A 72089-nucleotide genomic window follows, 5' to 3' on the forward strand; every position below is an offset into this window, starting at 1 on the left:
GAGATTTCAATTTTCTCCTAAACTGCATTGAAGAAATGAATTTTCATCAGATATCCAATTTAGAGAGAACTTAACCTGGAAAAATAGAAGACAGCCTTTTCAAAGAACATGAAAAGATCAGCCACGCATGGAAACAGCTAGACACCTATCAAATACAAGCCAAAATTCTTTCAGAAAAAGTCAAAAGAATCACTTGCTATTATCAAATCGTTTTGTTGGTTGAGGGAAACCTTGTTAACTTAGAAAAGAAAATGCATGTGTCACACACACACACAAAAAAAATAATAAAGAATTTAAATGCTTCAAAAACTTCTCTTATGTGTCCAAGATTCCAAATGGGGCATTAGGCTGAAGAGAACTACCAGGGAATCCTCTGGACAACCAGATCCCTGAGGAAGAGGGACATCAAGATTGAGTCTGCTTCCCTTTCTTCTTCCTGAATAGGTCATCAACTTTCCCACAGATTTCTTTTTTCCTACAATGATCACATAATAAGCCATTCTCTTAACATTTTTTCCCTTTTGCCCCCCCTCTCCTGCTCTGACCTCATTAAGCCACTTTTGTTTTAAGGGTTTGTTATAATTCATATTCCTTTGACTGTATTTCTTTTCCTGGGCTTTGTTTCTGACTCCTTTCCCTAGATGATAAATCAGAAGACTTCCGTCTTCTACTTCTTTCATACACTAAATTATCCTTCATCCTCTCTTTTTAACTGTGAGGAATCCTCTATCATGCCCACTGGCCAGGAGCCCTTACCCATCTCTCAGGCTCTCTTCCATGTCACAGGCTAAAATTCCTTTTAGGATACATCAATGTATCATAATAGACCATTCAAATAGACTTACATTTAAGTGGACCGCTTACATCTCAAGGAACCTCAGAAGGAAGTCTCTCATCTCAATATATCCCAAGAAAGGTCATCTTCTGACTCAACTGGGCAAGCAAAGCGTGGAAGGCAGGCTTATAGGTATTACATAATTCATTCTCAAGTATTTGGGAGTTTACCCTGTTTAGCATTATTCTTATTAAGATATCACATGTTCTCTCATATTAGCATTTTAATATCATTGAACAAAATTCAGCTGTGTTCTATCTATGCAACTACTACTCATGATGATGAACCTGAAGCTTGAAGATGACCCTGAGCCAGGTGATGATGTTCGTTAAGGTGCTTAATCTCCCTGAGCCTCAGTTTCCTCATCTGTGAACTAGACATAATGTCCACCCACCTTACAGAATTGTCTCGATGCTTGTTAAGAGCTGAATGTATCCCCCCAAAATTCATATGTGGAAATTCTAATCCCCAATGTGATGGTACTAGGAGGTGGGGCCTTTGGGAGGTAATTAGGAGCTCTCATGAATGGGATTAGTGCTCTTAAAGAAGAGACCCTAGGGAGCTCACAAGTCCTCTCTCTGCTTGTGAGAATATAAGTTGCTGGCAGTCTAGACCTGAAAGGTGGCCTCACCAGAACCCACCCATGTTGGCACCTTGATCTCGGACTTTCAGTCTCCAGAACTGCAGGGAATAAATTGCTACTGTTTATAATCCACCCAGTAAATGGTACTTTGTTATAGCAGCCCAAACTGACTACAACAAGGCTCAAATGCAATAATGGTATCCATCTCACATTCTGAGCGAGCTAAATCAATTCACTTGCCATTCCCGGGTGAGTTATCAAACCTCCTGACCTTTGGAAATACTCTTCTTGTGCCTGAGTATTCTTTCTGTCTTCTTCTTGGCCCTACAAAGTCCTAATTACCTGTAAATGTCCAATTCAAATGTAATCTTCTCTGGAAACCTTCCCTTACTCACAGTAGAGCAGCAGTAGCTGCCTTCTCTGAGCCTCATTGCATCGTGTGTATATCTCAAGTAAAGCCTGAATCACAGTATGACTGTTTCCATGTCTGGATCCCTCACTGGGTTTAATTCCATAAGAATAAGCAAGTGTCTTAGTTCCCTTTTTATCTACCACCTCTCACATTCCCAGGGCCTTCCACAGAGCTTGAAACAGAGCTGACATTCAATAAATATCTGTTGACTGTTAAAATTCTGTCTTTACTCCTGTTGCCAATAGATGTCTAAATCAACCTGCTGACTGACAGAAGCATAACCCGTCGTATAGGAATTAGAGCAACATGGGCACTAATTCCACCACTGTAGCTTCCACTTGTCACAGCTATCAGAAGATCAAGAAGCTATTTCAGTAGCATATGGGATTATTACCAAACCAAGAATTTTTGTCAGACCCCATGGTTTCCCATTGGATTGTGTTAACTTACTATTGACCTATTTGCATTTCAGCAATTAGATTCTCCCTACTAATAATTCAGCTGCATTAATTTTTCTGTATTCAGTGTAGTGAGTATTCTCTCTCTAACCTCATTGCTTGGGGGTTGTGAAATAGGATATTCATATTAAAACCAACAAGAATTTGTGGTTACATGGCTTTCAGTACACCAGAAATGGAGTTTGCATTTTTAATGTTCCAACCATGTTGTTTGTATACCTCTACTTGGTCATGTCTGAAATAAATTTTCTGAAATCTAGGTATTCATCATAGACCATAAAGTAAAATAAATTAAATTATAATTTATTTCTGGATAATAAGTAAGCGGAGGATGTTGTGTTCCATCTTTTGATGGAATGCAAATTTACCATTAAAAGACAAATTCTTCACTTCCAAAGTTTGAATAGGGTGGTGCTTTAAAAAGCATTCCATCTGGTTAAATTTAGGGTGCTGAAAAAAGCCCACTATAAGAATATTCTCTGGCTCTGGACCCATAACATTTTTACTTGATTATGAACTGGATTCATTTTCATTTACTTGAAGTACTTCCACATTGTTTTTTTTTTTTTTTCCTTCTGCAACAAGGCAAAGTTGTCACCATACATGTTGATTTTGGTAATATTGTCTTCTCTGAATAGCGCATTTCAGATGCATTATTGCCAGTAAAAGAAAACCTTGTCTGTACTAGATGACACTATTAGAGGATGTTTCTAAAGGGATTACTTGTATTTTTTTTTCTTTATTCATCCACTGGCCCTTTTCTTCTCAGTCTCATTCTCTTTTTCTCTCCTACCCTGCCCTCCTAGCCCACCACCTGCAACCCGAATCCTGTCCTGTCAAGATTCAGTCAGCAGCCTTTGGCCTAGTTCCTGTCTCAGCTGTTATTCACGGTCTTCACAACTTTCTGCTCATGATTCTTACTTGCTATATAGATAAAACTCATGAACAAAGAATGAATGAACAAGTCAGCCAATGAACCTACAGCCCAGTCTCTTCCACCTGCTGACTGTTAGGTCAGGAACGTCATTGGCTTGCCTGTCTCCTTTACACACGGGTTTGATGGTCTGTGGGCGGAGACCCTACGTGTTGCAGAGAAAAAGAATGAGGCCAAAAAATAAAGTGAATGAAAATATGGAAAATACTCACCTCGTACTAACAGTCCTTCCAGAAAATTCAGTGAATTTCTGAAGGTCAACCAATTAGACAGTACAAATTTGGGGACTCACCAACCGAAAAAAGAAAATAAAGCAATTCATCCAGAATGTGAAATGTAATTGACAAGTCTGCTAAAATAGAAGTAAATTGAGACCTATTTTTGAGGTACAAAAAGGCTCAGAGATTACCCTGTGTACATGAGCTGTAAGCCTACCCTGACCCAAGCACCCAAATCCTTCAGTATTAAGCCAAAACTTAAAGATTGAATTGGTTTTTGAAATAGCCTAGATGGATATTAAGACCTAGCATTCCCAAGCTATAAAAGCCAGCCAAGTCTTATTTGTTGTGTCCTATGGAAAGGTTGTAATAATGACCAAAAGACAAATGATATTTCTGTTAAAGTAGTCATTCCTACCTTCATTTGTTCATATAACAAATGTTTGCTGTGTGTCTGCTCCTTGAAAGCTGGTGAGGTTTATGGTGAGAGTACAATGGTGAGCTTAGTAGACATGGTCCCTGTTCCTACAGAACTAGTCATACAAAATAGTCCTTAACATGTGTCAGGCACTGATTTTAGTACTTTACGTATATATTAGCCCATTAAATCCTCACAACCCCTTAAGAGGTAGGTACTGTTATGTTCCCCACTTTGCGGTTAAAGAAAGTGAGGCCTGGAAAGTAACTCATTCAAGGTGACTTTGCCAGTAAGTGTTAGGGCCACACTTTGGATGCAGGCTCTTTGGCTCCATCATCCATGCTCTTAACCAACACTCCTCATTGACTCAAGGGGAGACCAACATCAAACCAATAGTCATACAAATCAGGGTGTAATCATAAAGTGAAATAATGGCTTGAACAGGTAGGAAACAAGGTTCTAAGAGAACACAAGATAAAGAAGCTTGACCTAGGGTGGGGGTTGCTGCCACTGGGGAACTGACACTTGAGCCCTGAAGGCTGAGTGTGTAAGTTAACCTGGCATCAGGGGAGAGCTCTCCGTTCAGGGATCAGTGTATGAAAATCCCTTTGGTACAAGGGAGCCTAGTGACCATGGAGAATAAAATGAGGCCAAAGTGGTTGGAGGACAGAGAGTAAGGGGGACAGCGGTGCAAGATGAGGACAGCAGGTAGGAAGGCCAAGACCAATGGAACATCAGAGCATTAAAGTCACATTAGTGTCAATTCTAAGTACAATAAGAAGCCACTAAAAATTTCAAGCTCGTGAGTGACAAAAAAAGATTTGATTTTGAAAAATCACTTGGGCTGCCATTTGGAGAAACACCCAAATGGATATAAGGCACCAGTTACACAGCCCTTGCAATGGCCTAAATCAGAAATTATAGTAATTTTATCATGAAGCCCCAAATTACTGAATCCAAATTACCTTTGTCTGTATTGACCAGAAATAAGAGGTCTTGTTCTGTAGATTCTCTCTTCAGATGCTCCCAGAAAAAGATTGAACACCTGTCTACAATCAAAAACTGCATTTCAAGAAATAAACAGGCTATAGACTGGTCAGTATTTTTCCAACAATAATTTGTCTTATCACAGAAGAGAAGCCTATGCTCTAAATCACTGCTGCATTCTCAAGGTTTTGGGTCAATACAATAAAATTGATACTATTTCCATCTATTTCCAGGGTGTTGCTGGGACAAAACTGGTGATTTAGCTTGTTTTATTCTTAAAGTGTAAATGAACATCCAATAGAATCTGACAGTTTCCTTCCACGAATGTGCTGTAAAAATTGCAGCATTTCCATAGGAATGTGATTAATGTCAAGCGTTGGAGCCAATGGTGTTGCTCTCCTGCTGCCTCTCCACCTGTCCCCTGCCAGGGGAGTGTATCCAGCCACTGTTCCCTGTCTGACTGCCAGATGACGCTTTCCCGCTGATGATCCGTCCACGTGCTTGGTGGTATCTTCATACAATCTCACCGCCTGTTAAGAACTAGCTCCTCAACACTTTCTTTCAAGTGCATTCTTTACTATGGACTTGATTTTTAATTGAGTTCTTACAGAAGTACAATTTCCCAAGGAGTCTGGGGGCAAAATTCAATTCCCATTGGGAATAGCAGTCAATGACGGGGATGATCAGGACTGAATGTAGATGTTTTATTACAACAAATTTTAATTGCTTTCTTTACTATTTCACCTCCATAATTGCCATTTAATCTATATGATAAGCCAAGTACCTACTATTTTCATTTTATGATGCATCTAAGGCTCTCGGAGCTTAATCAACATACCCAAGCCTCACAGCTAACTGAGAATAGAACCCAGGTTTTTTACCTCCCTATCTCATGCTGCATCACATGCCTCTAAACAAAACAACACAAACATTTTGGGCTTTCCTTGTTTAGTTTGCAGAAAAAAAAAAAAAAATTGTTGGCCACAAGAGGAAGCCAGAACGGTCATAATGAAGGAACACACCACGGTGTCCTACACACAGAAATAAAACATGATGGATATACTGCGTGTAAGTTCTGAGATCCACAGTCTCATCTGAAATCAAAAGTGAGTTTGGTGCTGCCCCTTCCCACGTGGACATAGCTGCCCTATGCAAATTAGCACTTTGCCGGCCAGCTGAGATGCCACAGAAGCCATTGGTCTGCAGTCAGCCAGAAAGAAAAACAGCAGCCAAAGTTCATAGTGTTACTTTTCCCACACTGAATGAGGCATTAACTTCCAGATCTCTGACCCTTTAAATCTGTGTGACAATAATTAATGGGAGAGAGATAACTAATATTTACGTTTGCACTCAAAGCCTTAACTAATAAGAACACAGGTTATGTAAGGAGACATGAGAGCCTCACCATCTCTTACATTTGTTTCCGGCAGGTGAGGCATTAATTTCTTTTCCATTATGCTTGAGCTCCTACCTATTCCAGGATTGCTGTCACATGCCGTGTGGGAGCAAATGACTGGGAGAGCTGAGTGAGGAACAGAGAGGAAAAGTTCATTTTGAAGACTTGTCTGCTAGGGGCTGTGGCCTTTGATCAGGTGCAGAATCTCTTCAATTATCCTTATGAATGCATAAGTTTGTGCTGGGTCGAATCCTAACCCCTGTCTTGGAGCACTGGCAACTCTTCAATCCAGGACAGCACACTGTTAAATAAGTCGCTTCCCTTCTCTTGGTTCAAAATTAGTCCTTTGTAAAATGGCTAGGTTTAGCCAGATCAGTGGTTTCCATAATCAAAATCACCTGCATCAGAATCTTTTTAAAATGCAAACTCTCAAATCCTTTCACCCCCAACTCCCCGGTTTATTGAATAAGGAGGCCTGACAAGGAATGTATATTGTAAGTTTTCCAAGTAAATATGCCCAGTCCAGGTTTAGAACCACTGGATTACTTCATATCATTATTTAATCTTAATTAGATAAGCTCTTGGCTTCCACGGATCTCTTCATTCAAGAACAGAAACATTGCTTGGAATAAAAACCAAAAAGGACTCTGTATCACTCTCCACTCAGCCCTTCAAATAAACTTCAAAAGGCATGAGTGTATTCTGGTAGGAAAAAAGTTATGGAGAGGATAGGTGACTAAATTTTTCAGAATGCTCTATTCATAAGATACCAAATACCCATTACGTTTAAACTAAGTTTAATGCAAGAAATTAAAGATTGTATTATTCTTTGGCTATTAAAAAATGGTTTCTTTCTCTTTCTCCTCCACCGCCCTTCCTTTGATTTTGTGATAACTTTCATTTTAATGCTCTATTTATTCCTCTCTTGAGAGAGAGAAAAATGAAGGCGGGAAAGTAGCCTAACTCCTTTCCCTAGCCCTGATGCAGCCAGATCCCCCGCTCTGATTATTCAGCCCCAGATAGCTCTCCACTTTTATTTTCCTTACTAATCAAATCCTCTCCATACTTACTGAGAGACTGTAGAAAGTAAGGGTGAAGCTGTCTTTGAATCTGCTCTTGTTTCACCTTTGAAAATATTGCATTATATTTTGTTTGAATCCTTCTCCAGACTTTCAAATAGAAAAACCCAGAATTTAACCTCAATTTTTTCCCAGTGATTTCCAACCAAGTACAACTCAAAAACCTCACTGGTAGAAGAAAGGATTAGAATTGGTTTCAAGCTTGAAAAAGTGGCAAAGTAAGCAACATAATAACTTCATTCAACAGGAATTTCTGGAACTCCTACCACGTGCCTGGCACCATGCTGAGTTCTATGGATACAACAGTGAACAAGAAAGAATTTCCAAATTTTGGCACCACTAAAAGCAAGGATTCTTTTACATAGGAGAGATGAGAGCCTCACCATTTCTCCCACGTGTTTCTGGCAAGTGAGGCATTCATTGCTTTTTCACCGTGCTTGAGCTCCTACCTATCCCAGCAACACGGTCACATGCTGTAAGGGAGTTTATAAAATACAGCTTGTAAAATATCAAAATAGTATCTTACATTTATGTAATGCTTTATACATATGCTGACATGTGATGCTTATAATAACATCTGAGATAGGCAGGGCAGCTATTACTATTTTCATTTTATATTTACTAATGGTAATGGTTAATATGCACTGAACACTTAATAATAGTAATGATAATCTGACATATTTAATGCTCTCCTCTATAAGGCACTGCTAAGCATTTTAGACAAATTTATCTTACTTTGACATGATTTTTATCCCTATTCGATATTTAAGGGAGGTCACTTAGTAAGTGATGGGACAGGGTCAGAACTCAAACCCAGGTCCGCATTTCCAGAGTTCATATGCCTAACCAGTTTGCTGAATTCAGGGAGGTTAAATGACTTGTCCTTAACAATCTGACTGTGAGGCACTGATGTTGACCCATCAGTTCTGTTTCCCTTCATATTATAAATATCTCAATATATAAATATCTATTGGAGATACTTTAAATAGAATGACACAATCTGTGTAGAGAGGAAAGTTTCCATTGTTTTTAATTTCAAATAAATCAAATGGACTTTAAAAAGAATGCCACCTGTTAGGGAATGAGTCCAAAGTCCTGTCGTTTCTGTTAATGAACTATATTAATTATTGGCAAACATGCAAAATACAAATGATAATTTTTGATTTTCAAAGAATTAAAAGTTCTTCAACTTTTAAGGAACTGTTTGCAGAACCAAGCTATGCAGAATAGAAAAGGGAAGAAAAAGAGGGAAGTTAATAGAACCTGCACATTTAAAAAAGAAGGGCTGGCCAGCAGCTCGGCTGGTTAGAGCACAGCTTTGTAACACCAAAGTCAAGGGTTCAGATCCCCATACTGGCCAGCTGCCAAAAAAACAAAACAAAAAAACAAAAACAAAAATGAAACCGACATATATATATACTGCTGACATTTAAGAGAGAGAGAGAGAGAGAATGGCCAAAAACTGAAGGAAGTGCTACCAAGAGCCTATTGACTACAAGGGTTGTGATCATGAAATAGATTATTCTGGAAATTATGGCATCTCCTCTAAGGTTTACAGGGGGAAACTGGTATTTTATTTAGTGTTCATATTTTTAAAGGTGCTACAATTACCATCCTAGCTAAAAGATGTCACAGCCCAAACTATCATTTAAAAAAAAAAAAGAAAAGAAAGAAAGAAAGAAAAGGAAAAATGAGGAAAAGCAGCTTAGCAATTATTCTCCATGGGAAAGATGACTGTAAAGTAAGTGTACCTCATAAATTATTTGCAGACATGTCCATATTAGAATGAAATAAGATCTTTCAGAGGATAACACACCTGTGCCATGGATAATTGCCCTCATTCACAAATAATAAGTGGCCTAACAGATGTTTAGCCCCACACAGACACATGTAGGGCAAAGCGGTAGGAGAGGGTATCTTAGTTCAGACCAGAGATGATCTTTTTTATCCTTTACAAGCTCTCACGCTGTGTCAGCAGCTTATTTAGTAAGGTAACCAAAATCACAGAGGATTCCAACTGTTAAGTACTAACATTTAATTTCAGTTATTAAACCTTCAGAGAAACCCACAGGGTCATTAGAAGTCTGAAGTCTGAATTAGATGCCCACATTTCTTTTGTCTATTCTTTAATTTTGACAGATGTAAACTTGATAAAGGTTTTCTTAAATTTCAAGGGTTTCAATAAGATGGCAAGGACATTGCAAATCTAAACAGAAGTTCTATCTGTAACCAGAAATAACTCTTTTTTTCTAGTGCACGTGATTCAATTTTGAAGAATATTTAAATGGTTCTATATTAGCCATTCTTATTCTTTGTAATATTCAATCTACTGAAAGTTTCCATCTGAAATAAAGGCTGAATTAGTTATCAAAACTGTCAGGAAGCGTTGTTGGTGGGCTATTTGGTGTTCAGCTGCGGAGTAGGAATAATCAGTGGTATATGTAGATTATTTCTCAAATTACTTTTTTGGAGAAAAAGTATATGTTCAAAATAGGTGAAAACTTAAGTTTAAACTGTGACATTAATATTATATATCTGTTAGGTGGTTACATCCAAAAGATAAATAATAATTGATTGTGTTCACAAACTCACTCTCACAAAGCACTTGCATGTAGAGTTATAGTAGCATAAATAAATGTTTTTCAGCCATCGAGATCAGTATAACATCTCTCTCTTTAATATCAGAAGAGATGTTGTGCGAAAAGAGGGTTGCCTTCCATGATGACAAACTCAAAAGAGCACAAATCCATCCACAAGCATTCCGAGGTTGTCTTAATGATAATACAGGTACAGTATGGACACCTAGCATCCTTCTCTCCCTTTACCTGGGAACTGCTCCAGCCATACCCCACCACACACACACACACACACACACACGCACACACACACACACCCCTACAGTGGGAACTCCAGTACTTTTACATGACCCTGCTGCCAAGATAGAGTTAAATAGTGCAGGAGTGAACATGTGAGCTAAATTAGACCAATCAGAGTTCTTGAAAGAGACTCAGGCTCCTCTCTTTGGAGGGGCCTTTGACAAGGGGACAAAAATGTAGAAAAATCAAGCCTGCAGGGAGAGAACATGAAATCAGAAATTAAATTACATATAATTTTGATTATATGTAGCTTATAATCAAAAGGTTCTAATAAACCGTATTAAGCATATGCAGAATATAAGTGAACTTTTAAGCATTTTCTTTCAAAATTAAGTTTGACTCATATACAACTTAAAATCCTACCACAATATAAGCAAAGACTGAGAGGTTCAACTGAGCATGGTACAACTAAGGAAAGAAAAGAAACAAATATCACCAGTGCACGGATTTTGCGAGAGATGAGGAAAGTAGTTTTATCGAGGGTAAAATCAAAGTAAAGCACCAAGAACAGCAGATATAACACTGCAAGGGGCAGTAAATATTTGTAGTATGCATCTAAGCAGGGGAGTAACATGGTGAAAGCAATACTTTAGGAAATTACAGATGAAGGATTGAAGAGAAAGAAAAATAACTGTAGGCTAATAACGTGTACACAGACTTACAGTGATGGGCCTGGGGAGAAAGGGAACCAAAGGAGTCCATATTTCATAAGAATAATTGCCCGGGAGGAGGTGGGGACTGATACTTAATAAACACCCATCATCCATAAACAATGATTTTAAATAAATATCTCTATTTAAAGTATATCTACCTATCTATATATATTCATACACACACATATTTTAATCTGCATAACGACCTTATATGGTACTATAATTCCCATTGTAATTGATAAAACTGAGGCTTAGAGATATTACATTAAAATTCCCAAGTTTATGCATACATATGCAAGTATATAGATGACTACACACCTAGGCTACATGATAGCTGTTATAATCTTATGGGACAAATGTCATACATGCAGTCCATTGTTGACTGGAATGTTATGTGACACATGACTATACAGAGACAGACAGAGACAGAGGGACAGAGAGAAAAAAAGAGAGAAAGAAGCAAAGCTAATATTAAAATTCAGGTATTTCATGATACTTCTAAAGTCTAAATAGATTCAGAAAACAAAGGTGAGGAAGCAGAAAATGTTTCCATTTTCACATAAAAGTGGAAACAGCCTAAAGGCAGTTGGAAATATAATCTAAATAATCTCTCATAAAATAGTGTATGATTTCAGACCAATAAAAGGTTAGTTCTGAAAGATTGTGCACATCATAAATAAGAGTGAAAACAACAAATAAGTAATGTCACAAAGTAATTAGAGAAATTCGAGTAATGGAAAGAAAATTAAAAAGGATTTGCATAATCCAAAAAAGGAATCCAGGGAAATATATGGCCCTATTTAAGCTTAGTGAGGCCAGGAATTGCCTGTTTGGCTCCGTCCCATAACCTCAGAATTTAGCATAGTTCCTGTCACATAATATTTCAATTAATATTTTTAAATTTTGAATTCTTAACTGGAAAGAGTTGATATAAATTCAAGATGTCTTCAAATTGTAGAAGAAAGATAACTTGATAAATCCAGGATGGTTCATCTTGCAGATACAGAGAGGACAGGAGAAATCACAGTGGAAGCATGGAAAGCCAAGGAGAGTGTGCGTTCTAGAGAGGTTCTCCTGTTGCTTTTACTGTGAAGAGTTCTGCATATTAGAGAAGAAACTGCCCTCATGCAAAGCTGCAAGAAGCAAACATTAAGACCATGGATTTTTCAAGCTTCTTTCATACTTCTTTCTTTTCATCATTTTTACACTTGGTAATTTCAGGTGCTGCCGGTTTCTGGGAAAGTTCTCATAGGCCAGCTACAGGCAAACAGCAGTTAGACAAAACTTTTGTTTATTTTGGGGATTTTGTTTTGTTTTTCATCTTTTTGGCTTTTTGGGTGGATCATCTTTCTATTCAAATTCTACCACCTGCCGCAGATGATGTACTGATGGCTCCTCAATGGGCTGTGTAATATCATACGAACTTCACTTTCTCAGTGCGGGACTTGGGGAAGTCAATCACTGACCCAGAGCCTCGGTTTGCATAAGACAAAGCAAAGACACAGAGTTTTTTGGTTTTAAAAAAGAATAGACAAGGACTGGCCAGTTAGCTCAATTGACTAGAGAGCAGTGTTAGAACACCAAGGTCAAGAGTTTGGATCCCATACCAGCCAGCCGCCAGTAAATAAATTAATAAAAATAAATAAAGAGTCTTGAATATTTTTTCCTATCTAAGTATGTCAACAAAGAGTTCCCAAGGCTTCAAGTTCAAGGCATCTAGGTTGCTGTACATTTTGTCTTACTCAACCAGACCTACAGCAGAAGTCAACAAAGGAAAATCTGGAAGTAACCCTGCTGGACCTAATTCATAAAGTTGTAAATTATATTCAAGACTTTTAGTTGTTTTCAGAAAAAATTTTAGCAGTGGTAACTTTTTCTGAATGGAATTTTATGCAACATTGTCCCTATTCCCCAAATTAAACAATAAGTAAAGAATAAAAATCCAGCTGCCCAGGTCAATGCTGAATCGAGAAGGTGGAAATGACAGGCACTTCTTGGTCTGCATGCATCCTCGGAGACTCCAGGGCACCTCCAGAAGCCTTAAGGTTCCTGGAATCTTAAATTCTAAGCAAAAATACTAAGGAAAATATAAAGTTCTTTATCAACTGAAAGTAGCAAGTTAAAATAGAGAATTCACTTGAATTCTTATTATGGATCCTTATGATATTATTTAAAACAGTGATTCTTAAAGATTAGTTTGCATCAGAATTACCTGGAGGGCTTGTGAAAAGACAGATTGCTGGGTCCCAGTCCCAGAGTTCCTGATTTGGTAGATCTGGGGTAGAACCTAAGATTTGCATATCTAACAAGTTTCCAGGTGATGTTGATGCTGCTGTTCCAGGGAGCACACTTTGAGAATTTAAATTATAATTATGAGCTATTTCTCCAGTGGGACCTATGGTAGGCAGAATAACGGCCCCCAAATGTGTCTACATCCTAATCCCTGGAATCTGTGAATATGTTATGTTACAAGGCCAAAGGAAATTAAGGCTGCAAAAGGAATTAAAGTTTCTAATCAGCTCACCATGAAATGGGTGGATTTTCCTGGATTATCCAGGTGAGATCCAATGTAATCACCAGGGTCCTTAAATGTGGAGAAGGGGGGCGGGAGAGTCACTGTTAAATTCGATGTGAGGACTCTACCAGACATCACTGGCTTTGAAACCAAAAGGGGCCCACCAGCCAAGGAATGAACAGCATCCAGGAGCTGAAAAAGTCAGGGAAACAGATTCTCCTATAGAACCTCCAGAAGGAATGCAGCCCTGCTGAAACCTTAATTTTAGCCCAGGGATGCATGCCTATTTTGAGGATCTGGTCTCCAGAACCATAATAAACTTGTTCTGAGCCAAGGAAGGTAAATTTGTGGCAATGTATTACAGTAGCAATGGAAAACTAATTCTGGACCCCATAAATTGCATTGTGATGAAGGATTCCAGACAGAAATTCTTAGGGAAAAAAAATAGCATTATCTTGTTTGGGATTGTTGTTTTTTATTTTTTTCCTGCTAGTAGAGAGGTACTATGGTATAGAAAAACACTGGCCAAAAACCATCTGATCTGAACAGGAATCCTGGTGATTTGGACAAATCACTTATCTGGCCTCAGTTTACTCATCTACAAAATGAAGGTGTGGAAACTTGATGTCTAATAAGGACCTTTCCAAGTCTCAAATTCTTTGGCTCTGAGTCTCTTGCACATACCTCTGCCCCCACTGATACCACCCTCAGAGGCCTAGACTGTGGCCGGCAATATACTAAGTCTTAGGAACTCCGGTTCAGCTGAGAATAAGATAATATTTATCGTTGACACAAGCCAAGAAAAAGTTTTGCTTTCAAGGCCTTAAACCCTGGGAAGCAATTGCTCAGATTAGCTACTCTAGATGAATTAAAAACTTGTCACTATATTAGCTCCGGAATTCCCAGGCCACCTTAAAGAAACAGGTTCGTAAACTGAGAAGGAAATTCCCACTATCTTAAACACCAACTTGAAAAACAATAAAAACTCACAGATTTAGTCTAATGCCTAATGTTCTACTCTAAAATGGAAATTTTTTTTCTGCAAGTGTTAGTTTTCCAACAAAAATTCATTAAGTCATAGTCAATGAAGGGGATTGGGGAAAGTTATGGACTTCAAAATGAATTTAAAAATATTTAAGTAGTGCTGGTAGAGTGTCAGTTTCATTTAAGATAGTTATGAAGAGCCAAGTTTTAGGCTGAAGATTAAACATAAAAAAAGGTAAAGCAATTTTATTGCTCTTACCTAGTCCATTTCACATCTTCAGTAGTCACTTTCCAAAACACTGGCTATTAATTTTCTCTGTAAATACTGGGCAGAAACCCACACATGGGAACAGCATGCAGAACTCTCTGAAAATATGCTCAAATTCATCCCCTGCTACTCAAAACAAGTTGGAGAGAGTTTAGAGAAGATCTGGAAAATTAACTTTAGAAGGAAACTTAAAGAAGCTCACATTTTTCATACAGGAGGAGATAAAGTGAAAAGGGAACCTTAAAATGGTTTTAATGCAGAGGTTTGCAACTATGGTATATATGCGACTCACCCTGGGGACAGTTCTTAGACAAGCTTACTACCATGGCCCAACCCCAGAGAGTCTGACTAAGTGGTTCTGAACTGGCCATCAGGAACGGGTATTTCTATCAAGCACGCTGATGATGGTATTGCACGTGGTTCTCGGACCACACTTGTTGAAAAACAAGTTGAGAAATGTTCACTAAACGAGTATGAGGAACCCACACAGCTGTTCTGCATGTCTGCCACAAAGCAAGTGAAATCCATTTAAACTCCATGAGTGACTTGGTTCCAAAATGGAAAACAAAACCAAAAACAAATTCCCTGATAGTCAGTGAGTTGTTAAAGGTGACACAGCAAAGCAGTCGTGTGGCAGTAACTGAGCACGGATAACATAGACAACAATGCTTGCCCTTAAAGAGGTAATAGTCTAAGATGGTGGCTCTCAAAGTGTTCTCAGTCTGGCAACATGAGGATCATTGGGGAACTTGTTAAAAATGCAAATTTTGGGACCCTACTCCAGACCTACTGAACCATAAACTCTGGGTTGGGGTCCAAAACTTGTGTTTAACAACCACCCGGGTGATTCTGATAAAATTTGAGAACCACTGGTCTAAGGGAAGGAAATAACCAATATTAAAGAAGTTACATAAATCAGATATGTGGTGTTGTGGAAAGAGGATAATTCTAAGATCCTGGCTTCCCTGCCCAAAAGGTGTTTGAGGCTGGGAGAGTTATCTAGTCGTGCGAAGCTCCAGTTTTCTTATCTGAGTGGTTATAATTTCTTCACTTACTACATTAAAAACATAGTGAAGATCAAAGGAGACAAGATATGTTAAAAACATTTTGCAATCGAAATGCTCCAAATAAATTTGTTATTAGTATAGTTATATACACAATCTCCAGAAGTGGCTGCATTGGATAGAATCATTCATTCATTGTACATATATTTATAGAGCACTTACCAATGCCAGTCATTGTTTTCTATGCTAGAGATACAAAGAACTACTTCTACCATCCAGCAATCCATTGTTTGGAGGTCAGGAAAGACTTCAGGATGTGAGGAACAAGGATACCAGAATTTCAAAAGTGGGAGTAATCCATTTTGGTGGAGAGCAGGGGGTTGTATGCTCTACCCAACAGAATCTAAGGTTCTAAGGGCAGAGAACTTGTCTTGCTTCCAACACTATATCCCAAGTGCCTAGAGCAGCACCTGGAAGGTAAAACTCAATTAAATATTGCACAGGGGAGGGCAGCGGGAGTGAACCCAGAGAAACAGCTTGAAAGTTGAATGAACAAGCAAAGGAAAGTATTGAATAGAAATAATAACTCCACCTGGAGATTAATGAAAAAGGGAGGTAATTAGATGCTTCAAGGCCCTTCATTTCTATTCCCTGAGAAGGAGTTTGTTATGATATTAAAAACATCAACAAGAAGGAGCTAGGGCAAGTTTTCTGAGTGGGTACTATTTTAAAATTACCTTCTTGGAAGTCCTTAACCATAGACAGAACGGTAAACTATGTGCCTGTCTGATGAATAAATTACTTTTGGGGGATCCTTACAAGATTTAGATGCTGTAATTACCCATCGAGTTCTTATTTCACTAATTCCAAATTTATTGAATGAATAAATTACTCAATTAATTGATATAAATAAGAAATCCTGGCTGATTTTTTTTCCCCCCTTTGGCTCTGGAATGATAATAACATAGCAATAGGCTATTCTGGGCCCTTCCACCCAGCAAAGTAACGATGCATCATTGTTAGCAGAAGGCTCTTAAAAACAAAACAAACAAATAAACCCAGCTTTCAATTCCTAATCAAAGTTAGTGGGCCCAGATGGAAAGCTTCAAGGACAACTTTTGTTTGCCAGCTTGTCTGCAAATGTGGAGGTTTGAGAATGGCTAAAGGAGTGTCACTTGCTACGTTTTTCTTTTGCAAATAGTAAAGTGTGTCTGTCTCTTGAGTTGATGCTTGAGTTGATGGCTGAAAACATTCCATCCACCAGTGTGTGATTAGACACACATGTAATTAGGGGTCTGCATTCCAAAAAGAAGATGAAACTCGTTAATAAATCATTAGGCATTGTGAATTTTTATTTTTCCACTTCCTCCTACCACCCACATACTGGTGGCAAAGTAGTCTCTAGCTACTATTTTTAACACGGAGAATTTAAAGATTCCAATCCTTTTAATTAAGCAGGCAGCTAGACCTCACAACTAAGGAATTATTAATAATGTTCATTGTAAAGACTTACTTTTTTTCTCCCCAAAGTGGGAGTTCTGAGGCATTTTGCTAATTTTTCAAATAACTTAGTAGGATCTATTTTTAATTTTGGTTTAGAAACTCATGTTTTATAAGTAAAATTAAGCAGCTCAAGTTAAGAGGTAGAGCTTTTCAATTAAAATCTATTTCTCTAAGTGCCGGGTGCACTCTGGGACAGCTGAATGATGACACCTAGAATATGGGTCTCACCCTTTCTTCAAATCCTGACTCAGGCTCCCAGCTGACTGAAAGCAGAAAGTCAGAGAGCAGAGATCGGGGGGACTCCAGCTGAGCTGCCAGTGTTTGACCTGTTTCTAGTTCTCCGCCTCCTTGTGATCAGTCTGTCTGCTATGTGCTGGCTTTCATCTGCCTCTCCAAGCACAGATGTTCTCCCCACACTATTGCATGAGTACCTTTCAAGTGACTTTTGGGAACAGATGTTCCTCCACGCCTCTCCTGCTCCCCTCCATGTCCCTGTCTAACTCCATTGAAGAGAGAAGACGTGCTACCGTCCCTTGCATCAAAGAAGAAGTAAAAACCACAAACTGTGATGGATTTCCTTTATTGACTACTCAGAAGAAGGGCCAAAGTACTTTCTCAGTCTCTCTTACTCCTACTTTCTAAGACAATGGAATTTTTCTCTGATCAGTTTGACTTGTATCCCGTTATACCTTTGTTACTACATATAAATATGTAGTACAGGACTTAGTTACAAATCTTTGTATTAGAAGAACTATCATATATAGGATTTAACCTGTAATAAATTAAAGTAGTACATAGTATTAGGGTTCAGGAAGAAGAGGATTTGAGAGCGGAGTTACTTCCTACTCCAAGGATCACAGCTCATTTTTTAAACATTGTTTCCAAAAATGTATCCAGCCCTATGTTAAATTTTTGAGGTAGAAATACACGCAGAACAACATCTTTGAGTTTATAATGAGGTCCAATGTGCCAGCCAGCATTTACCTTGAGACCTATGATCAGAAATGCTAATACATTGCTAGAACGTGCTGGAAACATCTAAATGTATTCCATACAACCTGGCCTTCGTTTTGTTTATACATCCTCGGGTACAACTGCTTTCTAGCTGTCAACATCACTGAAGTTCACCAGGGATCCAAAAGAAGCTATCCCAAGTACTTCTTGCATTCTTCTTTCTTTTCTTTCTGGAAGCGAGAATATGTTTTCTTTAGATTTTTGTTTCTTTGCTTGTTTGTTTTTTGGTTACTGAAGCTTGTTCATATTCTTTTAAACAATACACAAAAAGCACATAGAATAGGGTCTGGCAAATAGAAAGCATTATATACATGTTAGCGCTTATTGCCTATTTTTTCTTACTTGGTCTTCTATTGTGGTACTGATCCATAAAGCCTAGTGCTATCAAAGCAAAAATCATAAGAAATGTCTGTAATAAATTATCGGAAAAAATATGATATAATGATTTCTTATTCCTTTTTACAACTCTCAAAGCACCATTTGAACACAAAGCTCTTTTGAAAAAAAGCGTTTTCTGTGAAAAATGGGAAATAAATGTAAGAATTTAACCTATCATGAAGTTATTCACTCTCAACATTTTTCCTTTTTTTTTTTTTTTTTTTTTTTTTGGCATTTTTAGAAAGTGGAACTATATATTTGTACCTTTCACTCAGAAATTGTGAAGTTTTGCTTTTTAAAAATGATAAAATTCAAGTAAAATTTTTTACTTTCCTTTTGCCCTAGTTAGCCATTGGGAAAACAAGGGAATGAAGGCTGTATAGGGACTGTCTCATGCAAGGTGGAGTAATCCAATAAACATCTTCCTCCAAGAGGAATCTCCCAACACCACAAAATAAACAAGTCAAGTAGCCAAAAATGATGGTGGAGTGAGGTCTGCTACCAGCTCTGATATTTACAGTTGGCTTCCAAATGATTGTTTAATACAAATTTATTATTTAAATTACCATACTGATATGGCCATTTTACACAGCTTCACCAGGAAGAGATTTTTAAAAAGTGATGAAGAAAATTCATCTTTCCTGAGGAAGGAGCATTCTTAAATCATCCCAAATTCTTCGTAGGAGATTATCCAACGTCTCTTAGTAATCCACTTTAATGTTCAGCATTTCTCACTGTTATAAAAATCTTCCAGATATTGCATAATCCATTTAAGTTATCACAGAAATTCACTTGTAATCCTGCTGTCTGTGGAATAAGAAAATTCTGCTAGAAGATTTTGTATTCTTTGATGCTCTTATTGATTCATTATTCTTTCTCTTCCCAGATTCATTATTTTTCACAGAAGTCATTACCTTTCCTCAGATCTAATTGTTCATTTGTTACTATCCCTTAGTTTCTCCTTATTAGTTCCAGCTTTTCTAAATTTTTGCCTTTCAGAGTGTGGTCCTTGGACTTTCCACATCTGTATCAACTGGGAATTTGTTAGACATGCAAACTCTTAGGCCAGCTGAATTAGAATCTACATTATCACAACTTTTCTTTTCTTTTTTTTTTTTTTTTTTTTGGTGGCTGGCCAGTACAGGGATCCAAACCCGTGACCTTGGTTATAAGGCTGTGCTCTGGCCAACTGACCAGCCTAGAACCTGCATTATCACAAACACCTCTGATGATTTGTATATATACTAAAGTTTGAGAAACACTGGTCTAGATATTTGCATAACTAAAATTAAGGACTATACTATAAGCTCTTTAGAATAAAGTAGAAACCATGAAATTTCCATTTTTGTTTCTTTTATTACTGTTTTGGGAAAATATTTTTGTTGTCATGGGTTAAATGTAAAATCAAAGATTGCTAAATCAAGATCTACTTCATTCTCTGTAAGTGTCCTTACCTTTATATACATATTTTTTAGTTTTATTTATTAGCTAGCTTTCTATAGTTTATAATTCACCCACATTACCATGATCACACTGTCCTTATTAATACTTATTAAATTAATTTCCTAGGATTATGATTTTTTTTTTTTGCCTATCATGAAAAATAACAGACATTATTAGTCTTTTCAGCCACTTTTGCTCTAGAAATGGCAGTCCTCCTTTTTGCACTCCATAGTTTTCCTCTCTGAAGAAGAAAGGCATAATTTTAAGAATGTATAAAGTTTCTTGAAAGCTGGAATATATTGTAATGTCTTAGATATTGAGTCAAATCATTTCTCTGCTCACCCACACTGTGGGTAATGGGGCTGCAGAGAGGAGCTATTTAAGCTTCTCTTTCCCGAGGCTGAGCCCTTCTTACTATCCATTGCTTTCACCCTAGAATTTCACCCCTAAATATCTTCCCCAATTACCTCCACAGATAATTAATATCATAGCCTAATTCATTCTCTGAAAGATAAAGTTATCCTTGCTGACTGATAAAAGAATTGACATGAAATTATTCACACAGATCTTTTTCTTTTTCTTTTCTTTTTTTTTTTTCTTCCTTTTTTCTTATAATGCCTTCATTTGTACCAGAATTTTACAACCAAGCCATTCCATTTGTCAGCATAGTCATATTTACCTTTCATCTGTTTGGGGTCATGAATTCACAGATGTAGAACAGTTAATCATTTTGTCACTACGGACAAAATTGTGCATAGTAATGCACCAAAATGGTGTATGTGAGACCCCAGGGTCTGTGTTCACTCATTTGCCTACACAGACTTTGGGGTATATTCCTTTAAGCTTCACTTAGCAGTAACCATTTATTTTTCCTTCCTTCAGCTGTACATGTTGCTGATTTCTTCTAATGTGTGGAAAATTTTCACAGCTGTACGCAAAATGCATTCATCTAACTGAAGAGCTTTTTAGTCCCTATAGGACTAAAGTCAGAATAAAGGAAGAAAGAAACCCAGTTTTGTCTGCTCTGTTAGAACAAGACTGGGAACTCTTACTGGCATACTAGTCCTCCTCACTGTAGCTGGAAAGGCCAGGTAATTTAGATGTTTGTGAGAGCCCCTGCCAAAGCTAAAAATTAAAGATGTAAGAAAATTAATTATAGTGGTACCACACTCACAATTTGTAATTCTGATTTTTAAAAGTATTAACTGATAAGTGGTATGTTGAAATAGATGTTAGAATGCCAAGCTGATTACTCTATTAGACCAATTTGATATACAGAGTGATATTAAATTCCCTGAGAACTTTAGAAGAAATGGTAAGTGAAACAGTACATTTTTACAGAATTTGATAATCATTTTTGAGTAGTGCCACTTTGTAAAATGTGTGACCTACTAAGCTTTTTCATATTAAATATCTTAAGTAGCCCTTAATTTCTCATAAAATATTATTTAAACCTTCCAGAAATGTAAATCATTCTCACATTATGCCATTAATCAAGTCAATGAGAGCTAATAATTTCTATGATTACACAAAATTTCTATGACACACACAAACAAGCTCTTGATATGCTCATTTGGAATAATTTCTCAAGCCCACAGCTTAGTTGCATGTTCCTGACTTTCTACAGCCTTCAAGGATGAGTGTTCTTGTGAGTGCCAGGCTTCCCATTGGTATTTCTGGATACCATGATCATCATTTATGCTTTATTGAATGTGTTCATCTTAATCTAAAAAAAAAAAAATTTTTTTTATTTAATACCAGGGTTAGGAGGCATCAGTTTTCAATCTTCTAATAAGTGATAGCTCCAATCTCTTCCCTTTTATATGAAATAAAGATGACAAGATAAGAATCTCACTACTGAAAGTTGGCTTGGGCAGGGAAAGAAGTTGGCCTACGCAGAAGATAGTGGATAGCTCTTTGAATAGACTATACTTGGATGAGGTGATAAAAAGGCAGAAGAGGGGGAAAAAAAGTCTTGGTACTGGTATTTTAAAAGAACATGTTAATGTAAATGTGATGACCACAAAATTCTAGAGAAGAAAAAGTGACTAAAGACTTGAAATAAATTGAATTAATATTCCACTTATTCCTAGACCTAGGATGAGACAGGATTCTAAAAACTGGGAACCAACAAGCATGAAGCTTATCCCTGGCAAAACCAAACTTCAAGAAAAAGTTATTCAATAGACAGTTCATGAAGCAGTTAGAAGGAGCCAGAGTGTTTGAGTTATGGTAAATCAATACGTACAGTCATTTCATTGCTCAGTATAGATTCTCCACAGAAACAATGGATAAATGGTAGACAAACTGTCTTTATTTCACCAAGAAATTTGGCCTCCAAATTTACAATTTTAAGTCTTTCATGATAGGGCTTGCTGAGGGGGAAAAAGAACTGTATCCCAACATACACGAGTAAGATACAAGAGATTATAGAACTTGATCCTGAGAATGTGAATTAACACATGTGAAAGATGAAATGGGATAAGAAAGGGTTTATCAGTACAGATCACTCTTCTATTACATGGTATTTAACACCCTAGCAAACACTGGGAGACAATGCCAAGAGTCTTCTGGAATGGCTTGTATAAGTTTAGAGAAGTAGTTGGCCCACAGTAAGTGAAGGGATTGAAAGATTCAGAGAAGTGGGAATCCTAGAGAGGAGATACCAGTTAAGACCAGAAAACCCAAGTCCACTATGTTTCATGGGAAAGCCTAAAGGATATTCTGTTTATCAAAACAATAGGGAATGCACTGGTCAGAGGAGCCACAACATTGTTCAGAGGTTCAGAGATAACTCTTCTCTGCAGTCCAGCACTAAAAATGGGAGATAATGTTACAAAACTGGGCTTACCGATAGCAATGGAAATAAGAGGATCCTGAAATAAGACAGGCCATGTGGTGACACATAACACCAGTACCAAGGTAGACCCAACTATCATGAGTGGCAAAGTTGGAGTAGCAGCCACAGGGCCCTAGAAAAAGGAGAGGTATGAAGTTGGTTACTAGAACTCTGAGGGCAACACATATCACCAAGCCACCAATAAAAAAGAACACTGGGGCAAAATATGTGGACAATAAACAAGAGACTTGGTCAATCTACAGAATCAGAAGAAATTATACTCCTGAAATAGTTGAAAATTAAATAATATATTTCTAAATAATTCATGGATCAAAGAAGAAATCAAAAGGGATATTAGAAAGTGTTTGAACTGAATTAAAATGAAAACACAACATATCAGAAAACATAACATGTCATCTCATTAATGGGATGCCACTAGAGCAATATATAGAGTGAAATTTACAGCACTAAACACTTACATTAGAAAAGTCCCAAATCAATCATGTCAGCTTCCACCTTAAGAAACTAGCAAACTAAAGCCAAAGCAAACAAAATTGGAAACAACCGAAATGGCCAGCAACAGGTACATTGATAAAGTATGGTATATCTATCTGTACAACGAAATGCTACTCAGCAATAAAAAAAATGAACTGTTGATGCAAGAAACAACACGAATAAATCTCACAATAATTATTCTGTGTATAAGAAGCCAGATGAAAAAGAATACATACTGTGTGATTCCATTTATATAAAACTCTGGGTAATATAAACTACCCTATATTGTCAGAATGCACATCAGTGGGTTGTTTGGAGGGCAGGGAAGGGTAGGAGGGAGGGATTACAAAGTGGTACAAGGAAAATTTTGCATTTGGTTATCTTGTTGATTATCTTTATTTCTGATTATTTTTATTGTGATTATGTTTTCATGGTTGTATACATATGTCTAAACTTATAAAATTGTACATTTTAAACACACACAATTTATTATATGTCAATTATACTTAGACTGTTAAAAATGAAGGTTGTTCCATAGCTCTAATAAGTGGCAGCTTGCTGATAATGTGGTATGCGATAGGAATGGTAGATTCCATGGTCACATGCCCAACATTGCACCTCTTTTGTTGTAAAGTGGATGCCTTGGCCTAATGAGATATTATGTAGGATCTTGTGTTTGTTGTTAAAATACTTTGAAAGCCACCAGATAGTGGCAGTGGCTGAGGCAAGTAAAAAGGCAAATTCATAACTGAAGTACGGATCAATCTAGTGAAGATAAGTTACTCTCCTTTCTAGGATGGGAGGGCTCAATGTATTAAAATTGTCACCAAGTATCTGGTTGGTCTCCTGGAGAGCTGGTTGTATATCAGAGCCTTAGCATTGGTCTTTGCTGCTGTTACGTTAGGCATGTGGCAGTAGTAGCAGCTAAGTCGGCCTTGGTGAATTAGAGCCCATGCTGCTGAGCCCCTGCTTAGCTTCCACCTCCACCTCTGTGACTATTCCTTTTATACACCCATTCTACCAGCTCTTGGGTAGCCAATGGCAGAAGTTATTTGAAGTGGATCGAGTGAGTTATTTAGTCTGCTTCATTGTTTAGATCATTTTCATAACTCAAGCTCAATCCTTTAGGCCAATCCACACACAGTTTACCCAGTTCTCCTGGTCCCTGATCTCTCTAACGTTCCTTCTTCTTGTCCCTCACAGATAAGCCAGGCCATTTGCCTCCACCCACAAATATTAGTGAGCTACTTCTCTGTCACACAAAGTGTATAATCAGATGCATCATCTGAAGTTCTGCCAACTGGGGGGATTTTTCCTTAACTGTGTATTTCAAGGCCACTCCAGGGTAGGAATGGGTGCTGAAGTAGTCCATATGGGGCTCGCACCTAATAGCAAGTTTAACCTTTCTAATTCACCATCAGCTGCTCACAAGGCATTTGTATTAGTCCATTTCTGTTGCTTATAACAAAATACATGGAACATGGGTGATTTATAAGAAAATGAAATTTATTGCTTACAGTTTCTGAGGCTGGGAAGTCCAAAGTCCATCTGGTGGTGGCAACAGTGACCCAGGGTCTCACACTGCAAGATGGTGGAAGCAGAGAGAGACAGTTCCTCATGCACTGTCGTTTGAAATCCCTCACAACCAGGCCCAGGACTACCATTTTTAGTCCTTTCAATACAGCATGGTTCTACAATCTAATCACCTCTTCGAGGCCCTACCTTTCAATTGCCGTCATAGGATTTCCCACCTTCAACATTTACAGTGAAGATTAAGCTTTAATGAGGTTGGGGGGCATCCAGTCTACAGTAACATTCATATTTGGCCATTTGCTTGAACCAAAGCAGCGTCACCCATGTAACAATGGTGGATGACATGTGATTCTTTCAACTTACTTGAAAACCTTGGCCCTACCAGGCCCTGAACCTGACATTTACATTTAATGTGATTATTGATATGTTTAGGTTTTAGTTTATCATCCTGTTTTTTAAATTTTTTCCCATCTGTTCTAAGTTCCCTTTTTTTTTTTGTCTGCCTTCTTTGGGATTAATAATTTTTGTGGTTTCCTTGGTATATTAACTATAATGCTTTATTTATTTTGTTATTGTAGAGGTTACTTTAAAGCTTATCATATACACGTGTAATTTATCACAGTCTCTCTTCAAGTGACATTGTACCACTTCATATTTATCATAAGAGCCTTACAATAATGTACATTCATTTCTACCTTTCTGGTCTTTATGCTATAATTGTCATGCATTTTACTTTTTATATGTGTTATAAGCTCCACAATATATTATTATTTTTTATTAAACAGTCTATGATCTTAGGAAAACTTAAATAAAAATTTAAATGTCATATTTTTACCATGTTACTATTTCGAATGCTCTTTATTCCTTTGTGTAGATCTATATTTTTATTTGGCATAATTTTCCTTCTGGCTGAAAGACTTCAGTTGATATTCCTTGTGGTGTAGGTCTGCTGATGATGAATTCTTTTAGTTTTTGTATGTCTGTTTTTCCTATTATTTTGGATTGGCATTTGAGGGGACAGATTGTCTCCTGTAGGTGTGTTTTATATTGACCATTGAATAGGGTGTATCGGTTCCAGGTAGATGCAGTAGCGTAGTCTCTATGCGGTTCCTTTGGCTGTATTCATTGTCAGAATTGTGTGTGAGTGTCTCCATGGCCTAGGCACTGGGGCACTTAGTGGTCCCTTGCTGAGATTAGTGATATCCTGTTTGGCCATTGAAGACATGGGTGAGCTCTGAAGTTCTTGAGAGGAGTGCCTGGGTGCCCTGTCACTCTTTACCTTCGGTAGGTGACACTGGGCAGGCTTTTCTTGGCCCCCTGGCAAGTGTCTCATGATCCTGATAGGTGCACTGGAGTATACCCAAACTCCTCAGATTGAATTGGTGACCATGGGTAGAGTTTCTCTTTCCTCATTCTTCTTTCCTCTTTCTGATGGCTCTGCTTGTGACCCTTCTTGCATCAGTGCAGGCGAGTGGGCTATGGTGGGGAGTTCCTGCATGTGGCTAGGGTGCCTTAGGTGGTGGCTACACAATGGAACCTGCGTGCTGCTGGGGTGCCTGATGCAGTGGCTGCTCAAGGGGACTGCACATGGCCAGGGTGCCTGGTGGTGGCTGGGGTGCCTGGTTCAGTGGCTGGCCAGGGGGTCTGCAAATGGCCAGGTAGTCTAGGGGGGTTATTACATGTGGGGGCTCGCACACAACTGGGCAGCCCGTAGTGACAGCTGTACAGGGGTGCATGATGCAGTGGCTGTGCAGGGAGTAGGCCAGCACAGGCAGTTGCCTCCTGGTGGCGGTGGCAGCAACAGTGGCAGGGAGCAGATGGACCTCTCTGTGGGAAAGCAGAAGATGGCCCTGGGTCCAAATAGTGGTGCTGGTGACTGCAGCGGTGATAGCAGTGGGCTTGCTCTGGTGTTCTTCTGTGGGAGGAACATGTCTTGGGCACCTGTAGTCTGCCATTTTCTCACTTTTGCTCTGATTTTTGTTATTTCTTTTCTTTTACCTATTTTAGGATTAGTTTGTTCTTTTTTTTCCAGTTCCCTGAGATACATTCTTAGGCTGTTTATTTGAAATCAATTTTTTTTTGATGTAGGTGTTTATTAATATAAACTTTGCTCTTAACACTACCTTGATTATATCCCATAGGGTTTTGTATGTTGTGTTTCGGTTTTTGTTAGTTTGAAGAAATTTTTTGATTTCCTTCTTGATTACTTCTTTGACCCACTGGTCAAGAGCATGTTGTTTAATTTCCATGTATTTGTACAGTTTTGCAAGTTCCTCTTGTTATATATCTAGTTTTATTCTATTATGGTCAGAAAAAATACTTGATATGATTTTTTTTTTAACTTGTTGAGACTTATTTTGTGAACTAACATATGGTCAATCCTACAGAATGTTCCATGTTCTGATGAAAAGAATGTGAATTCTGCAGCCATTGGACGAAGTGCTCTGTATATGTCTGTTATGTCCATCTGGTCTGTGGTGCCATTTAAATATGATGTTTCCTTGTTGATTTTCTATCTCAATAATCTATTGAATGCTGAGAGTGGGGTGTTAAAGTCCCCAACTATTATTGTGTTGGTGTTTATATCTCCCTTTAGATATGATAATATTTGCTTTATCTATCTGAGTGCTCCAATGTTGGGTGCACATATATTTATCATTGCTATATCCTCTTGTGATATTAATCCCTTTATCATTATATAGTGCCCTTCTTTGTCTCAGTATAGATTTTGATTTAAAGTCTGTTTTACCTATTATAAGTATAGCTACTCCTGCTAACTTTTGGTTTCCATTTGCATGGAATATCTTTTTCCATCCCTTCACTGTTAGTCTATATGTCTTTGTTGGTAAAGTGTGTGTTTCTTTAGGCAGCATATATATGGGCCATATTTTTTTAATCCATTCAGCCAGTCTATGTCTTTCAACTGGAGCATTTAATCCATTTACTCTCAAGGTTATTATTGACATGTGAAGTCTTACTCTTGTCATTTTGTGCATCATTTCAATTGTTTTGTGTATCCTTTGTTCCTTTCTCCCTCTATCAGTGTTTATCCTTGTGGTTTGGTGGTTTTCTGCATTGATAAGTTTTGATTTCCTTCTCTTTTTAATAAGTGTACCTATTCTACCAGTAAGTTTTATATTTTCAGGTATTTTCATGATGTGTATTATCTTTCTTCCTCTTGCTGATTTATAACTCTCCTAAGCATTCCTTGTAAGGTTCGTCTGGTGGTGATGAATTCTCTTAATTTTTGCTTGTCTGAGAAAGCCTTTATTTCTCCTTTATTTCTGAAGAATAGCTTTGCTGGGTATAATCTTGGCTGGCAGGTTTTTTTCTTTTAGTATTTTTTAAATATATTGTCCCATTGTCTCCTGGCCAGTAGGATTTCTGCTGAAAAGTCTGCTGTTAGTCTAATTGGGATTCCCCTATAAGTGACTTGATATTTTTCTCTTGCTATTTTTAGAATTATCTCTTTTTCTTTAACTTTGAATAATTTAACTAAAATGTATGCTGGAGATGACCCATTTGGATTGAATCTATTTGGGGACCTTTGTGGTTCCTGGATTTGGATATTTACATCTTTCCCAAAACTAAAGAAGTTTTCAGCTTATTTTCTCAAATAGGTTTTAAATATATTTTTGTTTTCTTCTTCTTCTGTAATGCACATAATCTGAATATTTGCTCACTCAATAGTATCCCATAGATCTTGTAAGTTTTGTTCATCCTTTTTTATTCTTTTTCTTTCTTATTGTCTTCCTGTGTTATTTCAAAACTCCTATCTTCAAGATCAGAAATCCTTTCTTCTCCTTGATCTAGTCTGTTGTTGAGACTCTAGATATATTTTTCATTTCATCAATGAATTCTTCAATTCTGAGATTTCCACTTGATTTTTTAAATGCTATCTTTGTGTTGAATTTCTCATTCAGATTGTGAATTGTTTTTCTGATTTCATTGAACTGTTTGTAGTCTCTTGTATCTCAGTGAATTTTCTTAAGGTTAATTAATTTGAATTTCTTCTCTGGCAAGTTGGCCATTTTTGAATCTTTGGGCTCAGTTACTGGAGTATTATTCTGTTTGGGGGGGGGGGTGGCAGTTTCCTGTTACCTTGTTTTTTTTCATGTTTCTTGTTTCCCTCCATAGTTATCTGTGCATCTGATGGAACAGTCACCCTTTTGACTTTTGTAGAGTGGCTTGGATGGAAAAAATTTTTCACCTGCTAATGTGTCCTAGGATGTTGACTGTGGAAAGTGCAATGGCATTGTTCCACATGGATGCAATAGTGTAGACTCTGTGTGGTTTCTTCAGTTGTAAACCACTTTTGCTATATCTGCAAGTGACTCAGCAACCTATGCTTTGGATGTTTGTGGCAGAGGTGGCACAGCCTTACCGGGGAGGTGTGGCTGGGTTGGTTCACAGGTTTGGGTGTGCACATGCACACTGAGGGCTAGTTGTCTCAGTAGCTGGTTCACTTGCGATATGGTTGTTGGATTGATTCTCAGGCTAGGGGTGTGAGCATATGGAATGTCAGGGTCTCTGAGACTGGTTTGCCAGTCAGTGGCAGGATCACCATTCTGCTTTTCTAAGCAGCAGTTGGCCTGCCAGGGCATATCAACCAAGCTGTTTCTCATTCAGATGCAGGGACATGTGATGGCTCAAAGACTTGGTGGTGGGTTTTTCAGTGACATGACAACTGAGCTGTTTCTCTGAGCCAGAGGCATACATGTGTTTTGGCTTGGCTAGCTGAGTGTTGGTGTGCTAGGGGTCCTTCTGCTGTGCCAGTTCTTGGGGCCCAATGTGAGGCTTTTCTTTCCTGTGTGGCTCAGGAGCTGGATTGCCAAGGGCGGAGCTGCTGAGTCACTTCTCAGAAAGTGTATGAAGCCACTAGGTGGGGCTACAGTGAGGGGGCCCAGTTAGCTGCTTCTTGGGTGGTGGGTGGGGCTCCTAGACAGGCCTGCAGTGAAGTGGCCTGCCTAGCTGTTATAGAACTGTTGGCAAGGCCACTAGGCAGGACTGTTCAAGACAGAACTCCCTGGCTGCTTCTCAGGGAGGGCTGGATGCACTTTATTGCATAGTCCGAGGGCATATTTATTAGGGTAGAGACCTGTGAGATGTTCTTCCAGATTGAGGGCTCAGGCACACAACTCAGTCAGCTGGTGGGGCTGGGGTAGGGGAAAAAATGGGAAATGGTCCACCTAAGGAGGATCTGCCTTTCTAATCTCTGGCCAGAGATGTGGGGGTCTGTCAGTTCAGCAGGACTAGGGTTGGCTTTCCAGACTGTAGAACTATAGTCACAGCCACTGTGACTTCAAGTCGGGTTTCAAGTCCCCAGGATTAGCATTCTGTAGCCTCTCCTGTGATTCAGTAGGATCAGGGCAGAGCCTTAAGGCTGGGGATGAGCAGTGGCTACTGGCCCCAGGGCAGGGCACACTCCTATAAGGGCTCTGGTTTCTAGATACTGACATCCTGCATCAGCTTGGGTCCAAAGTGGGGTGGGAGGTGGGGAGATTACAGTTTGTTCCTGTGTTCTAGAGCAATGCAGTGTATGTATTCTAGGCCACTCCTCACACTTGGCTCCAGACTTGTCCTGCCAAAGACTCTGCAGGCCTCTGTGGTGAAGATGGGGGTTGGAGTGGATCCTCTACTTAACTTTTTGTCACAAGGGAAAATTATTTCTGCATCGATCCTGGTGTCAAAGACATTATGGCTGAGGCTGTGTGCCTCTCTCCCCTCTCTATACCACCGTCCTGGGCTTTTGTGCTCCACAGGGATCTCAACAGTCTCCTGCTGCACTCCTACAGTCTCCCACAGATGCTCCCATCAATGTTTAGCTGTTAGTTGTTCTGGTCCTTTTCCGTGGGAGGAACGTGCCCTGGGCACTTCTAGTCCACTATCTTGCCTCTGACACAGCTGATTTGGATTTATAATATATTCCATATCTATATAGAATACATTTATAATAATTGTTTCAGTGTTCTCCTTTGCTAATTTTAACATCTGCGTCAGTTCCGGGTTGGTTTTGATTGGTTGATTTTTCTCATTATTTTGGGTTGTATTTTCTTACTTCTTTGTGTACCTGATAATCTTTGTTTGGATGCCAGACATTAAGAATTTTATCTAGTTAGTCTCTGGATAATTTTAAATTCTTATAAATCTTGAACTTTGTTCTGGGCTGTAGTTAGGTTACTTGGAAACCACTTGATCCTTTCAGGTCTTGCTTTTATGACTCATTAGAATGTCCAGAGCAGTTCTCAGTATAGGGCTAATTATTCTCTATTACTAGCACAAGACTTTCCTGAATACTTAATTCCCTGTTAATTATGAGTTTTCCCAGTCTGGCTGGGGTTAACAGGCACCGTTCCCAGCCCCTTGTGAGCACTAGGCATTATTCTCTCTAATATTTGGGGATAGTTCTTTTTCCAACATAGACATGCACTCAGGGTGCTCTTTGTGTGACGCTCTCTTCTCTTGAGTCCTATGTCTTGTGACTCTAGATGGCTTCGTGTGTCTGGACTCCTGGCTTCATTGCTCCAACTCAGGAAGCTTGCATGGCTGTCTCTCTGTTCTCCTTCCCTGGGCCACGACCTGGAAAATTTCTCAAGACAGTAAATCGAGGAATCCCATGGCTCTGTTTCCTGTCTCTCAGGAATTACTTCCCTTTGTTGCTTGATACCAGTGTCTGGAAAACTGTTGTTTGATGTATTTGGTTTGGCATTTCTGTTTAAGGAGGGAAGGTAACTATGGTCTTTGTTACTTCATCTTGACTAGAAGCAGAAGTTAGAACAACTTTTTGAAGGCACGATTGAGCCTCAAGTTTGGAAACAATATCATATGAGTTTAAGACACCATCTTTCTGGGTGCAACATACACGCTAAGTCAATAGCCAACATATCCCCAGTACATAAAAGAACTGGGTCTGGAACCAAAGGATGAAGGTAAGAGGACTCTGCTGAGCATCATTTCCGGTGACCCATTTTTGCTTCCCATCCCTACAACTCTGGGCCCTGGAAGTTTACAGATGTGCAACATTTCTACAAGTGTACACTGCAAAAATCTTACAAAATGTTAAGCTATGGCTCCCACTCTGCTAATTTGGGCTTCTTGTATGAAGAGACCAACATGTAAGGAAAGTCAGCATCATCCTAGCAGTGACAATTAATCATGATCATCAGGAGGAGGAAAGGCTGTTCCTTATACAGTGTGGGAAAGGAAGAATTTGCTAGGCAAATACATAATTCACTGGAGCCACTCTTGGTACACCTCTTCCCAATTTACGGAGTAAATGAATAAAGACAGTAGTCATGGTCTGAGAAGAGCAAGGTAACCAGGGATCAGGATCCCTCAGGGATGAGGAGATGAGTCAGATGATTCAGTTAAAAACTGGGTATGGTGTGAGAGAAGGTGAGGATTTAAAGATGACTGACTGTGAGATTTCTGGCCTAAGCAGCTAGAATAATGGAGTTGTCATTTCCTGGGTTAGGAAGGACATTAAGAGAAGGAGGTTTTAGAGAGGATCACAAGTTTAGTTTTGAACATGTTACTTTTGAGATACCTAGTAGATATCAAAATAGATCCTTCCAGTAGGTGATTGGATATGAGCAGTGGAATTCAGAAGATAACTGGAAGTTGCTTAAAATATTAATACAAAAAATAAAGGGAGACTTCTCAGAGAGTTGCTTGGGTTAAGAGAGGGTGTGTCTCCCTCAAACAGTGCAGGGCATGCCATATTTGGGAAACCAGAACTCATCTTCATATGGCATCTGCCCTTTATTTTCTAAATCTGCATTCATATTTTCCCTCTCACAGCCTCTCCCTTTTCCTTCACCTCCTACCACCCTTGACTTCTCAAGGGAAATATTACAAATATTCTTTTAAGCAAGTACTCTTTGCCCATTTTGGGTGTCTAAGAAGGCTTGTGGTGATGGCACTGTTCCAAGGAATTTTTCTAAGAAACAGAACATGGGCTTCCTTGGGCATGGTGTCATTCAGCACAGAAAGAAGCTTGTTCAGAAACAGAATAAAACAATCCCCCCCCCCGAAATTCTTTCTTCTTCTAGAACATCTTTTCTCCTCTTTTTCTTTATTACCCGCTACCCTACAGATCTAATGTCATCTCTTGGAAAGTCTATTGAACTACTGTGAGGTTTCTGTAGCAAGCCATGGCCATCAGATCTTTGCAATCAGTCCGTCTGTGAGAAGACTCAGAGCCTGACCAGGGTTTTACATCCCTGAGCCCTGGATTTTTCACATCTGTAAAATAAAGGGTTTGGACTAGATCATTTCCAAGGACCTTTCCAACTCTACAATTCTATTAACTATAAAATTATTTAAATGGGTCAAGAAATTTCAATGTTAATTTGAACCAAATGCAAAACTAGGCATAGTTTATATCAAGCTCTGATTATAATAATCTGAGAACTGGATTAGCAACCAGAAGATTCTTGGCACTTGGTATCAGCAGCAATGACCTTTTAGCTTTGGCAAGTAACCTGAACTATGGTCTTTAAAGAAATAAGCAAGAAAGTATGTACCTACCTTAGGGGAGTCTTTTGAAGATTTTATTCATTAATTATTTTTAAATGCTTTGACTCAGCAAGGCATAACAGAGCATCAGTTCTAGGAGTTATTATTTAGGTTTACAGGATTGGGTTTCCATTTGATGTGCAGAATTATTTCCGGGTTCTTATTGTGAAGGGCTGGTTAGGATGCCAAAAGCTTCCGGACTCCACCCAGAGTTGCCTTTTTTAAAAAAAAATTAGCATTCTATAAATATCTATCACTGAACCAACTTTTTTAAATAAACTAATTTGTTCCAGCAGTGAGGGGGAATTATTTTTATTAATATTAAAATTATTCTTCTCCCCTGATAATAACTATTAATATACTAAGAATAACCTCATGTTTACTTGGTACATGGGAATTTATGAGAACTGTCAGAAGCAGTCACTGGGAAGGGCTAGAAAAACCCAAGAATAGAGTAAAAAGAAACTAGTTTTTCCATGTAGAGTCAAACTACGAATCTAAACAATGCCAAAGGAACTAGAAAACTTGGGGAGAGAGAATAAAAGCTCAAACTGAATAGCCTGGTCACGTATGTAAGTGATCAAACTCTGGTCATGCAATGTAGAAATCGCCTAAGAGGCCTTGTGAGAATGTATTAATTAGTTAAATATATCATCTCACACATTAAAATACTTTTTCAAATTACCACACAGATAAAAATTACTATTTTAAATAGTTGTCTCAAATGAAAAATTACATACTTACTAAAAAAATTTTTCTTTTGTCAATAGTATGTTTACTGCCAGCAAAACACTGGCAGAACTTTTAGTCTGATAGAAAAGGTGTACTTCCCAGCAGAATAAATTTTCGACATGGTTTTTCTCACACAGTTCATTTGCATGAGTGTGTCTTTGTGGTGTTCTTAAATAAAGGAGCAGCAAGTAGAAGAGCACGGAAGAGCAAAAGATAACTACTTTTTTAAAAAGAAATCATTGATACCTTCCATTTTCTGTTTCTGGATTAGCAAAAAAAAATTAATTTCATTATATTACTTTATAAATTAAAAAGCTAAGTTCTCAGCAAGAAAAAGAGCTCTAAACTTAATGAAAAACCCTCTTTTGATCATGTGACTGGCCATGTATCTGTCACCTCCTGAATTTCCATTACATAAATAGGGTGTCATTTTATTAAGAATACACGCATAGATTATATTTATGTAGTAAGGTGTACATTCGACTGTGAAAATCAAAACAGAAGTAGCAGATGGTTCTACTTCAACCCCAGAAACCACTCACTGAGCCAGCTCAGAATGAAAACCTCCTTTATCCAGCATGGAGATATGATATGTGGAATTCCTGTCTTAGTGCTTATTTAATATCAGATAGAAGAGGATGGGAGAGGTATGTTGGCACAAACTGACATCCAATCATCAAAATGCCAACTGTCATGCATTCATTTGTGTTTGCTCCAGCCCAGGAGCAATGAGATGATCAGACCCGTGTGATCCAGAGAAACAGTGTGTAGCATAAGCACACTTCTCATTAGCTGAAATGACTCATTTACACCCAAAGTCTTGTTCAAACTAATGGACTGAAATCTCTTCCTTTAACATTTTCAGTAGAATGTTGGTGAGCCTCTCTTCTAAGGAATTGTCTTAATATATGAGTGTTTTATTTTTATATTACAAACATGGTTTTCACATGACAAAAGAGATCATTTAAATGCTGTTATCTACAACATAATAATTTATCATTCCAGGTCTAAATGCCGGGCCTCGGCCCTGAGACTCTTTACGAAAGAGCAACCTATCTAGACAAGTGAAGTGGCCCTGCAGACATGTGCCTGGCCCTTCTCTACTAGCCTTACTGAAGCACTATTTTCACTCGGCAATTCACCAGGGAATGGATGAGGATCAGTTATTTCTTAATCAGATCACCAGACAAAGACTATGGTTTCATGCAGCCAACTCATTAAACAAAATCCGACTAAGAAAAAAGCCGATACATGCCTAAGTTTATTATAAAGGTAGTCAACTCTAATAATAATATAAATGATGTGGAGAAAAATAGATGAGAAGCTGGTATATATACTCTCTCTTACACAGGAATGCTACCTAGTTATATATGAATCTTTTAATAAATGCTTATACGTATGCCATGACAGTGGCAGACACGTCAGGCTCCACCCACATCGCCTGTGACGTTATGTGTTTCCAACGTGTTTTTACTGCTCACAGCCAGAACCTGCATCTCCTTGTCAGAGGGCTGCCCTGGCTGCCAGAATTCTCTTTGTCTGTGTGCATAGAGAACCAGAAGGGCCAGGATTCATGTCACCTCTTGGGCAGCTCTTAAAAGTCAGCTGATTGTGGCTGACTTTGGCCAAGATTGAAAATCAGAAAGAACATCTTATTCAGATAAAATGACAGGGATTAATACCACTCTCAAAGATTTAACAAATGCCGGGGAGGTATTTCCAAGCATAGTTCCTCTTAGGTCAGTAATCTGGTTCCCACAAAAATCAAATGGATCATGGTAGATGATAGGAGACCAGTAAAAATTTCACCAAGCTGCAATGACCATAATATGTTTACTACAACAGATTAACCTCTGGTACTTGGTATGTAGCTAGCTATGCATCTGACTAATGAATTATTTACAATTCCCACTTATAATATATGTTAGAAGCAGTTCTCATTGACTTGAAATAAACAACAGTGCACATTCATGGTCCTGCTCCAGAACTATGTTAACTTTCTTTCTCAGTAGTGGATGACCACTAGTGGTCAGGGAAAAACTTTCCACTAGGGCAGAACTTTGAGCAGTGCACCTAGTCATCCACGTTATAGGAAAAAAGAGGTATCCTAAAGTAAAAATATGCATGAACTCCCGGGCAGTGGCAAGTAAGTTGATTGGTAGATCAAAAACTAAAAAGAAAAAGATTGGAAGATAAAGGAAAAGAAATCTGGGCAGAAGTCATGTGGATATACCCATATGTACACTAAGTATCTGAATCTTTGTTTCACATATAAGTGCCCATCAGAGACATCCAGTGTAGAGCAGGCACTACACAATGAAGTACACAGGAATATTCATCTGGAAGATGTCAGCCAGTCTCTGTCCTGAGCCACTCTAGGGCTTAACCAGTGACCTAAAGTGGGTTTTTTGTAGAACAGGATAGAATAAAATAGCTGTAGAGATGGAGACTCAGCATCAACGCCAACCCCACGAGGTTGATCTAGCTACAGGTGCTGCTGAATGTCTCCCCTGTCAACCACAGAGACTAGAGCTGAGCCCTTGATACATACCATCCCTTGAGAACATCCATCAACCTCATGGTGGCAAATTCACTACATCAGATCCCTTCTACTACAGAAAAAACAATAATACAGCAATTTGTCCTCACCAGGATAGGCACATATTCTGGGGATAGGTTTGCATTTCCTACAAGAAGAACCTTGGCCACCACCACTGTCTGAGGAATTCCAGAGTGTCTCATTTACACACCTGGAGTCCCATATGACATCACTTCAGACCAACGGGCTACTTTGCACCAAAGAAGATGCAAAAGTAGACACTTGATCACAAGATCCACTGATCCTACCGTATATCAAATCATCTCAAAGCTGCTTATTTTACAGAACTTTAGAATGGTTTCCTCAATATATAGTTAAGGCACCAGCTTAGAAATGATATTATGTAAGCTTGGAGCTTCCCCCTTCTGGTTGAGATATATATCTTGAGCAACAGTCATTGTATGGTGTTGTGTCCCCTATAAGCAGAACATATGGGTTCAGGAACAAAGTGATAAAGTAGATGTGGCCCCTCTCATTATCATATCCAGCTCCCTCTTGAGGAATTTATGCTTCTGTGCCTGCAGTGTTAGGTTTACTTTGCCTAGAGTCTGTGGTTTCTAGTTGGAAGGCAGGAGAACATTTCTACCAGGGGAAGCAAGGTCTCCACTAAACCTAAAGCTACAACTTTCAGGTCATTTTGGACCCCTTATGCCAGTAGACAGACAAAGCAAGGAGTTGCTGAACTGCTGGGGGTAATGATCCTGATTATAATGAGAAGACAGAGTTGCTGCTACCTAACAGGCCGGGAAGAACATCGTCTTTTCCCCAGTTTCAACCACAACATGCAATTACAGCAAAGGCATAGTAATCAGGTACCAGACCCCACAAGGATGAATGTGTGGGTCACCCACTAGGCAAGCCACTAGATCTGCAGAAATGCTGGCCAAGGGTGAGGATAATATAGAATGAGTGGAACAAGTAGGTAATTAATACCCATGTACAACAGGAAGGCTATGCTTGCCTCACTAACCTTCTTTAAGGTCTTTTTTCACTTTCTAGAAATTACAACCAGACTTTTCCTGAAAAATCAATTGGGTAAAATTAACACGGAGTGTGATCAGAGCTGTGTGGATCTGTGTGGACAGACTGGAGAAAACACCTTGAGTGTTCCATTCATTTCCCCAGGATTCCTTCACCATGCTCATGCACGATGGCTCCACTGCACTTTCACCCCAACAGCCAGCACCCCTGTCCTCGTCTGAGCACTGCCCCTACTCTGTGAGAGCCCACTTAGTCTGCTGGCTGAAAGGACCAAAAGGCCCTGAGAATTCGTGTCTCCCCTGAGTTGGAGCCCTTAACCAATGACTGACGGAAATGGGTACAAAATGCATTGGCTTCTCTGCCCCCTGATTCAGACACCCTGGCAGCCCTTCTCAACCAGTATTCCTCATCTGAAGCACAGAACACAGAACATAATGTGTGACAATCTTCTCAATTCTCCCAAGGATGGTACACAACTGATATCATTCTAGAAGCACAGAAGATAAATGAATTCATTACATAGAATGGATGCCTGCAGGATTTAGGGTTTAATTCTCTCTTGAAATTGTTAAAAAGAAAAAAGAAAAGAAAAGGTGGTCTGAGGTGTGATCTACACTATCTCCAGACCTCCCGTAAGTAATTGGCCCAAAGTTATTCTCTGAGAAGCTTTACACAATGTCATCCCCTCCCTCACACTCCGCTTTTCCTGGTCTCATTTCCTCATCTCTCTACCAGGTTTTCCTGGGAACACTTCCTGATATATCACTTTTGCACAAGTCCTCATCTCAGAGTCTGCTTACAAGGAACACAATTGGAGATGTTAACTTCCCGAACCTCAGTTTGGTGGCTGGAATAACAAGCACGCATAGATGGAGCCCAGGAAGTGGCTTCTGTGCTTAGAGCTGGTGAAGCTTCAGGGTGGTGGCAGAGTGAGTAGCAGGTGATGGTGATTCTCTCAATGAGTGCAGAAATTGGGGTACATGAAGAGGCAGCCTGAATAAATATCGTCAACAGAATCTATCTTTAGGCCAGAGTTTTCCAAAATAGCTCCACAACAAAAATGTGTCAGAGTAAATTGTATAAAAGTAAAGGTAGCCAGTACAATATCAGTTCTAATTGCAGCCCAGTTAATGATTCCAATAAAAAAAAATTTTCCACTAGCAGTTTAAAAGCTCAGTTTTCAACTTTTTTGTTCCCTTTCCCACTAATACACTGGATTGTTAATTTTACAAGTTAACACTTAATAAGAACAGATTAATAAATAACAGTGAAGCGGTACAAGGAAGGAAACTTTGCTTTCTTTTAGCAAGTTCTATTAACTTCTGGTTTTCTCCCAGAAGGCTTATAAATGCCAAAGGTTTTCCATTAAAGTATGAGCGTCTAAACACCAATGTAACCGTGTTCTCTGTGTTTTCTTTGAAAATGTTTTTTTTTGTTGTTTGTTTGTTTTTAGTGTCCATATTAAAATCTAACTCTCAGGAATGTCTTACATCCAAGATCATGTTCTTACATTCATCTTGTGCCAGAGCCTGTCATCCAGAGGTCCTTCATAGCTTTTTTTCAATAAATGAACCGATTATCTAACAGTAATAAAGAGAACAAAATCTGTCTATAGCAAGTATGAATGTCAGTCCACTAACTTGGCTGTGCAAGAAACGTAACTGTCCTTATCTGTCCATACATCTTAATTTCTGTTTCAAGCCACCCATTCCACTAGGTTTTTGGAAACTGCATCATTCTAATGCAGGGTTCTCCCCTACTGCTGAGGTCATGCTAAATTCCAAGAGTCTAAAATAGTGCCAATGCATTGACGGGAAGAGGAGAGAGGTGGTGCTCAATGGCACCTGCCTACACGGCATTTGCTGAGGTATTCTTCACGCCACATGATCCTCGTGCTCAATTTTTGTCTCTGTTCCAGTGACACTCTCATTCCCACCTGACACTCCTCTCCTCTAATGGGATTCTCCACCGCTCCCAGGCCTTTCTTGGGAGTTGAGAAATGGCCGTATTCTTCCCTACTACTCCGAGGTCAGGACACTCTCTTGATGACGTCGTGTTAGGCCCCATCTGCCCCATACCCAGAAGATATTATCCCCTTGAGACTTGACCACCAAGGATCTTGAACAAGGGAACAGAGGATGATTCCTGCTCTAAGATTCTGCAGAATTCTTTCGCCTTCCCAGAGCTCAGACCAGGAATAGGGTATCTCTGTCTCCCTCTGTCTACCTCCTTTCTCTTTCTCCCTGGGTTACCTCTCCTTTCTCTCCACTCATCTCTCAACTTAGTTCATGGAATTCTTGTGGCAAGTATGTTTGGGGCGACAAAGAAGTATTAGGGTTAGGGGAAGAGGTTATCTAAGAGACCTCTCATCCTTGGAGTTTTCTCCCCAATCCTTGTTTGTAAGAGCCAAGATTCTGAAATTCAGAAGCCAGGAGGAAACTCCTTTTTTCCTCTTCTTTCTGTTAATACATCCTTTCCCTGAAGCATAAGGCTAGAGGACCTAGGCTAAGGCTGGGGAGCAAGGAACTGAGTTAGAAAATATCAGGAAGAAACATAAGTTAATACTGTACAATTATTACTCCTCATCCTTGTAAGTCAAGCAGAGAAACCACCATCTGAGGCTCTTCACTTTTTTGTTCCAGTCAACATTGCCCTTGCCTCTTCATCTCTTTTGTAGCACTTACCACTGTCCCTTTCTCCTCTATAACTGGGAAGTCTTAGAAGTCAGGTCCCAATCTATTTATCTTTCAATTCCCAGAGGCTAACACAGCCCCTGAGATGAATGCAGAGATAAGTAGATGTGGGCTGACCGAGGAGCATAACTTGTCTTGCAGTTTAGCAGAATCGTGTGGCCACAAGAGCACAGTGATGAGGTGGCAGAAGTGAACGGTAGCGGTCGATTGTAACAGCGCAGGAGTGAAATGCTGCTTCTTATTCCTGACTTGCCCCTTACTTGTGCAAACATGGCCAAATTGCTTCACTTCTTTCTGACCCAGTTTCCTCATCTTTAAGAGCAAACACTACGGAGCCAGACTGCTAAATTTGAGCATTGCTTTTCTCACTTATGAACTGTGTGACCTTGGTACATGATTTATCCTCTCTGTACCTCTGATTCCTCATCAGTGCAATGGGGATGATAATAGTTCCCATCTCATAAAGCCATCATGAGGACTGCATGAGTTTATGTCTGTAATGTATTTAGAACAGTGCCTTACGCATAAAAATTGCTATTGAAAGCAACTGATACACGAATAAAACAAATAGCTCATGTTGTTATTCGGCTATGATGTATATATTTGAAAATTGATTAATCTGACAGTTTGTGAGGGTAAAAGTGGACAAGGAACAATTGTGTTAATTTGGAATCTATTGGGGAAAGGAAAAACAAATATTTTAATTTATATTTCAATAGATATTCCAGATGCTAAATAATATGCGTGCCAATAATTTAATTCATGGAAATAAACTGTCTGTCTTAATACATTCAGCACGTACATATTTCCACATGCATCAACTCTCTAAAATGTGTATATCTATGATCTAAGAAATACCAGCCAAGTATTAGCTGTGCTTCACATCACCCTTAAATAATGAACTCATCCACAGTCTCATACTCTGTCTCTAACCTTTTGCCATTCAGCATCTATGATAGACAATTTCTTAACTCAAGGTGCTAGCTAGAGTCTCTCAGATTTAATCCCAGGCTAAATGCATAAATCTGTTATGTACTATTATGCTGGGGCAAAGTGTCAACTTTATTTTACCAGGGATTGGGGATACAACTCAGTTGCTCCTAAGAAACAGACCAATATGTAAATGAGTACGGTGGCAGGTCTCCACCAAAATTTTAATAAACAAATAAAAAAAAACCCACAGCAAAATTAATATGTACATTTCATAGAAAACAATTGTTGTGATCAGATGGTAGCCATTGGCAGTGAGATGGACATTTCCATGAATTTGGTTAATTACCTCCATTACAGCTATTAAAATCGCCCTATCTATATTAGTGGGCCCCCTTGTATTTGGAGCCCCACAAAACAGGTGTATCTTCTTTATTTAATAGAATGAGCTTTGGGTGTTCTTCTAAGCATGGAAGACCTCAGCCATATTACACAGGAAAGCCACCTGCTGAGATGCAAAGGGCTTTGGCCCAGGAATTGGGAAATTTTGGTTTCAGTCCCAGTTCTGCTATTCATGAAACTGTGTGATTTTGAAAATGTCGCTGCATTGTCTCTGGTCCTCAAATTCCTCCTTCACATGACCTTCTGCCCCCTTTCATCTTTAAGGGGCTGTAATTTTATTCCAAAGTTACTATAAGCATATTGATAGCTACAATATTGCTAGCCACCATTTTTTCAGTGTTTACCACATGACAGACACTGCACTGTACCAAGTGTTCTGCACATATTAACTACTTTACAATCTTCTCTGATATGCAGAGCCTCTTTGAGGCTCAGTTTCTTTGAATGACCTGTCTTAGGTCACACCGCTGCTAAGTGGATGGCAGAAGAAAATGGTACTGAGCAGTGCTCTCTGGGAAGGATAAATGATGACATCAAAAAGAAAGAAAAAATAATCTTGTTTCAAGAATTATTTTTCTTTCCAGAGGGCAAGAAAATTTCAAACTGAGGCCATCGAAGAGAGAAGTGCTAGGTGAATCAGTCATCAGTCAATCCATTAGTCAGTCAATAATGAGAATTCAGTCATTTGGACCATGTGCTAACGAAGTCAAGGCCAAAGTCAGAATGTGCTCATAGCTCACGCAGTAAGATGTGCTTGGTCCCCATTTCAAAACTGTGGAGAATGTAGGTTACATGCCCCTTCCCCTCCAAAGTGCTGGCAATCTAACTGGAGGAAACAGGTGCCCAGTAAAGGCCAAAGGACAAACAAGTGTAAGTGGGTCCCATGCAAACTAGACCTAAACAACTCAGATCAGAGGACAGGAATCCAGGTTTCTAGAATGAAATGTCTTATTCATTTTTAACAAATGCTTTTATACAACTAGAAGAAAATATACCTGCAAATACAGAGTAGTATGGCCCTTTAGAAGCTGATGACACCCCAATGCAATGAGCTAAATATAGCAAGTAAGAAGGGAACAGCAAGAAGTTATCAAGCAAGATTTTTGACTCTTTTTGTTAGCCTTTAACATAAAAAATACAAGAGTAAATATGTAAATTTAGGAAATTTGTTTGTTATTCACTGTTTGTAATTCTTTCCTGCATCTCTTCCCAGAATCATCATAGATTGTGTAATAGTTTTATTAACAATGTCCTTATTAGATTTTTGGGTGCCCCACCCAGAATGTGTAACTGGAGTCTGTGTATTTAAACCAATCTACACAAAGAAGTCAGAAAATTATGAATCTTTTAATGTAATTAATCATATTTGAAAATGGCAAGGCATTCATTAGGGAACAATTAAGCTATGATGCAAGAAGATAATTAGTAAATTGGGGATAACATGGGTTCATTCATCACTTTAAAACTTAAATAATGCTGTTTATTTGTTTTCCTATAAACAGTGGCATTTTTAAAATTGATGTTGAGATTTAAATAATCTCATATTCTCTTTCTATACATATGTGTCTCTCAATTTTTCTAGGAATAAATGTGATTGTTTTCATCTCTTCTAACCATCAATTTTCCCCCTACATCTTTTCACCACGTTAGGATGTTTTTCTCAGAAAACAACACAGCATCTCATATAGAGTAGATACATATTAAATGGTAGCTTCTACCATTTATTATCATTATTGTTGTTATTGTATTTGAGATTACCAGTTTTTGCTTCAGGGGACTAGAACCTTAACCAGGTAGTTTGTCCCTTCTATATTTTTTGACTCATTTTGTTTAGCTATAAAGTTCATGCCTTAAGTACTTTATAGCTAAACAAAGGCTAAGATTTTAAAAATTCAAAAGCCCAGTCCTTGTAAGAAAAAAGGTAGACAATCCAATAGAACAGTGAGCAACAGACTTTGAACAAAAACTTCAAAGAGGATATCCAAATGGTCAATAAAAATAGAAATGGGTGATCAACTTTACAAAGCATCAGGGAAATGCAATGGCCCTGCACACCCACCAGCATGGCTATTTGAGAAAAATAGTTCTAAGTGTTGATGAAGATATACAGAAACGAGAATGCCTGTATTCTGTTGGCAGTAGTACAAACTGGTACAACCCCTTTGCTACTATGCTGAACATACATATATTACCCTATGACTCAGACTTCCAGGTATGTATCCCCCTAGAATGTGGACATATGTTTACTAAACTACATGTACAGTGATGATGTCAACAGCAGCACTATTTTTAATAGCCCCAAACTAGAAACCACTCAAACATCCATTCACAGTAGAATGGAGGTCATAGTCTATGCATACAATAGCATGCTACACCTGAATGTAAGTGAGCAAACTAAAACCAAACACAATGTGGATAACTATAACCAATGTAATATTGAGCTAGTTACACAAGAGTACATTTTATATGTTTCCACTTACAAACTAACAGGCAAAACTAATCCAAGGTGTTAGAAATTATTGCACTGGTCATTCCTGAGAATGGGAACGGGAGGAATGAAGGCGGCTTCTGGAGGTGCCAGCAATTTTCTGCTTCTTGATCTGGGTGGTACTTAGAGTGGCATGTTTCCTCTGTGAAAATTTGTTCTGTGGCGAACTTTCGATTTGCAAATTTTCCTATATGTAAAACTCAATAAAATGTTATTCAAAAAGAAGTCCAGGCTTCTGCAAATAAAAATTTTAATTTTTAAAAACAAAAACTTTTGGGGAGGAAGGGAGGGGGTTTGGGAAGTGATCGGTCAGGCAAAGGGCATAAAGAAATACCACAATTTGTAAGAATGAATCTGCTAATAATAAATAAAATTTTAAATTAAAAAAATAAATAAATAATAACAAGCTTTTGAAATTCTAAAGGCTTTTTCTTTGCTGTTCAGCTGTTTGCATTTCCTGGAAGATACTGATGCTGATGCTGATGCTCCTGGTTAGGGGACCACATTTCGAGAGCCACCATTTCCAGGTTAATCTACACTGGCTCTCACAGCCTTCTCATTTCTGTCAATCTGTACGTATTACTTTCTATTCCCAATAGACCACTGAAACTATGCTCTCTGGGGTATCCATGAACCAATCTCAAGAAATATTTTCGGTTCTTCCTCCAGTAATCTGTCACATTTGACCATACTGAAACCTCTTTGAAACCATTCCTTTAGCTCCTGTGTCCAATTTTTCCTAATTTTCCTCCTACTTTTCTAAACTCTTCCTTGCAGGTTTTTATCTACCACTAAATAATGGTGTTGCCCAATGCTTTGTTCTAACCATTGTTCTCTTCATCCTGGTGATCTCATCCTCCTCCTTGATATTAATTACTGCCTGTGCATTGAACCTTCAGTCCACACCCTTCTCTGAGTCCTGGCCCTGTATATATGAGGTCTTCTGAACATTTCTGCTTGGATATCCATCACACATCTCAAACTCATCATCTTCCACAACATCTCTTCATCCCTTTCTCACTCAGACCAGATTCCAGCACATGATCCTAGCCACTTCAGTCTGCCTTGCTCTCAAACCATGTTTTGCAATTCTGTTTGCTAAACAGAATCCCCACTCTCACTCCCACTGCCACACCTCAGCCTCTCCTCTTGTCTCGCCTAGACCAGGGCACTAGTCTTCTCAATCTCCCTGCTCCCACAGCCTATCCGTCTGCAGTTCTCTTTAGGTTGCTGCTACCAACACTTCTAAATGCTGGCTATGATCATTTTAATCTCTGCTTGAAATATAATGGGTCCTCCTCACCTACAAGAGTAAAATCCATACTCTGCCATCTGGCTGCAGCCCACTGTTACACTCCCATTTTTAAGAACTTCAAAGCTTCTCAAACATCAACTTTCATATGAAATAGGGGGTGAGCGATCTTGTTAAATGCAGGTTCTGGTTCAGTAAGTCTAGGGTGGGACCTGAAATTCCGCATTCTAACAAGCTGCTAAATGCTGCTGATGCTACTGGAGGGATCCTGCAGACCGTACTTGGAATAACCAGGCGCTACATGACCTCTTCACTCTAACTACAATGCTTTACTTATGGCTTCCCAAATGTAACTTGTGGCTTCACAGTTTCTATGTTTTACACCCGTGATCCTCTCTGTTTGCTAGGCTCATCCTCCTTTCTCTTGCTGCCTAATGCAACATCATCCTTCAATACACTACTAAAACAGGACCTCTTCAGGAAGCCTACCTGGTCTCCTTTTCCTTCACGATGATTGCGTACCTACCTCTTTGCCTTTGTATTGATCAGTACCACACTCAGATTCAGACAAGCAAAGTTACATCCCAGGCTCTGTGCCTCAGAAGGCCCTGCACTTTGTAGCACCTTCCTTGAAATTTTTCAAATCACCTGGAATGAGCTAGGGCCAGCAATACTCAGGGTGTGATGTCCTGAGCCTGCGCTTGGATGTGTGTGCCCTGGTCCCTACTGTTTTCCTTTCAGGGATCTTTCCCACCCACTTTCTTATGGGTTGTGTTGACCACATGCCCTGAGGAACTCTGGGGAACTCTGGGGGGGCCCATGTTTGGGCTCTGGTTGCAGGAAGGTGACCTAGTGAACAAATTGCTTTTATTGATCAGTGTACTATTTCTTTCGCAGAGAAAAGCATGAGATTTAGCAGCCACAATGTCATTGACATGATGATTTGAGATGACTTTCAGTCACACAGGTCCCAACCCAAATTCAGGAGACCAGGATTCTGATGGTCCACCACCAGCACTTGTGCTTGAGCCCTCTGTGCAGACTCTTTTCCTGCTCTCACTCATCTGTGTTCTAACCATCGTGCTGCCTCTTGTCCACACACCTGAGGGTGGTGGAGGGAGCAGCAGGAATCCCTGATTCTCTACCCCCGTGTGTCAGACAGTCCTCCAAGAGGGGCTGGGCCTATCTCCTCTGAGGGCTTTCATCACTTTGCAAAGTAAACAGGTCCCTCTTATCACTGTCCCCTCTCACTTTTGATCAATGTGTTGACATCATGATCTTTTGGATCCTCTTAAGCATACTTCATGAAGAACATGAGCAATGGACATTCCTTGTACTAATAGGATCACTCTTCTCACTCTGCCAATGTGCCCTCACTCCTGTGTTCCCCACTAGTGCAGATGTATAGAAAGCATTTGTGCAATCAACATTGAAAGAGATCATATCCTAAGAATGCACTGATTGTAGCCTGAAAAGGAGACATGTTTGGAAGATGTGTTGTTCTATGTTTGCACTAAGAAATTCTGAAAAATAAATTTCACATGACCAGAAAATTAATAATCATTCACATTTTCCTGCAAACTGTGCGTAAGACTTGAGTCTGTGGTCATCATCCATGAATCAACAGACATATGAAAAAATGCTCAACGTCACTCAGCATCCGGGAAATGCAAATCAAAACTACCTACACTGAGATACCATCTCACCCCAGTTAGGATGGCTAAAATCCAAAAGATTCTGGACGATAAATGCTGGCGAGGTTGCGGAGAAAAAGGAACTCTCATACATTGTTGGTGGGACTGCAAAATGGTGCAGCCTCTATGGAAAATGGTATGGAGGTTCCTCAAACAATTGCAGATAGATCTACCATATGACCCAGCTATCCCACTGCTGCGAATATATCCAGAGGAATGGAAATCATCAAGTCGAAGGTATACCTGTTCCCCAATGTTCATCATTTTGTGATATAGTTTTTAATCAAATTGTTTACATACATGATGGAGTTTGGATGTGTTGTCCCCGCCAACACTCATGTGGAAATTTGATCTCCAATTTGGCAGTGTTGGAAACTGAGTCATGGGGGCGGATCCCTCATGAATGGATTAATGCTGTCCCTGGGGAGGGGGGATTAATGAGTGAGTTCTCCCTCTATTGGTTCCCATGAGAGCTGATTGTTTAAAGGACCCTGGCACCTCCTCTCTCTTGCTTCCTCTCACCATGTGATCTGCTTGTACCCGCCGGCTCCTTGCCACTTTTCACCATGAGTAGAAGAAGTCTGAGGCCCGTTCCAGATGCAGCTGTCCCAGAATCGTAAGCCAAATAAACCTCCGTTCTTTATAAATTACCCAGTTTCAGGTATTCTGTTATAGCAATACAAAACGGACTAAAACAATACACATGGTCCCTGAACAAATATTTGCCTGGGGCGCTGTGCACCTGAGCGGGCCTAACCAGTAGCGTCCTGTGCGTCATCCCCAGCATGGTACACAGCGGGCACTGCAGTGCTTCCTCTGTGCTCCTCTCCCTGCAGCAGACTGTGAGAGCCCTGAAAGCGGAGACTGTTCTTTCACTTCTGCAACTACAGTTGCTAGCACAGGGTCTAGAGCATAAGAAATTCTCAAAATAAAGTTTGCACTTTTATAAAAGATATGTATTTCAGCACCTTTTTAACAGTGTATTGGTCCGCTTCTGTTGCTTTAACAAAATGCATGGAACCGGGTAATTTATAAGAAAATGAGATTTATTGCTTACATTTTTGGAGGCTAAAAAGTCCAAAGCCCAGGGAACACATCTGTTGAGGGTCTTGCTGGTGGCAACTGTGATGCAGGGTATCACATTGTGAAATAGCAGAGCAGAGAGAGACAGACTTTCCTCTCTCTCCATTTAAAGTGAACCACGCCCCCGACCACCATTTTTTTTTTTTTTTTAATTTTATTTTGTCGATATACATTTTGGCTGATTATTGCTCCCCATCACCAAAACCTCCCTCCCTTCTGCCTCCCCCCGTCCCCCCCAACAATGTCCTTTCTGTTTGCTTGTCGTATCAACTTCAAGTAATTGTGGTTGTTATATTTTCTTCCCCCCCCCCCCGGTTTTGTGTGTGTGTGTGTGTGTGTGTGTGTGTGAATTTATATATTAATTTTTAGCTCCCACCAATAAGTGAGAACGTGGTATTTCTCTTTCTGTGCCTGACTTGTTTCACTTAATGTAATTCTCTCGAGGTCCATCCATGTTGTTGCAAATGGCAGTATTTCATTTGTTTTTATAGCTGAGTAGTATTCCATTGTGTAGATGTACCACATTTTCCGTATCCACTCATCTGATGATGGACATTTGGGCTGGTTCCAACTCTTGGCTATTGTAAAGAGTGCTGCGATGAACATTGGGGAACAGGTATACCTTGGACTTGATTTCCATTCCTCTGGGTATATTCCCAACAGTGGGATAGCTGGGTCGTATGGTAGATCTATCTGCAATTGTTTGAGGAACCTCCATACCACTTTCCATAGAGGCTGCACCATTTTGCGGTCCCACCAACAATATATGAGAGTTCCTTTTTCTCCGCAACCTCGCCAGCATTTATCGTTCAGAGTCTTTTGGATTTTAGCCATCCTAACTGGGGTTAGATGGTATCTCAGTGTGGTTTTGATTTGCATTTCCCGGATGCTGAGTGATGTTGAGCATTTTTTCATATGTCTGTTGGCCATTTGTATATCTTCCTTAGAGAAATGCCTACTTAGCTCTTTTGCCCATTTTTTAATTGGGTTGCTTGTTTTCTTCTTGTAAAGTTGTTTGAGTTCCTTATATATTCTGGATATTAATCCTTTGTCACATGTATATTTTGCAAATATTTTCTCCCACTCTGTTGGTTGTCTTTTAACTCTGTTAATTGTTTCTTTTGCTGTGCAGAAGCTTTTTAGTTTGATATAATCTCATTTGTTTATTTTTCCTTTGGTTGCCCGTGCTTTTGGGGTCGTATTCATGAAGTCTGTGTCCAGTCCTATTTACTGAAGTGTTTCTCCTATGTTTTCTTTAAGAAGTTTTATTGTTTCAGGGTGTATATTTAAATCCTTAATCCATTTTGAGTTGATTTTAGTATATGGTGAGAGGTATGGATCTAGTTTCATTCTCCTGCATATGGATATCCAGTTATCCCAGCACCATTTGCTGAAGAGGCAGTCCCTTCCCCAGTCAATAGGCTTGGTGCCTTTGTCAAAGATCAGATGGCAGTAAGTGTGTGGGTTGATTTCTGGATTCTCTATTCTATTCCATTGGTCAGTGTGTCTGTTTTTATGCCAGTACCATACTGTTTTGGTTATTATAGCTTTGTAGTATAGCTTAAAGTCAGGTAGTGTTATGCCTCCAGCTTTATTTTTTTTGCTCAGTATTGCTTTGGCTATGCGTGGTCTTTTATTGTTCCATATAAATGACTGGATAGTTTTTTCCATTTCTGAGAAAAATGTCTTTGGAATTTTGATGGGGATTGCATTGAATTTGTATATCACTTTGGGTAGTATGGACATTTTCACTATGTTGATTCTTCCAATCCAAGAGCATGTGATATCTTTCCATCTTCTTGTATCCTCTCTAATTTCTCTCAGCAGTGGTTTGTAGTTCTCATTGTAGAGATTTTTCACCTCCTTGGTTAACTCAATTCCTAAGTATTTTATTTTTTTGGTGGCTATTGTAAATGGGCAGGCTTTCTTGATTTCTCCTTCTGCATGTTCACTATGGGAGAAAAGAAATGCTACTGATTTTTGTGTGTTGATTTTGTATCCTGCTACTGTGCTGAAATCATTTATCAATTCCAGCAGTTTTTTTGTAGAGGTTTTAGGCTGTTCGATATATAGGATCATGTCATCTGCAAACAGGGACAGTTTGACTTCCTCTTTTCCAATCTGGATGCCCTTTATTTCCTTCTCTTCTCTGATTGCTCTGGCTAGTACTTCCAACACTATGTTGAATAGGAGTGGTGAGAGTGGGCATCCTTGTCTAGTTCCTGTTCTTAAAGGAAAAGCTTTCAGCTTTTCCCCATTCAGGATGATATTGGCTGTAGGTTTGGCATATATGGCTTTAATTATGTTGAGATACTTTACCTCTATACCTAACTTATAGAGGGTCTTTGTCATGAATGAGTGCTGAACTTTATCAAATGCTTTTTCAGCATCTATAGAGATGATCATATGGTCCTTGTGTTTGAGTTTATTAATATGGTGTATCACATTTATTGATTTGCGTATGTTGAACCAACCTTGCATCCCTGGGATGAATCCAACTTGATCGTGGTGAATAATTTTTCGTATGTGTTGCTGTATTCTCTTTGCTAGTATTTTAGTGAGGATTTTTGCATCTATATTCATCAAGGATATCGGCCTGTAGTTTTCTTTTTTGGTTATATCTTTACCTGGTTTTGGTATCAGGATGATGTTTGCTTCATAGAATGAGTTTGGGAGATTTGCGTCCATTTCAATCTTTTGGAATAGTTTGTAAAGAATCGGTGTCAATTCCTCTTTGAATGTTTGGTAAAATTCTGCTGTGAATCCATCTGGTCCTGGGCTTTTCGTTGTTGGGAGCCTTCTGATAACAGCTTCAATCTCCTTTATTGTTATTGGTCTGTTCAAATTTTCTACGTCTTCATGGTTCAGTTTTGGGAGCTTGTGTGTGTCCAGAAATTTATCCATTTCCTCCAGATTTTCAAATTTGTTGGCGTATAGTTGTTTATAGTAGTCTCGAATGATTCCTTGTATTTCAGATGAATCAGTTGTAATATCGCCTTTTTCATTTCTAATTTTTGTTGAGTCTTCTCTCTTCTTTTTTTTGTTAGCCATGCTAATGGTTTGTCAATTTTATTTATCTTTTCAAAAAACCAACTTTTTGATTTGTTGATCTTTTGAATTGTTTTTTGGTTTTCAATTTCATTCAGTTCTGCTCTGATCTTAATGATTTCTTTCCGTCTGCTAACTTTAGGTTTGGATTGTTCTTGTTTTTCTAGTTCTTTAAGGTGAAGTGTTAGGTTGTTCACTTGCCATCTCTCCATTCTTCTGAAGTGAGCATTTAATGCAATAAATTTCCCCCTCAATACTGCTTTTGCAGTATCCCACAGGTTTTGGTATGATGTATCATTGTTTTCATTAGTTTCAAGAAATTTTTTGATTTCCTGCTTGATTTCTTCTTGGACCCATATGTCATTAAGTAGAATGCTGTTTAATTTCCATGTGTTTGTATAGTTTCCAGAGTTTCATTTGTTATTAATTTCTAGTTTTAATCCATTGTGGTCTGAGAAGATACATGGGATAATTCCAATTTTTTTGAATTTATTGAGACTTGATTTGTGACCTAATATGTGATCTATCCTGGAGAATGATCCATGTGCTGATGAGAAGAATGAATATTCTGGGGTTGTTGGGTGGAATGTTCTGTAGATATCTGCCAATTCCAATTGGTCTAGAGTCTTGTTTAGATCTTGTGTTTCTCTACTGATTCTTTGCCTAGATGATCTGTCTAATATTGACAGTGGGGTGTTCAGGTCCCCTGCTATTATGGTATTAGTGTCTATTTCCTTCTTTAGGTCTAATAGAGTTTGTTTTATAAATCTGGCTGCTCCAACATTGGGTGCATACATATTTATGATTGTTATGTCTTCTTGATGGATCAGACCTTTTATCATTAAGTAGTGTCCCTCATTGTCTCTTTTTATGGTTTTTAGTTTAAAGTCTATTTTGTCAGATATAAGAATAGCTATTCCAGCTCGTTTTTCTTTTCTGTTTGCATGGTAAATCTTTTTCCATCCTTTCACTCTTAGTCTGTGTGTATCTTTATGGGTGAGGTGGGTCTCTTGTAGGCAGCATATAGTTGGGTCCTCCTTTTTGATCCAGTCAGCCAGTCTGTGTCTTTTGATTGGGGAATTTAAGCCTTTTACATTAAGAGTTGTTATTGAAAGGTGTTGATTTATTCCTAGCATTTTCTTGGTTGTTTGGTTGTCTTAGGTGTCTTTTGCTCCTTGCTTTCTGATTTACTGTTTGGTTTCTGTGTTTGTTGGTTCCTTAGGTTGTAGATAGCATTTTTGTTTGCTTGTTTTCTCTTCATGAATGCCATTTTTATTATACTAGTGGGTTTTGATTTTTCTTGGGTTTTTATGGCAGTGGTAGTTATTTTTCAGGAACCAAACCCAGTACTCCCTTGAGGATTTCTTGTAAGGGTGGTCGTGTGGTAGTGAACTCCCGCAGTTTTTGTTTGTCTGAGAAATATACTATTTGCCCTCATTTCGGAAGGATAGCCTTGCAGGGTAGAGTATTCTAGGCTGGCAATCTTTGTCTTTTAGTATTTTGAAAATATCATCCCATTCCTTTCTAGCTTTTAGGATTTGTGATCAAAAGTCTGATGTTAGCCTGACTGGGGCTCCCTTATAGGTGATTTGATGCTTTTCTCTTGCAGCTTTTAAGATTCTCTCTTTGTCTCTGAGTTTTGCCTTTTTGACTATGACATGTCTTGGAGAAGGCCTTTTTGGGTTGAATACGTTTGGAGATCATTGAGCTTCCTGGATCTGAAGATCTGTGACTTTTCCTATACCTGGGAAGTTTTCTGCCACTATTTTTTTGAATATGTTTTCAATGGACTCTCCATTTTCCTCCCCTTCTGGAATACCCATGACTCGGATATTTGAGCGCTTAAGGTTGTTTGATATCTCTCTCAGATTTTCTTCAATGTCCTTGATTCTTTTTTCTTTCTTTTTGTCTGCTTGTGTTATTTCAAACAGTCCATCTTCAAGTTCAGAGGTTCTCTCTTCAACTTTGACAAGCCTGCTGGTTAAACTCTCCGTTGTGTTTTTTATTTCACAGAATAACTTCTTCAGTTCAGCAAGTTCTGCTACATTTTTTTTCAGGACATTGATTTCTTTGTACATTTCCTCTTTCAGATCCTGTATACTTTTCCTCATTTCCTCATGATATCTAGCTGTGTTTTCTTGTATCTCATTCAGTTTCCTTAGAATTATCACTTGAAATTCCTTGTCAGTCATTTCAAGGGCTTCTTGTTCTATAGGATCTAGAGTTTGAGATTTACTAACTTATGGTGGTGTACTTTCTTGATTTTTTGTATTTCTGGTATCTTTTTTTTGATGTTTATTCATTGTGGCAGGGGGTTTCACAGTCCACCGGTTTGAGACTAATGACTAACTAGGATGTTGCTGTGGTTGCCAATTTGGTATGGCTACCTCCGTGGCTGCTCAGTTGGCCTCTAGTGCCTTGTGTGTGTGGTTGCCTCGGGTCTTGGGCTTCTCCGGGAAGCCACCTTTCTGGTCAGCTTGGACTCTGCTGGGCTGGTGGATCACGTACCACAGGGTGTGTGATCACTGTTGAGCTTTCACTTCCTGTGTAGGACTTCTCCCTATTCCGTGTGCTCTGGCCCAGGCTGTTGGATCGTGCAGTGGCGACCCCACCGGGTGTGTGGTTTCTGTTGAGTCTCCGCCTCCCTGGCCACACATCTCCCCCCTCTGTGCGCACTGTGCTGGGCTGGGGCGTGTCTTCTGCAACCCTCGTCTATCAGCTGGGCCTTCAAGACCCTGCTCGGTACCGCCTCGCCCAGGAAGTCTACCAGATTTCTGCTAGGCACAGACGACTGGTCGCTCTGGGTGCCTTTGTAGCACTGTGTAGATCTTTCTCGGGACTTGTTCACCTTTGTATCCCCCCAGTATAAACCTAGTCTAGCGCCCGCCTGCAGCCAGCTCTCCAGCAGGTTCAAGCGGACCTGGGAACCCTCCTACCACACTATTCCCAACTAGAAATTGGTTAGGCTTTTTTACGAACTGGTGGCCACAGAGATGGTAACTGCCTCCCAGTAACAGGAAGTTTACCGGGGGCTGGAGTCCAGGGTGTGGTGGAGTGACAGTCAGCCCGCCTGTACTTCTTTGCCCTCCCGACATTGGCCGGGGACGCCCCCCACCACCAACCCGCCAGAGAACCGTGGAGGGAGTGGGAGGGGAGGCCGGCCCGCAGGCTCCGGAAAGCCCTGGGCCGGGTCAAGCAAGTGGGAAGGCTCAATGAGGGGCCGAGCCGGGCGAAGCTGCCAGCACCTGGGAAAATGGAGGCAGCCCCGGGACAGTGAGTGACCTGGTGATGCAGGCGGGAGCTGGGTGGGCGTCAGCCCCCCAAAGAGGGCTGGTCCAGGGGTCACTCACAGAGTTGTGCCAGGTCGGGCGCTCACTCTCTGCCTCTGGTTTGCCACCTTCCCCGTTCTCGGTCGCTGCCGCCTCGGGCTGTTCAGTCACGGCGCGGCTCGGGCGCTTCCAGGAATCTTCTTTTATGCCGGCCTGAAACCTCAAATCCTGAATAGGGCAGCTGGCCGCCTTCAGCGCAGCCCCGGCCTCCGGGATCCTGTCTGCATCCACAGCAGCCCTGGCGCCGTGTTCCCTGTTTAGAGACTTGCTTTTGCAGCTAAGAAACAGTTCTTTTCCTGCTCCACACTTCAAAGCTGTTGCCTGTAAATGAGGCAGCCTCTCCTGCCGAGGGCAAAGTGGCGGTCACACCTCATGACCGGCCACCAGCAGCGGTCCTCCCTTAAGAGATGGCAAGAGGAAGGTCCACAAGTTTCCCGGCTGCCTGAGGCCCAGTGGCCGCCTTTTCCTCCTCAGCTACTCCGCGCCAACCGGTGCAGCCATCGCCATCTTGAAACGCCGGTCCCGACCACCATTTTTAATCCTTTCACTACTGCTCAGTCCTATAATCCAATCACCTCTTCAAGGCTCCACCCTTCAATTACCATAATAGGATTTCCCACCCTCTTAATGGTTGCAGTGGGAACCAAGTTTTTAATACATAAAATGCGGGACACAATTCGAGCTTCCATGAGTTTTGGGGGGACAAAGTTCAATCCACTATACAGTGTGATGTTGATCCACAGCTACTCAAATTAAATTAACATTCTCATCTTGATTAACATTAACATCTCATTCTCATCTCATCTCATTCTCATCTCAATGTGTTCATTTGCTGAGGACAGGTTTGCCAGCCCTGGTGTACTGGGAACCTTATTCAGACCCGGGCCACCACAGAGCATAGTGAAGAAGCAGAGAGGAGAAATCATCTTTTTTTTCTGTTGATTTTTCCAAACACATTCATTCACCTACAGCTGGCATTCTGTGCAATGAAATTTCAAGCATTACAAAGGTGAAAAGAGAGGCAGTGGCATAGGAAGAAAGTAGGGATGAAAAGGACATTTCACAATTTGTCAACATGTGAATATTGGCACCCCCTTTTTGACAGAATAAAGTACTGCCAAGGGCTCTTGTCAGAAGTAAAATGTACTGGCTCAAGCAAGATACACAAAAAGACACAAGGAGCTCATTGACTATTTTTGTTATAAAACACACTCTTGATTTTCCTGTACTTTTTTTAAGAGAGGGGTTTTTAACACTTCTTTCTCTATAAAATTGCCTCTGATCCTTCTGATGCTCAAAGAAGCAGCCACTAAAACTGAGAGACGATTTCAGTAGAAACTTCACAGTCACACTTAAAGCAAGAAGAATTAGTCACTCAGCACAAACTCAAGAAGAGAAAATATATGCGAGTGTGCTGGCCTTTTGTCCTTGGTGACTGTCCACATGTTTAATTTTTCTGAGTTGCTGTTCATGGCAAATTTGATTTAGTGATTTTATGTACTCTCACCCACTAAAGTAATACATATTTTAAATCAACTGTCAGTAACCTTCACAGAGTGAAGCGCATAAATGAAAAGGATTTAATGAAATGCTACAATATGTATATCACTGCCCCAAAACAACACCATTTCACAAGGTATTTGCTTTGTTTTGAATGCAGAATAGGAAACTACCCTCAATAATCATTTTATGCATTTGCCTCTTAAGTGCTTCTGACCAACGAGATATAAAACAAGAGTTGTCAAGAGAGAAAGGGTCTTCTCTGTTGACTTTTATATAAACATTTTATGTATTAAAAGGCCCAGATACAAATATGCCTGAGAATGGTAACTGCCCTCACTTTGATTAATGCAGAGAAAGCTTCCTGCATAAACTATTGGGTCAACAGGGATATATTACACACAAACCCCCAAACAGCCCCCTCCCCCCCACAACTTTTCAGAATCATTGCCTGGAGCAGCAGTGTTTCAGCTGCATTCCAAGGAGCCCGCTGATTAGGAAGGCACCATGGAGTAATAAGCAAGGATTCGGCAGGCACAGTGAGCTCCAAGCTTCAGCGTACCCACACCGTTTCCACCAACACCCTCCTTCCAAGCTGCAACTAGAGCACTTGGCTTTTATTTGTTTATGTATCGGGGTTCCAAGTAAGATTTTCTTCATAAAGAGGCTTTTGTTTCTAAACACAAAATTTTTAAACTATTGCAGTTTGACAAAAGAATTACTCATTTATTTATTCAATAAACATACATTAATCACCAACTAAGCACAAAGAACTCCACTAATTACTGGAAAATCAGGAATGGAGAATAGTGGAGGAGGTCAGTGGTAGGGAATGGAAGGAATGTTAGGTAACAGGGGACAGTATGTGGCAAGAGGGGAGATGACTATGTGTTCAAAGGGTGCAAAGACAGTCACATATGAAAAGCTAACATTAAAGATGCAAGTGCAAGTGACAAATCAATAATTAACAATAGAACATGGTAATTTAATGTTCAGCTGAACACAATCATTTATTGATCACACTAACTGATGCTTAATATGTGATAAAAGGTGCTAAATGTCATGCTAAGGAATTTATTCTTTCTTTTACAGGCAGCAGGAGCCATCTCAGCTTTTTGAGTAGGATTATTGAGTGTGAGGTGGAATTGAGAAGGCAGCTGGTTGTCTTAGTCCATTTTGTGTTGTTATAAGAGAATACCTGAGGCTGGGTAATTTATAAACAATAGAATTCTTTTTGGTTCGTGGTTCTAGAGGCTGGGAAGTCCAAGAGTGGTGCTGGCATCTGCTAAGGACTTTTGTGCTGTATCATCCCACAGAGGAAGGCGGAAGAGCAAGAGAGCAGGAGAGGATGGGGAAGAAATATATCCTTTTATCGGGAACCCACTCCCATGATAACTACTCCTGCAATAATGGCATTAAACCCACATATGAAGGTGGAGCTCTCATAGCCTAATCACCTCTTAAAGGCACCACCTCTTACAATGGCAATTACATTTCAATATGAGTTTTGGAGGAAACATTTAAACCATAGGACTGCCTCAGATGATGAAAAGCCTTAGTTGCATGATTACTTCTGTACACAACAGAGAGCAACCTGGGTTTTGGAGCAGGATTTTGAACACCATCAAATATAATAGGTTTTATTTAGAAAAAATGGCTGTAGTGGCAGTATGGAGACTATATTGGACCAATTGGGGCCAGAGACACCAGTTAAGAAGTTATGGTGGATAAGAAAGAAATGCTGTTTTAAAATTTTTCTTTTGATGATAATACCAAAATTCTGATGAGGGATAAGGGATCTAGTAGTCTTAATCATTGTTGAAGCTAAATAAATTGCAAAAATTTGGAGAACACATTGTAATTTGTATCAAAATTCTTAATAATTTTTAACCTAGTAATGAGCTTCCTGGAATTTATTATAAGAAAATAACCCAAAATGTACAGAAAGAAATAATAATAAAGTTGTTTTTTATGACCTTTATAATTGCTTATATCAGAAGAAAACTGAACAACAATAAATCAATTTTATGTAATATTATTCAACTGTTCAAGTGCTTACTATAAAGAATGATGCCATAGGCTAACACACACTTAAGTGGGATGAAGATTGAGAACAAGTAGATATGGCAATGCAGAAACTCTGATGACCTTATCTCTGATCCAGCAGGCTCAATAGGGTGGTGTGAATAATATTCTAAACAAAAAATGATGATTAACTCTGAGGCAGTGGCAGTATGGGAAGATTCATAGGAAATGTAAAAGAATTTCTGTGTAAGGGGTGTGAGTGTGAGTGATGAGAGGATACTGACAATAAAGATTTTAATGTGGTGACTAGAATGATGGTGCAAGCAGATGATCCTTTTGTTTTAGACATAAGAGACTGGAGGTAACAACTGAAATTCCAAGTGGAAAGGGCCAGCAGCCTTCTGGAAATACAAATCCAGGAAACACAGCAGGGCTAAAAATAGATGGTTGGTGTTTGGAAACACTGAAGTTCATGAAGTTATCTAGAGCTATGTTAGGCACTGGATAATTATAGATATTTTTAATTAAAGATAGAAATACAACCTCAGATATCTACTAAAGAAATCCTACTAATTCATCTTGTTAACTCACAAATGTAAATTCCTTCCTTTCTATATGAGAGCCACAAAAAATGAGGAAAAACAAAACAAAAAAAGAAAAACAGGAGGTGTATATAAAGAAGTTTGAAAAAGGATCATGACAAAGCCATAGTCTCAAAGGAAAGAGCTACTGGAATTTAGAAAACTGCACAGATGGAAGGGCTAGAAAATAAAAGCACAAACAAAGACAGACATTTGGTGGGAAAAGAAATATGAAAAACAATGAAAAAAAAGAAAAAAGAAAAACAATGAAAAAGAATCAAAAGGAAGAATAAGAGAAGAAATGGAAATAATTTGGTAAAATATGAAAATGTAACAATTTGATGAACCTAAAAACTTGTTCTTCTCATTACATAATACCCTAAAAAGTGGACTGATGAGGTGGGCTTCTAGCTATCACTTAGGAGGAAGAAAGCTGGAGAAAGTATAACTATTCTAACAAGAAAAAGTTGGATTATATTTAAAAATTGTATCTTGAACCCATAAGAGAGCTAAGGTCTCAAGGTAACAAAGCAGCCTAAAAATTAAAGAAAAACAGGTGCCTCTGAGAGTCAAAGACACAAGCACAGGCCACCTAGAGTAGAACATGGGAGGAAGACAGGGTGCCATACAAGGGGATAAAAAGACTTTAGCTCAAAGTTTTGATGAATTACTAAAGGCTCAATGTGAACTAACATGGAAGTATAGAAGTCTCTGGGAGCCACAGATATAAGGGCAGTTTGTGCCAATTTGCAGGCTCCCCTCAACAACCATCACCATGTACTAATGAGAAAGAATGGGGGTGTCCTTTGGTGTGTGTGCTTGGGAGAGAGGAGCAGCCTCCACCACAGGAAAGGCAAAAAGTCCCATCCAGATGCTTTCCCCCCACCCCCCTTATGGATTAAAAGCCTTAAGACCCTGGGGGCAAGGAAGGAATGAATCCCTGTGACCCGCAGGGCACAGGTAAAGCCCACTACAGCTAGGAGAAAGAGACAGGGGAGAAAACCCTCTACCCTTGGGGAAAGAGCAAGGAACCACCCTGGGCAGGTACCATTAGAGATTCCCTACAACCGAGAGAGGGGCAGGAAACTTTCACCACCACTAGATCATACCAAAAGTGCAAGACAGAGCATAGATACCATGTGAAGGAGGAGCAGAATTGTTCCGAAAGCTTCACTCCTGAGACCCAGGGACATAAGGCCTAAGACTGGGGCTGAAAAAGGACAACATAAAATACCCATTTACCTTAATCCCAACATCAGACTAAGGAGGATCAAGTAACAGGTTAAAAGCAGGCTACTACTGGAGAAGGGGCAAGAGCACACAGATGAGCCCACTTGAAGGTATGGGCTCAGAGGGACAGCCCCAAATTAAGGAAGTACATAATTATTAAGAAAAATCCTTAAGATCCAAGCCCCAACTTAACTACAAAATAGCCCTGGAGAAAATTTGAAGACTTGTAGACTATAGAGTAATAAAGGTAACCATGGGGGCAGGGTGGAGGTTACCCTGCTCACTTCCTAACCAGACGGACTCAATCCACCCCACCCTAGCAATACAGACCTAACAGAAGAAGAGGCATGCCCATTTCTCAGGCATAATATTATTTATCAGTCTCTACTGTCCTATACACAATGCCTGGTTTCAATCAACCAAAAATTATAAGACCGTAAAGAAAAAAAACCTCACTATTAAGAAGCAAAGAATATATGACCCAGTTGTTGGAACAGTCGGACAAGATATTTAAAACAACTATAAGTATTATATTAAAGGCTTTAGGAGCAAATATGAACAAGCATGGACAAATGGAGAATTTTAGCAGGTAGATAGAAACTGAAAAAGAGACTCAAATAGATATGCTACAAATAAAGAATTCCTTTGAGAGGTTCAGTAGATTCAACACTGCCAATCATAGGAAAAAATCAGTGAACTTTAAAATGGGTCTATAGATATAACCCAAACTGAAACATTGAAGGAAAAAATAATTTAAGAAAACAGAGCAGAGAATCTAAGAGCTGCAGAAAAGTATCTAGAGGTCTCACATGTGTGTAATTGGAATTCCAGTATACACAAGAGAGAAAGGGACATGAGAAATATTTGAAGAAATATGGTCAAAATTTTCCAAAAATAATGAAAAGCATCAAACCACAGATCCAAGAAGCTCAGAGAACACTAAGCATTATACACCATCATCCCCCCAAAAAACATTCACTGGGATATATCATATTCAAATAGATGAAAAACAAAGAAAAAAGGAAAATCTTCAAGGTAGTCAGAAAAAAATCATTACACATTACATGTAGAAGAATAAAGACAATGATTACAGCACATTTTCTTCCAGAAACTATGCCAGTCTCTTTAGGATTAGAAAATATTCCCACCTCTTACATTTTGTAGAAAAGTTTGTGAAGAAGTAGTATTACTTCTTTAAATATTTGGCAGAATTCACCAGTGTAGCCATCAGGGCTGGGAGCACTCTTTGTTGAAATAATTTTAACTATGAGCTCGATTACTAAAATTGATATAGCACTATTAATGTTGTCTATTTCTTCTTGAGTTAGCTTTGAGAATTTGTGTCTGTCAAGAATTTTTCCCCTCCTACCACCTGAGCAAGGGCCCAAGTGAACGTCCTGCACCACACCACTGGGGGCCCAGCCTGAAGATCCAAGCAGGTCTCCCACCACCTGAGCAGAAGCCAAAGTAAGAATCCCATGTGATGCTTCTGCACAGATGGTCCACTGCAGCCATCTCCAAACCTACTGCCACTGCAAGGATGGTTCATCACCACAGTAGCAGCCAGAGCCACACTACAGGCAGCCCACTGCTCTCTCAACTGCACTGATACATGAGGAGTCACCAGCAGAGCCTGAAAATAGAGAAGGTAGTCATTAATCTCATAGCCCTCTCCAGAGTAACATAAGAAAAAAAGTGCTATACCAGATGACCAGACATCAACAAAATATACTAGAACTATAAATAAATAAAAAGATGTGACATCACCAAAGGAATACAGTAATTCTCAAGTACCAGATCCCAAAGATGAGGAAACCCTTGAAAGAAATGTATGAAAAGGAATTTCAAGCAATGATTTTAAGAAAATTCAAGGGGATAAGAGAAAACTCAACTACAGAACACAATGAAATGAGAAAAATATCCATGATGTGTAGGAGGAAATTGACAAAGAGATGAATACCTTAAAAAAATGTAGCAGAACTCCTGGAACTGAAGGATTCACTCAAAGAAATAAAAAAACACAACAGAGAGCTTGAGCAGCAGGATAAAGCAAGCAGAAGAAAAAAGTTTCAGGGCCGGCCTGTGGCTCACTCGGGAGAGTATGGTGCTGATAACACCAAGGCCACGGGTTCTGATCCCATATAGGGATGGCTGGTTGCTCACTGGGTGAGCGTGGTGCTGACAACACCAAGTCAAGGGTTAAGATCCCCTTACCGGTCATCTTTTAAAAAAAAAAAAAAAGAAAAAAAAAAGTTTCAGATCTTGAAGATGGCCTTTCTGAAATAACCCAGATAGACAAAAAAGAAAAAAGAAAGAAAGAAAGAAAGAAAAATGAATTTTTAAAAATGAAGAAATATAGGAGAGCTAGCAGGCAAATTTAAGTGCTGAAACATCTGAATAAAGGGTATTCCAGAAGGGGAGGAGAAAGGAAAATGCACTGAAAACCTATTCTCAAAGAAATAAAAACAGAAAACTTCCCAGGAGACATGCAGACCTTCAGATCCAGGAAGCCCAAAGATCCCAAACATATTCAGTCCAAAAAGGTCTTCTCCAAGACACCTACAATCAAACTGGCAGTGCTCAAAGACAAATAGAGAATTCTAAAAGCAACAAGAGAAAAGCATCAAGTCACCTATAAGGGAGTCCCCATCAGACTAACAGCAAGCAGACTTCTCAACTGAAACCCTACAGGCCAGAAGAAAATGGGATGATATATTCAAAGCACTAAAAGAAAAAAATGGCAGCCAAGAATTCTATAACCAGCAAGGTTATCCTTCAGAAATGAGGGATAAAAAGTGTATTTCCCAGACAAACAAAAAATTGTGGGAGTTCACCATCATACAACTATCCCTGTAAAAAATTCTCAAGGGAGTCCTGCATCCAGAATTTGAAAAACAATAATCATTATCATAGATACACAAGAAAGCAAATCCTGCCATTAGAGCAAAAATGTAAATGAGAAAGAGAAAGAAACTAAATCATGCCACCTCAAAACTCCAACTAACATTAAAGACAAGTAATAAAAGGGGAAGAAAGGCACAAAAGATATTTAAAACATCTGAACAAAAAGCAATAAAATGACAGTAGTAAAACAATACCTATCAATAACAACCTAAATGTAAATAAACTAAACTCCTCATTCAAAAGACACACACTGACTGATTGGATTAAAATACTATACCCAACTATATGCTGTCTTCAAGAGACCCACCTCATCTGTAAAGACACACACAGACTAAAAGTGAAAGGGTGGAAAAAGATATACCATGCAAATGGAAGGCAAAAGGAGTAGGAGTAGCTATTCTCATATTGGATAAAATAGACTTTCAACCAAAAACCATAAAATGAGACAAAAAAAGGCCACTATATAACGATAAAGGGATTTATCCAGCAAGAAGACATAACAATCATAAATATGCATGAACCCAACACAGGAGCACCTAAATATATAAACCAAACACTCTTAGACCTAAAGAAAGAGATAGACCCAATACAATAACAGTGCATGACCTGAACACCCCTCTCTCAGCATTGGACAGATCTTCCAGGCAACAAATCAACAAAGAAACTCCAGATTTAGACTACATCTTAGACCAACTGGACCTGGCAGATATCTATAGAACATTTCATCCAACAATTACAGATTATACATTCTTCTCATCAGCACATGAATATTCTCCAGGATAGACCGCATGTTAGGTCACAAATCAAATCTCAGCAAATTTTTAAAAATCAAAATCATTTCAAGTATCCCTTCAGATAACACTGGATTAAAGCTGGAAATCAATAACAAGCAGAACTCTGGAAACTACAAATACATGGAAACTAAACAACAGGCTCCTGAATGACTTAGGGGTCCAAGAAGAAATTAAACAGGTAGTTAAAAAATTTCTTGAAACTAACAAAAATAAAGACACATCATACCAAAATCTGTGGGATAATGTAAAAGCAGTACTAAAAGAGATGTTTATTGCAATAAATGCTTACATCAAAAGAACAGAAAGACTTCAAATACATGCCCTAACATTGCACCTAAAAAAACAAACAAACAAACAAAAAAACTAGGAAAACAACAACAATCCAATCCTAAAAGTAATAGATGGAAAGAGATAATTAAGATCAGAGCCAAAAAATGACAGAAAAGATCAATGAAACAAGAAGTTGATTTTTTGAGAAGATAAATAAAATAGACAAACCATTAGGTATGTTAACAAAAAAGAGAGAATAGACCCAAATTACAAAAATCAGAAAGGAAAAGACAGACATTACCACTGATACCACAGAAACACAAAGAATCATTAGAGACTATTATAAACAACTATATGCCAACAAATATGAAAACCTAGAGGAAATGGATAAATTTCTGGACACAACCAAACTACCAAGACTGAACCAAGAAGAAATAGAAAACCTGAACAGACCGATAGGAAGCAAAGAGATTGAAGCAGTAATCAGAAATCTTCCGAAAAAGAAAAGCCCAGGACTTGATAGCTTTACTGATAAATTCCATCAAATTTTTAAAGAGGAATTAATACCAATTCTCTTCAAGCTATTACAAAAAATGAAACACAAGCCATTCTCCCAAATTCATTCTATGATGTCAGCATCACTCTGATACAAAAGTCAGACAAATATACAACAAAAAAGAAAACTACAGGCCAATATCCTTGATGAACATAGACACAAAAAATCCTCAACAAAATATTGACAACACCATGATCAAGTGAGATTCATCCCAGGGATGCAAGAATGGTTCAATACACAGGTCAATAAATATGATACATCATATCAACAAAACCAAGTACAAAAATCATATGATTGTCTCAATAGATGCAGAAAAAGTGACAAAATTCAATGTCCCTTCATGATAAAGACACTCTACAAGTTAAGTAAAGAAGAAAATTATCTCAACACAATAAAAGCCATACATGACAAACCAGTCACCAATATCATCCTGAATAGGGAAGAGCTGAAAATGTTTCCTCTAAGAACAGGAACAAGATAAGTATGCCCACTCTCATCACTCCTATTTAATATAGTATTGGAACTACTAGCCAGAGCAATCAAGCAAGAGAAAGAAATAAGGGGTATCCAAATTTGAAAGGATGAAGTTAAACTAACCCTGTTTGCAAATGACATGATCTTATATATAGAAAAACCAAAAGACTCAACCAAAAAACTCTTAGCGCTGTTTAACAATTTCAGTAAAGTTGCAGGATACAAAACCAACACCCCCAAATCAGTAGCATTTTTAAACTCCAATAACAAACTAGCAGAACAAGAAATCAAGAAAGCAACTCCATTTATGATAGTCATCAAAAAAATTGAAATACCTAGGAATCAATTTACCAAGGAGGTAAAAGATCTCAACAACAAAAATGACAAAACACTACTGAAAGAAATTAAAGAGGACACGAAAAGGTGGAAAGACATACCATGCTCTTGATTGGAAGAATTAACATTGTGAAAATGTCCATACTACCCAAAGCAATATACAGATTGAATGCAGTCCTCATCAAAATACCAATGATGTTCTTCACAGAAATAGAAAAACAATCTTAGCATTCACATGGAACAGCAAAAGACCCCAAATAGCCAAAACAATGCTGAGCAAAAAAATAGAACCAGAGGCATAACATTCAAATTATATTGCAAAGCTATTCTAACCAAAACATCATGGTACTGGCACAAAAACAGACACTCGGACCAATGGAACAGAACAGAAAACCTGGGAATCAACCTACATACTTAGAGCCAACTTATCTTTGACAAAAGCAACAAAAACATACACTGGGGAAAAGATAACCTCTTCAATAAATGGTGCTGGGAAAATTGGACATTCATATGCAAAAGAATGAAACTAGACTTTACCTCTCACCATATACCAAAATCAACTCAAAATGGATTAAAGACTTAAATATAAGACCCCCAAACCATAGAATTACTAAAAGAAGATATAGAGTAAACACATCAGGAAGTAGAACTGGGCAAAGACCTTATGAAAAAGACCCCAAAAGCACAAGAAACAAAAGAAAAAATAAAAAAAACGGGATTGTATCAAACTAAAAAGCTTCTGTACAGCAAAGGAAACAATCAGCAGAGTGAATAGACCACCTTTAGTATGAGAAAATATGTGTAAACTATCCATCTGATAAGGGATTAATATCCAGAATATATAGGAACTCTAACAACTTCACAGTAAAAAAACAAATAATCCAATTAAAAAATGGGCAAAGGAGCTGAATAGATATTTTTCAAAGGAAGACATACAAATGGCCAATGAGTACATGAAAAATGCTCACCATCACTAATCAGGGAAATGCAAATCAAAACCACATTGAGATATTACCTCACCCCGGTTAGATTGCCCATTATTAAAAAGGCCAAGAATTACAAATGCTGGCTAGGATGTGGGGAAAGGGGAACTATTCGACCCTGTTGGTGAGATTATAAATTAGCATAGGCATTACGGAAAACAGTACAGAGGTTTCTCAAACTACAGACTCAACTACCATATGATCCAGCAATCCCACTACTGGGTATATATCTAAAGGAATAGAAAACATGTCGAAGAGATACTTCCACTCCCTTGTTCATTGCAGCTCTATTTACAATAGCCAAAATAAGAAACCAACTGTATTAGTCTGTTTTTTGTTGCTTATAACAAAATACATGGAACCAGGTAATTTATAAGAAAATGAAATTTATTGCTTACAGTTTCAGAGGCTGGGAAGTCCAAAGTCCATATAGTGGTGGCGACAATGACCCAGGGGTCTCACATTGAAAGATGGTGAAAGCAGAGAGAGACTCTCCTCTTCTTCTAAAGCCCTCAGAACCACACCCCTGACCACCATTCTTAATCTATTCACTACTGCACGGTCCTACAATCCAATCCCCTCTTCCAAGTCTCCACCTTTCAATTACCATAGTAGGATTTCCCACCCTCTTAGTCACAGTGGGGGCTAAGTTTCTAATACATAAAACTTCAGGAGACACAATTCAAGCTTCAATGAGTTTGGGGAGAGGCATAATTCAATCCACTGCACCAATGTAAATGTCCATCAACAGATGGCTAGATTAAGAAAAATGTGGTATATATACACAGTGGAATATTACTCAGCCATAAAAATGAAATTCTGCCATTTGCAGCAACATGGATGAGCCTGGAGAAAATAATGTTAAGTGAAATAAGCCAGACACAGAAAGAGAAATACTGCATGTCCTCACTCATAACTGGGTGCAAAGGAAGAAGGAAGAAAGGAAAGAAGGAAGAGAGAGAGAGAGAGAGAGAACCACAATAATACATTGAACTTTCAGAAGGAGAGAACAAACCTAAAAATGCTAGAGATGGGGGGAGGGGAGGGAGGTGGGTTGGGGAGGGATTGGTCAGGTAAGAGGCATAAAGATAATTATGATTTATAATAATGAATATGCTAATAAAAATAAAATAAATTTTTAAAAAAAGAAATTTTTCCACTTCATCTAATTTGTAAAATTTATGGTCATAAAGTTTCTTATAAAAATTCCTTTATTAACTCTTTACTGACTTTAGGATCTGCAGTGATGTTCTGTTTTTTATTTCTGATATTGGTAATTTGTTTCTTTTCTCTTTTTTCTTAGTCAGCCTGCATAAGGACACCAAGTTTATTAATCTTCCATAAAAAAAAAAAAAAAGCTGTAAGATTAATTGAACAAGATTGTAAGATTGTATTAAAAGGGAGAAAGGGAGGGTTGGAAAAGGAAGATTACTCTGAAGAAGTGACAATGAAACTGAGACTTGAAAGAAACAGTGAGTATAAATGTCCTACAGTGAATGGGAAATGGGTGAGTCTTTTTAATAATGGTCAGTCTAACTGCGGCGAGATGATATCTTAATGTGGTTTTGATTTGCATTTCCCTGATTAGTGATGGTGAGCATTTTTTCATGTACCCATTGGCCATTTGCATGTTTTCCTTTGAAAAAATAAATAGTGTGGGTGGAGTGTGGAAAATAGAGAGGAGATTATTGCAATATGAGGTCTGATAGGAAAACAGAAGCTATATAACACGAAGCCATGTAATCATGGTAAGGATTTACATGGGAATTTATACCACAATCAATGGAAGTTACTGAAGAGTATTACATAGCAAAGTAATATGATCAATTTGTTTTGAAAAGCTGAATCTGACTGTAGTATGGGGAATGAATTGGGGCGGAGGAGTAAAAATGGAGAGAATGATTAGGTGATTATTACAGCAGTTCAGATGGGGGTGGGGACTTAGACTGGGAGGTTATGGAGAGACTAGAGGATTCAAATGATGATAAGTAATGATTGATTTAGAATTGATTGATCAATTGATTGATTTTTTGATTGGTGATAATAAAGAAGACATTTATTTAGCACTTCTTGTGTGCCAAGAACTAGAATAAGCATTTTATGTGAGTTAATACAAGATCATACAACTAGTAAGAGAAGGAGTAGGGACTAAAGCCAGGAAGAGTCTGTGCTCTAAGCTGTTGCTCTTTCGGCCTCTTGGATGATGGGACGAAAGAAAAGAAAGGATACTAGAATGAATTCCTGGTTTCTGGCTTAAACAGCTGAGGCCTATTTACTGAAACAGGAAACAGAGAAAAACCATGTGTTAGAGAAAGATGATTAGTTCAGCTTTAGAGTAAACCAAAATATACATTTTACCACAACTTTAGAAAGAAACCCAAATCTGCAAGAACAAATCGAGGAAGTGCTCATCCGGGTAGAAATAGTACAGAATTTACGCATATACCCTGGAAATTATTGAAGCACATTTAGTTATATATAATATAAATATACATAATTAAATTATATATATCCAAGGGTAAACCAGATACACAAACAAAATGCTCCTTTGGAGTTCCACTTCAGGTAGCTTGTATAGGACTAAACCTCCCGTGGATAATAATTATGAAGACTGGACAAAATATTAAAAATTTTTTGAAGATGCTGGGGAGTGACCAAAAGAAGACAGAAATTAGAGGGGGTTTGATTCTTGAAAAAAGGGAACCACACTGAATGAAATACATACTTATTAGGCTTATCATCTGAGCATACTCAGTCCACACTATAGGCAGTATCTAGAAATAAAGCAGAAAGGTAAAATCTTTTAATTATGAAGCATCAGAAAAAGGTGAATAGTACTTCCAAAACAGTTGTAAAAGAGGAAAGAAATCCTAGAAAGAAGGAATAAGCAGAAATGAAAAGCTAAAAAATCTGCATATAAAGTCCCTTCAAATCCTGACAGAACTCTAAGTTGTATGCAGTTGAGGCTCTAAGGACTACAAAGGAAAAACTATCTGGAAGGCTGAAAGATGTGACCAGAATCTTCAGCTGCTGCCCAACACAGGAGAGACAGGGTTTGGATTCACATCCTTCTAAGTTAGAAGGCCTTGGTAAACATCTCAATCTTTCTATTGAAACCTCAGTAGGGCCATGCCTCAGAGTAAAAGGAATTCTCTCTAGGACTAAGGAAAATACTAAAATAGATCTACCCCCAAACAAGAAACCAGCTTCCAAATATTCAAGGTAAACTGCCAGTAATTTAGTTGAATGCTAGACCATAAATTAACATCTTCAGAGAAACATAACAAATCCCAAATCCCAAAAACCCATCACCCAGAATATCCAGAATATGTTGGAAAAATGTGACCTATAGTCAAGGGAAAATTCAAAAGAAATTTAACAACAAATGAAAAAAGAATTTATAGTAGCTATGATTAATGGTTCATTATATATAGGTTATATATAATGGGTGCAACTATGGGAAATTTCAGGAGTGAATTAGAAAGTTAAAGAAATAGAAATAATATAACTGAAAAATAAAATGCCTAAAATAAAATATTAAATGGGTTAATAACTGATTGAACAGAACAAAAGAATGCATCAACAAACTTAAAGAAAAAATAAAGCACTGAAAAACAAATTAGAAAACGTTAAACATTGTATTAAAAGCCTATGGAAAAGTTTCAAGAAGTCTAATATATGTTATTAGACACAGAAAAGGAGACATGAGAGAGAGAGGTTAGAGCAGGAAAAAAGAAAAGAGGAAGAAATAATGGCTAAAAATTTTTCCAAGTTTGATTTATGAAAAGTACAGCATAAAATCCAAAAAACTCAAGAAATCCCAAGCAGGATGAACCTCTAACTTGAATGATTGAGAGAGGAAAAAAAGACATAGAATACCAATATTAACAATAAGAGAAAGATCCACCTGATGCTAAAAAGATAATATATGAATATTATAAACAAATTAATGCCAACAAATTAAACAATCTATATGAAATGAACTATTTCCTTCAAGGACAAAAAGAACCAAAACTGCTGCAAGAAAACTAGAAAATCTGAATAGCCCTAAAACAGAAATCAAATGTATGATTAAAAACTTTTAAACAGTACTAATACAGAAATCAAACTCATGATTAAAAACCTTTTTACAAAGAAAATCAGAGGCTTAAATGGCCTCACTGGTGAAATCTACCAATGAGTTAAGGGAGATATAATACCAATCTTATATTTCTTCAGAAATGAGAGAAAGAGAGACCAGTTTTCAACTAATTTTATGAGGCCACCATAATCCTTGCATCAAAACCAGACAAGGACATTACCAGAAAACAAATTATAGACCAACATTTCTCATAAAAATTGATGCAAAAATCTTTTTAAATATTAGTAAAATGTACTCAATAAAAATATTATATATATTTGATTTCATATATTATATTTACATATAAAAGTGTGTGTGTGTATTTCAGTGGGGTTTAATTCAAGCATATGAGGTTGATTCCACATTCAAAAAAGTCAATTAAATATCTCAATAGATGTAGAAAAGCTAATGCAAATTTCAACATTTGTTCATAATTAAAGCTCTCAGCAAACTAGTATCAAAGAGAAATTTTCTTAATTTGATAAAGGGAAGGATAACTATGAAAAACCTACAGCTAACAATATACCTAATGATTAAAGACTGTATACTTCCCCCCTATTAAGATCAGAAAAAAGTAAGGTTGTCCACCCTCACTACCTCTATTTAACATCATACCAGAGGTCTTTGACAATGCAATAAGGTAAGAGAGAGAAATAAAATGCATAAACACTAGCATGGAAAAAGTAATTGGCCTTATTTGAAGGAAATATAATTGTGTATTAAAAATTCCTAAGTAATCCAAAATAATCTACTAAACCTAGTAAAAAAATTTAGTATATTTGCAGGATACAAGGACAGTACAATTTTTTTTTTTTTGTCTATATACTAGAACGAACAAATAAAAAAAGAAATTTAAAAATACCATCTACATAGCATCAAAAAACATAAAACACCTAGGGATAAATTGAGCACAAGCTGTCCAAGACATTTACCCTGAAAACTACCAAATAATTCTTAGAGAAATTATTTTTTTGTTTTGTTTTATTTTAACTTCTCAATATACATTGTAGTTGATTTTTGTGACCCTTTACCTGTTCCTCTTCCTCCCTCCCTCTCTCCCCTTCCCCCTACATCATATCTGTTCAATTGTCTTAACAAGTTCAAGGAACTGTTACGATTGCTGTGGCTTCTTCCCCCCCGCCCCTTTATTTGATTGTGTGTTTATTTATTTATTTATTTTTAGCTTCCACAAATAAGTGAGAACATGTGATATTTCTCTTTCTGTGCCTGATTTGTTTCACTTAATATAATTTTCTCTAAGTCCATCCATGTTGCTGCGAATGGTAGTATTTCATTCTTTTTTATAGCAGAGTAGAATTCTATTGTGTAGATATACCACAGTTTCCTTATCCACTCATCTGATGATGGATATTTGGGCTGGTTCCAACTCTTGGCTATTGTAAATAGTGCTGCAATGAACATTGGAGTACAGGCATTCCTTCTGCACGATGATTTAAACTATTGAAGACCTAAATAAATGGACAGATGAGCCATGTTCATTGACTGGGATAAACAGTATTGATATGATGTAATTTCTCATCAGATTGATCTTTAGATTCATGCAATCTCAGTTAAAATCCTAGCAAGCTTTGTGTGAAACTCAACAAGCTATTTTTTTTTAATTACTTGAAAATAAAAAGGACAAGAATAGCCAAAACAGTCTTGAAAGAGCAGAACAAAGTTGGAAGACTTACACTACCTACTTTCAAGATTTATTATAAAGCTGTAATACCAAATGTGTGG

Source organism: Cynocephalus volans, chromosome 1 (assembly GCF_027409185.1).
Source record: "Cynocephalus volans isolate mCynVol1 chromosome 1, mCynVol1.pri, whole genome shotgun sequence".
Classification (NCBI taxonomy): Eukaryota; Metazoa; Chordata; class Mammalia; order Dermoptera; family Cynocephalidae; genus Cynocephalus; species Cynocephalus volans.